This window comes from Phaseolus vulgaris, chromosome 1 (genome assembly GCF_000499845.2).
Source record: "Phaseolus vulgaris cultivar G19833 chromosome 1, P. vulgaris v2.0, whole genome shotgun sequence".
In the NCBI taxonomy this organism is placed as follows: Eukaryota; Viridiplantae; Streptophyta; class Magnoliopsida; order Fabales; family Fabaceae; genus Phaseolus; species Phaseolus vulgaris.
Window position 1 is genome coordinate 9,692,533 of NC_023759.2, and position 72,089 is coordinate 9,764,621.

The 72,089-nt window shown below is 31.4% G+C and overlaps 1 protein-coding gene and 2 long non-coding RNA genes across 4 annotated transcripts; all 3 read right to left on the reverse strand.

Moving 5' to 3' along the window:
- Positions 1-5,730: 5,730 nt before the first annotated feature.
- Positions 5,731-24,514, reverse strand: LOC137813526 (aldehyde dehydrogenase family 3 member H1-like). Of its 2 annotated transcripts, none has more exons than XM_068615845.1 (10): positions 24,073-24,514; positions 9,758-9,826; positions 9,580-9,676; positions 9,248-9,454; positions 7,502-7,617; positions 7,290-7,394; positions 7,037-7,209; positions 6,840-6,934; positions 6,502-6,647; positions 5,731-6,109 (listed from the first exon to the last, which is right to left on the reverse strand). In XM_068615845.1, the coding sequence occupies exons 1-10, from the start codon at positions 24,292-24,294 to the stop codon at positions 5,876-5,878; spliced, it is 1,464 nt and encodes a 487-aa protein (XP_068471946.1). In that variant the 5' UTR covers positions 24,295-24,514; the 3' UTR covers positions 5,731-5,875. The 2 variants fall into 2 exon arrangements, with proteins under 2 accessions (XP_068471946.1, XP_068471945.1); XM_068615844.1 differs by lacking the exon at positions 24,073-24,514 and adding an exon at positions 11,809-12,299.
- Positions 24,515-57,493: 32,979 nt separating this feature from the next.
- On the reverse strand, positions 57,494-58,818 carry LOC137815438 (uncharacterized). The gene is made up of 3 exons (XR_011081744.1): positions 58,698-58,818; positions 58,472-58,546; positions 57,494-57,650 (listed from the first exon to the last, which is right to left on the reverse strand). It is a non-coding gene; the product is annotated as an uncharacterized lncRNA (long non-coding RNA).
- Positions 58,819-63,752: 4,934 nt separating this feature from the next.
- On the reverse strand, positions 63,753-65,154 carry LOC137815439 (uncharacterized). Its single transcript, XR_011081745.1, has 3 exons — positions 65,034-65,154; positions 64,808-64,882; positions 63,753-63,985 (listed from the first exon to the last, which is right to left on the reverse strand). It is a non-coding gene; the product is annotated as an uncharacterized lncRNA (long non-coding RNA).
- Between the last annotated feature and the right edge of the window lie 6,935 nt (positions 65,155-72,089).

Sequence of the window (72,089 nt, forward strand, 5' to 3'; positions counted from 1 at the left end):
TTCCCTATCCCTGCTTGTCAATTATAAATTCATATTAAATTCTTCATCTACATATGAGAAATTGCATCTGCTTTAAACTCTTCTCAGTTTCTGCTTAAAATTCAAACAATGTTGTTGCTGCAGAAAAATAACCGATTGTTTTCTCGAAACAACCGATTGTTTTCTCGAAACAACCGATTGTTTTCTCGAAACAACCGATTGTTTTCTCGAAACAATCGATTGTTTCTTCTCTGACAGCACTGAATAAATGGATTTAATTTCTTTATGCATTCTATCTTTTGCATATTTGAATCTTAAAGAGTTTTCAAAGCAGTCATGAAAGCCTAATTTGGTTCTGAAGGAAGTTACTTCTTGTCATAAAGGAATATATTCCATATCTTGGAAATTCAAGTGCCTTTATGTCTAGTCAAAGTCACATGTGCTGACCATGTGTTTTTCTGCTTTGCGCTGACGTTTTTCTGTGCAAAAGTTGGACCAAATTTCTTCCTTGAAGATTGAAACCCACTTCAACCAAAGGATCAAAGATGGATTCTGTTTTGCTATAAAAACCCTTTGCAGTTGTTTTCCTTCACAAAAACAATCCATTAGACCATCTCTTGCTACATCTCATTCTCTCCTTTGTGTGTGTGCCTTTTTCCCATTCTGTTTTCATGGATTCCACTCCTCCTACATAAAAAATAATTAAAACCAGGGTTGTGAGATCAGGAGGACATCTTGAGGGTTGGTTTATAGGAGACAATGAATTGATTGAGAGATATCACTTTGAAACAAGTAGAAAAGTGATAAACAACCCAAAAGTTGTCTCTTTTGACTGGTTGAAGAGCCAAAAGCTGGATGATGTGTGGAGGCTTCTCAAAGAACAGATGTTAAAAAGGTTGTTGGAGATGAAAGGAAACATCTATCCGGATCTCATTCAGGTTTTCTACACCAACTTGAAATTTGAAGGTAACAATCTTGTTTCTCATGTCAAGGGTGTGGATATGGAGATCATTCATGAGGTGTGGGTTGTTGTGGCTGGTCTAAAGTATGTTGGGTTGAGAATCAACATAGGAAACATTGGTGTGGTGGAAAACTTCAACAAGATTCAATATTACAAAAGTTGTTTGAAGAATCCTCATGCTCAAGTAAGAACTTGTTCAGTTGGAGGGCTGAAATTAAATGAAAAGTTGTTGGCTCTCTTTGTCACTTGGATTCTAACACCAAGAGGAAGCAACCATTTTGTTCTAACTGAGGAAGATCTTGTCTACATCTACTGCATAATGAACAAAGTCAAGATTAATTGGATACGTATCATCAAGGAGCATATGCAAAATTCTATGAGGTTAAGTGATTATCATTACCCTTATGCTATCTTGATTTCTAAATTCTTGCATTATTTTGAAGTGAATCTTGATGGTGAAACATTTGAGTTGGTGAAGTCAACATTTGAAGTGAACAATGGATCACTAAGCAAGATGGGTTTTACCAAGATCAATGGAAAATGGGTGAGTAAGGATGGTGGACAAGGTGGTTCCTCAAGTGGCCTTCATGCTGAACATGGTGAAGAAGATCAAGAAGATGATGATATGGATTTTCCAGATATAGAACAGCCTGCTACTGATTTTGATGCTGGGACAAGTGTTGGACATCAAGGAGATGGGACTCCTTCAATGTCTTCCTTTGAGAGCTACATGGTGAATAGGCTAGATGGCTTTGCGAAAAATCAAAGGAATCTTCATGATCTTTGTGTTTCAAACTTTCAAAACTTTGATAATAAATTCCAAAGCATGGATACACGGTTTCAAACGCTTGATGAACAGATTGAAGCTGTTCAGAATCAAATTTTCGAACTGCAGTATGGAAAGGAAGACTAAAGAAAAACAACCGGTTGAACTATCAAAACAACTGATTGTTAAGCTTGACTGTCAAGGCTTTGTTGTTCTTTCTATCTTTGTATTGCTTTATTTTGAACTATTTTGTTTAATCTCTTCCTAAAGTCTATTTGTGAAGACAAATAGGGGGAGAATATGGTGTTTGTGTTGTTGTACAAACTGTTATAACTCTGCAATTTTAGACCCAAGGATGAACCTAGAAACATTGAGTTTTTACTTTGAAAAAATTGATTCACTGACTTGGGAGCTGAAATTGGAAAACATCAAGCAAAAATTATACAAACTTTTTGCCGAATATTCTAGCAAAGGTTTAAGAACATCATCAAATACTCTAAAGCGTAAACAAGGATAATCTGTTGATCAAGAGTGATCAAGTGCTTTAAAGAATCCAAATCCTATGTGTTTGATGTAAGGTTGGTGTTGCTGTTGTGTTTTGGGAGGGATCTGGGTCGAATAGAATGTGATTCACTCCTTTGTTGAATCTAAAACTGATGCGATTTAAAATCTTTTAGAAAACAGTGTTTTTCTAACTAAGTGAAAAACAACCTGTTGTTTTGTCGAATCAACCGGTTGTTTTACTCTTAGGAGATTTTGAAAATGTTGAAAATTGTTTTAGTTTGGTTGACTTAACTGCCAAACCAAACAATCGGTTGTTTCGTGGTTTCAACCGATTGTTTCTTTGAAAATCCTAACAGAATTCTGTTTTGGTGGTTGAATGTGCTTTAAATGATTTCCAACTTTATACGCTCCTTCATTAACTGCTTTGACCAATCTTTGGAAAATATAAATAGTTTGTTTATGTTTTCAAACAAGCAAGAGAAATAGATTTGATTTTTTCAGTAGTGAAAAAGTTGATTTCAAGATTTGAACATTCACATCAAGCTTTGGGTTTTGAAAGAGAGTGGAATAGGATTGCAATTGTATTGATTTCAGTTTGTTTTGTAAACAAGTGTGATCCCTTCTCAACCTACTGTATTCTGGTGTTGTGTTGCCAAGGAGTGTTGTGTACTCTTAAGGTGGTCAAGATCAATACTCTTGGTGTGTGTTTTGCCAAAGGGAGTGTGTTTCTTGAAGGGTTCAAGGTGGTGGTTTGTGTATTGTAATATGGTTTGATTACTTAGTGGATTACTCAATAGTTTTCTGGGGACTGGATGTAGCTCTTGGCTTAAGAGTGAACCAGTATAAACTGTTGGTGTATCTCTCTTTTACCCTAAACTCATTTAAATTCTATTTTAAGCTTTTCTGGTATAAACAACCGATTGTTTTTTTGTTGCTTTGCTGATTTAGTGCTTATATTCTTGGATAACCTGATTTCTGTTCTGGATTCACACAAAGAAATTTTTAAACATTGAAAAAGTTTTCAAAAACCTCTCTTAAGCAATTCAACCCCCCCCCCCCCCCCTCTCTTTTTTATGTAAGTTGCTTACTTAAAATTGCGCAAGCTTCAATTAGCTAATCAAAGTGGAAGAACACAAGTTGACACTTATTTGAATGAGCCAACTTTGGATTTTGATTTTCTAAGTATATGGATGTGTTAGAGTGGTGGAAAAATAATAGTCAACGTTTTTTGGATCTTGCTTTAATGGCTAGAGATTTGTTGAGTATTTCTATAACCATAGTTGCATCAGAATCTGCATTTAGCATTGGTTCTCGAATTCTTAACAAGTATAGGAATTTTCTTTTGCCTGAAAATGTGGAAACAATTATTTGTATTTCTAGTTGGAAGCATAGATTTTCTTAGTGTAATTTAATTATTTTAACCAATCATATTGTTATTGTATTACTTTTGGAAGCATGAATTTTCTTAGGGTAAATTCATTCTTTCATTGTCATTGTTCAAATGTATGCAGATGATGGAAAATATTATAATTATCAAAAAGTGAAAGATGAAAGTTCTTCTAAGGTTGCATATAATATTCTTGAAGTGGAAGAAAATGATATAATAGCAATTCATAACAAGTGTTTGATGTGGTAACTAGTTTTGATTGTTAATTGATGTCAGTTGCTTATTCAGTGTTGTTTATAAGTTCATCAAATCTCTTGTAACTATTAATGATGTGTACTATGAATGATTTTTGGCCAACTTGTCTAATCAATTTCAGAATTTGTGAGGTGTATTTGTTTGTCATACTTTCTTGTACACCACAGACTTGATTAATTCATAATTTCATATTGCATCAATTTTCATAGACTTGATTTATCTATATAATAGTCAATTTGTAGAAGTTATGCGAATCCACCCACAAGCCCGTGGACCAACCCGCATTCAAGACGGACCATGAAAATCAATCCGCATTATGTATGCGGGACGGGCCTATACAGGACGGGTGAGCCTGTTTTGCCACCATTAGTTAGAAATAGTTATAATTCAGAATAAATTATATAGTTTATAAGTGTTAGGAAATTATATGATATTAATATATCGGGGATAGATTTGTAGCATCAACTTTGTTAAGTTACCTACCATTGTTGATGAAAAAATATTAAATACACGATTAAGTTTAGGAATGGGTATAAACATACGGTTATGTGTCCTTCCTCCCTTTCTAACTTGATTTCACTCTCCCCAATCAACACAGACCAAGCAACCAAACATTAATGGAGGAACTGACCCCTATGAACTTTGTTCTTTGAAAAAGAAGATTTAAAGACGAATGAAAAAAATTCAATCATTAACACACTTAACAAAACGTTAAGTAAATCATTGGCAATTTAGTCTACAAGATGTGCACTGACATGGCTTCAACACCTTATCAACCAAGAGTCAAAGTAATAATGGGAATCTTCTAATTGGCATGTACTTTAAACTTTAAAAATGTTTAATCTTTTTTATACTTATATGATCAACTTGAGAACATCTCACTTCTAAAAATAAAAGGGACCCGTAATTATAATTTTACATTTTTTTTACATATGATATCTAAAATCACATTTTTTACAAAATTATTCAAAATGTAAAACTATATACAACTCGCGTCTATAATATATATACGTGTTTGTTTTAGAATTTCAAATTAATATTTACAAATTAATACTTTTTCACTCAACTTTTTCCCATACCTAATTGTTATGACGGTATGATCTACTCTTCCATCCTCTCTTCACGCAGATAAGGTGTAATTGCAACATTCTCTTGGTTACAGTTTATTAAAAGTTACCAAACCACAGGATACTCATTAAATAAAATGTGAAGCCTATGAAACTGTGATTTTCAATAAGAATTGCCTTCGAAAAGGCATTTTATATATCTTCAATTGAGAATAAAATGATCTTTTCATACCCACTTTTTTTAAATTACCCACTTCACAACCAAAAGTAATAATAAAATATTATATCTAGATTATAATAATAATATAAATAAAATTTTGAAATAAAATAATAATAGAAATAGTTTATAATAATAATATATCAAAGTTATCAAAATATCATAGTCCTGAATAGAATCATGTGCATCCAAGGTTTATTTGCATTTGGCACAATAAAAATGACAATTCAAGTAAGAGCAACTTAGATTTTTGGATTTGAAATCATATGACTAGTCTGTACGAAATTAAGGAAAGAAAATTATATTTTGAAATCAACTTCTCACTTTATATAACCAAGTTATGTACTGGAGCAACTTTGGCAGCTTATGAGAAAAATTCAGAGGATTGAATCTACAAAGTATCAAGCTACGCAAGTCGGTATCTTACTACACAATAAACCCTTTGCCCGATGTGGTTCTGAAAAAACGTTATAGAACTTGCTACCAAGTAAGATCAAGACAACTAATCTAAACCAAGATTTGTGCCATTATGATAGGAATATCAGTGTTTATTAGCGTGGAAGCTGATAGGAGATGATAACTTAAAACAAATAATTTGAAGAATAGCAATATATACATAAAATTTACTTTCATCCACACAAGTCATGGTTGATGAGTTGAGTGAACAGGAGTTAAAATACAAGACATAATGAAAGCAGTATTAATAGCATCGAGATTCCAATATACTTAAAATTAAAGCCTAGGACCAACCAAACAGGGCACGAATAATACCAAGTATGCCACCGCCAATAAGAGCTTTTAGCAATCTTTGCTTTGTAGTTGTGTATGGTGGGTACCTTACTGATGCATCACCAATAAAACTGCGATAGAGAACTGCCTTTTTGTGGCTAAATGCATCAAATGAGAATTTCCCGTGGTATGCCCCCACTCCACTCTCACCAACTCCTCCAAATGGCAAAGTATGAACCGCAAGCTGCATCCAGGTAAAAAACCCAAACGGAAAACAGAAACAAATATGAATAATGTTTTTAAACAATAAATAAAATGTGAGCATCTGTAAACGGAAAAACCACATTTAATACGAAGAGAATCATTTCAGGATCAACCAATCATGGGTCGGAAACAACACATTTTATTTAAAAGAAGCTCCTTAGTGTATATAATGGAATCTGAAAAAGTTTGAAGATATTATTTTGAAGTTATTTTCTTTAATCTTCTGCAGTAATACAATTTATCGCATGGCCTCTAGTCTTTATTTAGTCTTGAAAAAGATTTAAGTGATAACTTATATTGCTGTTCTGTTCTGCTTGCATATAAGAATAGGAGGTACTCAAGGGTAGAGTGTAAAAACAATAAAACAATTACATGTAAAGTGGTGTCATTAACAACCAAGCCGCCAGCTGAAATATTCATAACAAATAGCTCCTTGAGCTTCTTGTTATTTGTAAATATGTATGCAGCGAGAGGCTTTGGTCCTGAATTGATCACTTGAAAGCTTTCTTCCAGTTTGTCTACCTGTTTCAAGCAAAAGAAAATGGGCTTACCATAAAAGGTATCGATCATCCTTGAGCAATTTGAAAAACTGTGCATATTTGTTTTCATTAGACTACTCACTAGTGTAAAAGCAAGCAACCAAAGAAACTAACGAGAGTTTGAAGAAAATCTCATAGAACAATTAGTGTGGTGTAATGGTGTCTTAACACCTACCGTGAGGATGGGAAGCAAAGGACCAAATATCTCCTCACTCATAATCAAAGAATCCCGTGGGACATCCAATAGAACAGTGGGGCTAATCTTCCTGCAATTTTGAGAAAATAAGAAGCTAGAGTCAATATCAATTCGATTTCACAAAATCAAGACTTTATACGTAAGTACCCCGAAAAGCATATGCAGAACTTACAATTTGCTTTCATCCTTTTCGCCTCCATAAACAATCTTACCAGAAACCTTATCATCATCCAAGAGTTTTTTCAAGCGATTAAAGTGATTGGAGTTCACAATACGGGACAAATCTTTTGATTCCAATGGGTTCTTTCCATAAAATTTCTCCAATTCAGTCTTTAGCGCATCCACCTAGAAATAGGAGACAACGAACACTAAACAAACAGCAGAAAACTAAAAAATTCAAACTACAGTTAGGAAAAACTTATTACCAACTTGGCAGCATATTCTTTTGTTGTTATAACATAATCTGGAGAAATGCAAGCTTGTCCATTATTACAACCCCACTTTCCGGCAATTATTCGTCTTGTTGCTACCTTGACAATTCAAATTCAAATTCAAATTAATTTAGATAAAAAAAAAACGCAAAGAGATCAGAGTGATGACAACTAACTGATAAAAATAAAACATGACAAAAGTATACCTTTAAATTGATGTTTGAATCAACAACAACTGGAGATTTTCCTCCGAGCTCCAGCACAACTGGTGTTAGGTGTTTTGCAGCAGCAGCCATCACAATACGTGCAACTCGTCCATTACCTAAAACTCCAACAATTACACGTGAGACATTGTAATAAAACTTATAAACATTTAAGATAATTCAGCATCAGATCCTTATATTGATAATTTTACCGGTATGATCTCTTATTAATGGGGAATGTAACTTATCTAAAGTCGGTTATAGGACCCATTAATTTTATTAACAATAACAAGAAAGATTGAATAAAACTATCCAAAATCTTAGTCAATAATAAGGGATATCTACTAGTGATACTTGAAATCAGTTGATAAGATACAAACTTTAAAGATTAGATAATATTAGTTAAGATTCAGAGGGTAACAAACAACTAACTAGAACCTATAAAATACGTATCTCACTGTGAGCAAGGGTACTCAACTTAAATGCTCTGGTTTAAAGTCATTTAAACTTTGAACCAGAACAATAACAAACTAGATTTCTTGAATAAGACTGACACTAAGAGTCTGACAATATGTTACAGATCACAAACACAGTCAATGCATCTGAAAGTCTAAAACAAGTACAAGGGGACTTGGTCAAAACTCAACCATTGAAAGTAGAATAATGCTCAAGAGCCAAGAGAATCAAAAGTAATCTATTTCTTATCATCAATTATCCATGTATACTGTTTAGAGCACTGTCAAGTTCCATACTACCTATAAGCGATTATCTCACAGATTTCCAGTTGTGTATCAATTAGATACAGCTCTTCGATGTTTCTACTTAAATTTATCTTATCCATCACTGAGTCGCCTTCAGTATGTCGGTTAAAATATTCTCATCCTGTAGGATACATTACCTAAACTTGAGAAATGATGTGAATCATGCGATTCAACAAGGTATATGGCTATATTCTTCTAAACATATTGCTCAAAATTGTTATCTGAACTATCTCCATGACCAATAATAGTACCATCTAGATGTATTCCAAACTGTACAGCAATCGTTAAACCATAACAGCATTGTCAATCACTGTTTAGAATGAAGTATTTTCTTCTTTTAAAGAAGAATTTCAAGAACAGCTATATAAAAGTATATAGATTTATGAAGCCTAAAACATAATTTAATACTCCTATGCTAATTATTAAAAAATGAAATACTTCCGTTGTTGTCCACCAAAATAAATTAATATAAACTTTCATTGATATCACACCTGTTAAAGTAATTGAAACAAGCAATATTGGATATGTATGATATGATCGCTTACAATAGCATGCATCAAACTATTCATCGACTAACAATAAAAGAATCCACATTGATGTTTTTGTAGCATGCATGCGAATTTTTAGAAGCTTAATGAACAAATGTTATCCTCGAACTGATCTTTTGCAACCAAAACCAAAATAAAAAGATTATAATGTTCCGTTTTTCTTTTCTAAATGCACCAGTTACTACCATAAAGAAAAATGCTTGCAAATGGCTCATTCCAAAACATTTTCATTATAATAATAATAGAGTAAAATCTTTGTGGGTCCCACGTGGGACTCACATGGATTGCATCAAATAATAAAGACAGTTGAAAAAAGTTAGTTACGGAGAATTGCTAACAGCCCAATATGCCTCTAATGGAAACAATTGTCAATGAGAGCAGCAAAATCATTTCAGGATTCTAATAAACCGTCAAGAAAACAAAGAGTTGCAAACAAGAACCTGTATAGAAAATTTTGTCCCACTTTTGCTGTAGCAATGCGGAAGTTTCATCAACTGCTCCCTCAACAACTCTAATACATGACTTATCCATGTAGTCTCCCAGCAGTTTTGCCAACAGTGACGATGTGGCTGGAGCAATTTCCGATGGTTTTAAAACCACAGCATTACCAGCTGCTATAGCTCCAATGACTGGATCAAGTGACAACACTGGAAAGATAGATGGAAAATGTAATATTATCATCACTAGAGATTTTAAAGAACTTGGAGGAAAGAAAAAGGTTAGAAGTCAGCTCAAAAGCAAATGAAACAAGGTCAATAGAATATTAACATACGAAAAGGGTAGTTCCATGCCGAGATGACTAGCACAACCCCCAGTGGTTCAGATACTATTTCAGCTGAAGAAGGAAAACTTGCGAGTGAAGTTTTGACCTGCAATAAAGGGAAATTCATGTGATAAATAAAAAAGACTTGTGTCAAACAGTATCAGCAAAGAAATTCACATACATATACCTTTTCGGGAGTTATCCAATGTTTCAATTCTTTGAGCGCAACTTTACATGAGTTTTTCAACATAGCAATCTGCAATACAAACTACCCGCAGTTAGGAGAATTTGGAAAATATCATACTCAACACCATTATAAAAATATGGACACAACCTATTAAGCAGTAATCTGGAAACTAGGTTTTCATTCTACATTTTCAGATTCATGTCCTTATTTAAAGCTCCAAAATGTTCGGTTAGTAATAATTAGCAAGTATTATTTCTTAATCTGTAATAAAAATTCAGTATCCCTTGGATAAAATAGATTTAGTGTCTTTCCTATCTAAGGGGTATTAATAACAGGATATAGACAGGACCACTGGTTGCACATCATCAGAGATCTCCAATCCACGTACACAGGACCTATCAACCTAAAAACCTTATTCAAAATCAAGTGGAGAAAATTTGAGAAACAAGGTAGCAACGATTGAGCAGCCTAAGATATCAAAGTCCAAAACTTTAAAAATAGAAATAGCCAATTCAATATGCATACACGCAATGAAAATTATCATTGCAATTTCAAGATCTGCAATTAGAATTGCCTACCATACATTTGGCATTACTAAAAAAAATAACGATGTAATACGTCAAGACACCCTGGATCTTCTCCAAACGCAAAGATTTTCTTGTTTTGGTAACAAATTTGGGAGGCGAGGATGCAGTACTTTAAGATAAAGGCATGCCACAAGTCTCAGAGGAAAGCTTATATAAGTACTTCATTGGACTATTTAAGTACATTTCAATCCTACATGTTTACTCAACCTTAACTGGCACATGTTTTCCTGCTTAAACTAGCACACAAAGTGTGAATTGCATTGTACTTGAAAAGTAGTACCAAATGATGTGGGCATGTGCCATTAGTAACTTCATATCCAGAGGCATCTCGCAGCTAAACTGAAATCCTTTTGTCAACCGCATGAAAGAATAGAAGTGCTTCTGAACAAGTTATTGTGTTCATACATTCAACTTCTCTTACAATTTGCTTTCAATCATTTTTCTTCCTATCTCCCTTTTCATCTTCTATCACCCTTTTCATTTCCTAACACATTATTATCACATCATCAGTTTCTCTCTCTACTTTTTTTCCTTCATCTCTCTAATTATTTCCTCCACATACCCAAAAATAGTGTGCACGTAAACAGTTTTCAAACAACACACCACAAACACTCAATTTAATTAAAGAAAATCAAAAACCAGAATAGTGCAAGGACAAAGTGGCCTGCAACAACACATCCAGTGGCAGTAGTTTGGGTAAACACTTTGACTGCTTTACATTAAACGGTACTGGCAACATATTTAGTCATTTAACCAACTAAAAATTAAAAAGTTGTCATTAACCCTTGTGAACAAATATCTCCTCATTCAATCACATACCGCTATATTTATATAAGATGATTTTTTTCATCATAAAATTTTTTTAAAAAGACAGAAGAAAAAATGTTTTTTGATCAATTCACAGTTTCTAGTCGTCTGCCCGGTTTTAGTTGTCTAGATTCAGCCACAAGTACTGGCATAAACAGAATCAATGAATTAAAACAGTCAAAGCCACCTATAGTAGACTCAAAAACAAACTCCGAGGCCCACAAATTGACCATCCTAAAAGTAGAACGCAAAGAGTGCACCATTAATGCTCACACCAAACCCACCCAGTGTCAAACGGCAAAAGAAAGGCGAACCGCAATCCAGAGAGAAATCACCAACCAATAAATTCAACTATACCCCTTCCAACAAAATTAAAATAAATAAATAAATAGAAATATCCCCAAAAAAGCACAATGCAACACGTCAACACTGCACACAAAAAGCATTTCTCAGAAAACAAATCTGAGGCCGTGACACACGGCATCACTCAGTCACCATAATAAATGAACTGCACAAAATCTCTATAACAAAATCCACCTGCGAATAACAGTTTTCGAAACATTCCCCTTCCACTACCGAGGTCAAAGGACACGCACCACAAATATAGAGAAAGTAAAACGCAGAGAGTAACAGCGACAGTGGAATAAACGACAGCACCTCGTAAGCGACGGTTTCGAGCGGCGGCTTCGCGAGGTCCTTTTGGAGCGCGTCGACGATCTCCTGCTCGTGATCGGCGACGAGTTTCGCGAGCGCTTTGACCTGCGACACTCGCCACTCGTAACTGCTAGGTTTGCCCGAAGCGAAGGCTCCACGCAACTCCGTCACGAGCCGCGACGCCGCCGGCGCGTCGAATGCACTCGCCTCTGACTTCGTTTTGTCCGAGTCCTGAAACGACATTGCTGCTGTGCGTGCCGCGGACAAAACGACGCAAAGAAAAACAGAGAAGAAAAAACACGATTTGGTGCAGTGTTGTGTGAGGATATTCAATTTTATAGCTTACACAAAACACACACAGAACAGAAGCTGTGTTCAAAAGGATAATATCATAATAATTAATAAAATATCAATATATTGATAAAATGAAATTTTGAATTTTTTGTATTTATCTTAGTATTAATTAATGGATAAAAATGTGTTATATCTTTCCTAGAGTGAAAACATTTCTTTATTAATTGAATATGATATAATATGTTGTCAACTTATCATGGTTAACAGGATCCAATGGTATGCTTTCTTATTTTGTTGGTATGCCTTCTTATTGGTTCATGTAAATTAATGATAACACCATAGTTTATTAACATTTATTAATTTTAATTACATGATATGATTAGGTTTTAACATATTTTTATGACAATTAATTATAATTATAAATTATAATGGTGAAGTCTTGGTAATTATATACTTCTAAATTGAATTAAAATATAGATTTTAAGTAAACCATCCAATTAAATTTTGAAAACTGTTTTATATGTTTAAATAAACAACTTTATTTTACAACAATTTAAATAAAATAAAAAGCTTAGAGAGTAAGATTATTACTTCAACTATCACATTCTCAACATTTCATCTTTTAGATGTGATATCACACAATATTACTGGATAAAAATATTATCATTTTTTATCTTTACTTACATATTATATCTTCTTAACTATCCATTAACTTTAATCAATCTGTTTTTATTTATTTCTTTAAATATTGTTTTTAAAGTTTAAAATAACCTTATATCACATCATAAATTATTTATAAATTTATTAACTGCAAAATTTAATTATAATATATTTATATATGTAAAAATATTTATTTATTTATATTATAATTGTATTAAATGACTATTTATGTTATAATAAAAATCATAAAAATTGTTGATATTTTGAGTGGTTGGTATGTTAGGGGAGGAGAGTGTGCAACACGATGATGGGAGCGCGTAACGGACAAGCAAGTTGCTTGTCCATTTGGACAAAGAAATTGCTTCTTCAAATGTTCATTATACACGTTTTGTTTGGTTTCGGCCATTTGAGGAGATTCAAATTTACAAAGTTTGGTGCTCCTAACACTTGCTTTATCTTATCTTCTTCTTACCTTTTCTATTATTACTTTAGTTTAAGTTGGATTTTTTTTTATCATTTTCTATATTGTAATGGGAAGACTTCATTTTTTTACATTTTAATTGGTTCAATTTATATTTTTTCTAGATATAAAAAATGTGATTTTAATTTTTTTATCAGTTGAGTTTTTCAAATGTTACAGTTATATAATTTTAATCCTCTCATTAATTAAAAATTAATATAGAAAATACGCTATACTATTAACTAAAACTTAATCAATATTATAACTGTTTGAATTTTCTATTTATATAATACTTCTCTGTTATAATTTTCTATTTTAAGTATATTTTTAATAATATATAATATATTTAAAATATGATTTTAGGAATTAAAAAGTTCTCTAACACTTCTCTCTTAGCCATGCTTTATTTTTTTAAATTTGATCTCATATTATATTATATTTTTAAAATATAAGAAATTTTATATTTTAGAGATCACATTAATTAGAAATATGTCTAGTTTTTATTAAATAGGTGAAAGGAATAGTCAACTCACGAAAAGTATTATAAGAATAAGTTAGACTTCAATTCAATACCAGATTTTATTTAACAAAATTTTTTGTGCTTATCATATCAAACTCTATAAAATTAATGTTAAACTACCAACAAAAATACCTTAACTACAGATAAAATTAATTTACAGTATATAAATGGGGAGAATCCTCATCTTATTTTTAATAATAAGATTTTTTTAATATTAATTTCAATTTATGATTTTATCACTATTTAATATTTATTTTCATTTTAAAAAATTATTAATTATCATAAATGTATTATATAAACTTCATATTTTTTTATTTATTTAGAACACTCATCTATACTTACGTACCTGGCACCTCTAATTTATTAGTTATCATAAACATGTTGTATACTCTTTATATATATATTTATATATATATATATATATATATATAATAGAGAGACAGAAAATGTTGAGCTCCGAAAGTGAATAAGCAAGGTACCATGAGAAGCCATGTACATAAGTCATTCCTAACGTTTAATTATAAGAAGAAGAAGAAGAAGAAAATGTATTAACAACTATGTATATAACCTTTCTCTTTCTCTTCTTGGTAAACTACTTGTGTCTTTTTTAGATTTCAAAACCACAAATTTCACACCTATATTTGATGGGATCTTACATAATTTAATATTCATTTGTGATTATCACCTCACAATGTAATGATGTATATTTTAAACAATATTGGCATAAATTTTATAAACTATTATATCATCAATAAATTTAAATCAAAAGGTAAACTTCTTCAATCTAAATTTAAATTATATATTATTACGAATATTTATAATAATACTTCAAAATTAAATAATAATAATAATTAATCAAATGATTCATACTTAAATATATGTTTAAAAAATGTACATTATGTCAACTTTAGTCTATAACAATGGCATATCAAATTCTTAACTTGTAAAAGCAACTTTCAATCGAAGGATAAATTATGAAAAAAAATATTATTCAATTGATATTATTTTCTACTTTGAGCATACAACATTAAGATGACTGACATACTAATTAATGAGAGAATATACATATATAAAATAGACATAAATGTGGAAAAAAATATGCAAACTTTAAAAATTTGAGATAAAATTTTAAATTTTATAATTTTAAATAATTAAATTATCTTTATAATAGTGTAAACAAATTGTAGAAGAGAAAAGTAGTATTTCAGAAAATCACATACAAGATATATACACTAAATAATTAATTTTTATTTAAATTATGATATCTTATTCAAATAAGTTATAATTCCATATTAGTTTTTTATTTTTAAAATTAATATTTTTTGGAAACATTTTTTTCGTTTAGCATTTATGTAATATGGAATAATACCGTTCTTTTTTATTTTATTTAAAAAATAAATTAGTGAAAGATTTATTAACTTTATTTCAGTGTTTGTAATTATTTTAAGTATTTGGATAGTTCATTTTTATTTTTTTAACTTTAAAGTATAATTAAGAGTAAAATAGGAATATTGTGTACAATAAATAAGTTTTTTTTATATTGTTATAAATATGTTTTTTTTTTAATTTTAAAATATAATTAAGAGTAAAATAAGAATATAAAATCTCTATCATAAGATTGAAATTGACCAAATGTTTAGAGTATTAAAGAAGATATTTCATATCATAGTTTAGAGGTGTGAAATTCTATTATTCCTTTGAAACCATGAGAGATACATTTTTTGCTTGTTGAATATTGGACAACTTTCTAAGTGGTGTGGGCAATAATGTTGCATTCTTAGTATATATATTTGTAACACAAGTTCTTTGAGGGTGATTATAGAAAAAGGGAAAACTTGAAGGAAATGGTAGAAAAGCAAATGTTGAATGATTATCACCATTGACCATTTTTATTGTTATAACTCACTAATAAAATTAAATTATTGTATCTATTATTTCCATTTGTATAATGAGATACAAAACAATGATCTAATATTGATTATTTATCAATATATAAAAAAATGGGTGGATTATATGGAAAAATTATTGCTAAACTCAATTGTTGATGAGGAAAGGATTGATAATAGAGTATATATATGGTAAATGGATAACCCAAACATATTCAAATATCTTTGAAATTTTAAGACATTATGAGCTGACAAAAATTATGAAAAATAATGTGAAAGAATAAGAAAAAAAGTTTAAAACATAAATTAGTTTGTGACTGTTTAGTTGTCTTAGTGGTTGTGAGAGGAGCTGATAAAGGTAGCTATGTTGTGTAACAATTATTTAAAATTGTATTTCTTTGTCTTATAATTTTTTTGGATATTTAAATTTTTCTAAAATATTTTATCAAGAAGTTTACCAAAAACATTGCCACCACATAGTTGTTCTCAAGCTTTTGGTTTCCCCACATAAACATCTTCCAAAATTCACCAAACCGCCACAAACTCCTCCAATTGGTTCTCTAAAATGACCAAGAATGATGGCTAAGAACTTATACCTACACATGTACTAGCTCTCACACAACACCTAATAATCTCACACAATACCTAATAATTTATCCAATAATCTCTCTTAGAAACTGTCTCAGACTCATCAAAATCCATCCAAGAAACTTATAAGTCAAGTCACCTTCTAGATCCACCGGATGATATCTCAATGATACGTTATTACCAGAAAATCACTAAATAGAAATTAATTTAAAAATTAAAATAAATAGTTACTATTTTACTAAATTAAAGACAATTTTATAAACTGAACAAATTATTGGTTTCTAAAGTAATTTTAATTATTAATAAAAATTTATAAAATAGTTTTTAAATTGGTATTTAACCATGAGCTACCAAGGTTTTAGCTACTTACTACTTTATATTCTAAATTAGTCTCTATTAGTCTTTTAGAGAATAATTTGAAATCTAAAATATTAGTAGTTAAAACCTAAGTAGCTAATGGTTAGATACCACTTTAGAAATCATTTTATAATTTTTTATTAATAATAGAAACCACTTTAGATACGAATAATTTTTAGTTTCTAAATTAGTATCTAATTTAATCAATATAGTGATTAATTATTTTTGTCTTTAAATTTGGTTTCTATTTAATGATTTTCTTATAGTGTGTATAGTGTTTGAGTTCTTTCATGTGTCTATTCTACATGATTTCAGTCATTTGTTGTTGGGAATTTCTACTAGAGTTGTTTGTTGACGTGTTTCTTGGAAGATGGTGTGTTTTAAACCAATTCTCTTTTACTAATACCTTTTTCTACTCTCTTTTTTTGCAACTTTGTTCTTATTTTTTATTTTGTTCTTCATGGATGCCACAAGCTTATCTCCTTTTTCTACCGGAAATGGCTTCTTCTACACCTTATTAAGTTAATATATTCATCCACCTTTTCAAAAGCACATCAACAAATTAATTTATTATAAGCGCCTAGAAACAAATAACTTAATTCATATAAAATAGACGCCTAATGAAAAAACTCAAGCACGTGACACATCATTGAAATGTCATATTGTCTACTATCTACAAGTTGACTCAAACAACTCTATGAATAATATGACACAAAATACCAATCATCAATGTGTGAAAACTCTATTTGGTATTGAAAGTAATACAAAGTCATCACGTAAATAAAGAGTGTGATCTAACCACTTCATCATACACCCAGGCAGAGGTTGTTAGTAGAAATTCACGAAACTTTAAAAAAAAACTTTCACCTGATAAAGAACTCCCATGCAAAGAATAAAGAAGATCCAAAGAGATGCAACAAGTGATCCACATGTGCATGTAAAAAGTGTTAAAAAGCCTCAAGTGTTATAATTGTAGTTCGTCTTTTAGATGACACAAAAATAGAGAGTAATCTTAATGGTAAACTCTTCACTATTATGGATTAGTAATCCCTAAAGCAAGGAGCGTTTATTTTCATATCCACACTTGTGAGTGTGAACCTTATAGTCAAACAAAAATTATTTGTTGTATAGCTTGGAGAGACTTTGTGCACTTATCTTGGAGAAAGTTTATGTACTAAGATAGTTTGGGAATGTTTTATGTACTCATTGTAAAAAAAAGTAACAATAATAATACATGTAATTTTTTTTATATAGAAGAACCCTTTTTCATTGAAATTGGAGAATTAGATGTAGCTTAAGTTGGGGTAAAATCTAAATGTTGAACCTTTTATTACGCGTGCAAATCTTGTTGGTTGTCCCTTTAAAAAGGGTTTGTGAACTTATTTATAAAACCATCAGACGAGCCCTTACTATCGTCTATAGGCTACTTGTGAAAAGGCTTTTTAAAATTATTTTATTAGCTTTATTCAAACTCATTCCCTTTGTAGAGAAAACATGTTATTTCAAACATAAACATGAAGATAAAATAAGTCATGAATTTAAAATTACAAACTTGTAGTTGGATATTAATCATTGTAGTGGGTACCCTTTTGGAGGTTCAAAGTCCTCTAAGTCAAGAAAAAAGCTCTTCATGAGTAACCTCACGTAAAAGTATTGTATGTGCAAAACAATTCAATCTTCTTCCAATTTGCAATTTAGGGGAAGGTTCCCTTATTTTTTTTGCACTAATAATTTTCTCATAATAATTCTAATTTATCACACAATAACCAAAATCCATTAATGTGTAGGCTCCCTCGACAATGTTATGCACATGTTGAACCTTAAGAAACAAGCATTCAACCCACAAACAAAAACTATGTGGTCAACGCTCCACCTATGAAGAACAATTTTCAAAACATTCCTCTTCCACTACCGAGGTCATACGACATACACCATAAATACAGAGAAAGCATAACACAAAGAGTAATAATGAGAGTGGAATAAAAGTCAACACCTTGTAAATGATGGTTCAAGTGGCAACTTCGTGATGTCGTTTTATGGCTTGTGATCGAAAACAAGTTTCGTGAGCATTTTGTTATATATCCTAAAGAGAAATTGTGTACTTATCCTGGAGAGACATTGTGTAGTTAGATAATTTGGGAAGACTTTATATACTCGTTGTAAGACAAAAGTAACATCAACATCATGACCTAGTTTTATTTTGGACACAACCACTTTTGGCTAAGCATGAATATTCCCCACATTTCACTAACAAAGGTTGTTATCTAAATGATCACATGTTTCGCTCATAAAGAGAGAGTTAACATCTTAAGATGAATACATGTTTAAGAAAACTCTTCTAGATAGTTATGAACATAAACAATGTTCTTTCTTACAAACTGAAGCTAAGGATTACTTAAAAACGCATGAGCATTAAGAGCTTTTTCATAAGTGTTGTTTTCAACATTTCTTCTTTACAAAGATCTTCTACATATATAATTGAGAAAAAAGAGTCATTGCAAATCCTTTTAGAGTTGTTGTAGGTTATGTACCCTTAATCTTCTATATCTTGTGTCTGACCACATTCAACCATGTAAATGCATTAAATGCTCTCCATGTAGCATTAAATACATGTGACTTATTTAAACAACTCCTCTGATACACAACATGACTTATCAAGCCATGGATGAGTAACTTTTTTTCGTTTTCACATAAAACATAGAAGTTGAAATAGTTTATTGACTTCACAACCATTTTTCCTTTTCAGAAAAGTTGTTTGCATGAATCAACTTTAAACATATTCTTCAAGAGATCTTTATGTGGTTACTTCATTGTGAGATCCTCTTGAAAGAAACAAAGAGACAAACATTCCATACACACATAAAATAAGCATGTATAAGTCTTCGACATTAATATGAATGCCCACACTACATGTAAGCTTTGTTTGTCCAAGCAAAAATTTATTAGACGAAGTGAGAACCCTTGTGTCTACCCAAGAAAAAAAGCTTATCGAACAAAGTATACTTATAATTTGTCTAAGCAAAAGCTCATCAAACAAAGCATATAAGTTAAACTACTTGTGTTTGTTTGCATATAAGCTTGTGTTTGTTCGGTTAGACGAAACTATAAGCTTGCATTTGTTTGTCCAAATGGGCATTTGCGTCTAACAAGACTTATACTCACAAAGTTATGCTTCACACTTTGTTGTTAAGCACATAATCAAAACCAAATTAAAAAGTATGTTAAAATTTGATCTAACCATTTTTTTCCCAAAAATATGTTAAGTTGACTTTGATGGAGTGACATGAATCTTTCATTTTTGTTATTCATTGAATGATTACATTTATGATTTCAAATTTTGACAAGTATTGAGGTGTGATGAATGGAGTGATGGTTATAGTATTAAGTTAAAATCTAGGTTACAAAGTTAACTTATTGGATTTTTTCTCTCTTCCTAAATGGAGAGAAATGAATTGTAAAATTGAAAGGGTGAACATTATTCGTAGAAACTTGGTAAGAAAGTATGTGATGTAACCATGAAAGGAACATCACCATCTAAACTAGCCCAACTTTACAAGAAGAAGACCAAGAGCAAAAAAGATTATTCAAGACTAGGTGAAGCATAGGACACAAGGCCCCCATCCTTCAAAAGATCATCAAGAGCAGAACACTAGAGCATGGGTCAGGATACCAACTATTCTTTCTTTTAATCTTTTTAAGAGGAGGTGTTAAAAAACATAAAAATTGAGTTTGTTCATGGCCCATAGAAATCCTAACATCTAGAAGGTTTCCCATGTTCAACCCCTAGTCACACTTCCCACATTAAGCACATGCTTAAATGTGAGCAACATGACCCCTTTTAGATCCACAATTAGTGGCACATGTTTAGGAGTTAAACTAGCTAATTTTGAATTTCAAATTTCCCTCCATGCCTTAATCACATGGCACCTATCACTATAAATAGGTGGCCACCCCCTCTTGTATGACAACACATTTTTAGTAAAAAAACTCTACTCGAGTGAATTTTCGCGTATCTAGTTTTCTCTAAGTCTTATCTTGGCAAAGACGTTTCAAGTGGCGACTCCCTTTATCACTTATCTTGGACTCCTCCTCCTGCAAGTGACGTGACTCCTCCATCTCTCCACCTCCATGGAAGTCTTCAACCATCTAAGTTCTTCTTTCTTAATCTCTAAATTCCTCTCTTTCATTTTCACAAACTCCTATTCTAGTATCTTTTAATTTATTAATTTTCCACTTGCATTGTCATTCCTTGTGTGAGTCTTTTTCCCTTTGCTATTTGAAGAGAACATTCACACTTACTTAACCACTTGGTTAAGTTTATGTCCAGTGGTAATCCTCACTAAGTCATCACCTTACCTTGCTAATCAAAATTCTAGTCCAAGTGAAATCTATAAAAATATGTGTAATTCTTAAATCAACTCATATCAATATGAAATGAACATGAAGGATAAGAAGTTAGATTCTTTAACAAAAAAATTAAATCTAAACGTATATGAGAGTGTTGTTGGAAGAAAAGATTCTTGGAACATCAAGTTGCAAAGAAAAATGAGCCATCAAATTATAAGTATGAACCTTATTATTATATGGAGGAGCAATGTAGCTTGATTTATAAGAATATTTCGACATTTTGTTTGGTTAAAGACTAATGGGTTAAAAACCTGAACTTGGAGATCATTACAACATATTTTTTTTTAAATTTTTATCTCATTAGTTGCCTCCAAGTCTTCATTAATTAGTATAGATTTCTTATTTCACATCATAATAGATTATATCCAAATACTTTGAAAACCTTTATGTATGTCCAAAATTGAATATGGGCTAACTCATCAAATTAAATATTCGTAGTAGTATAAATTAATTCTTACAATTCATAAATTAATTTTTATTTTAGACCCTTCAAAATTGAAAATACAAGATGAAGCTTAATATAATATTAAAAGAACTAATGAATGATGATGTTAATAACTTACTCCATTGATCATAAGTTTTATTTATATATTATTTATTTAAAAAAATCAATTGGTCAAAATGAATCTATTAATAAGAAAAATATAAATGTTAGAGTGTGATTTGATTAAATTGTACATTTTTTAGACTTGTCCATTAAAATCTTTTTAGAGATATTACTTTCATTTAGACTTATATTTTAAGTACTATTTATTTGTATTTATATTTTATAATGTAATTTATTTAGATTTATATTTTTAGAGTATCATTTACTTAAATTTATACTTTTTAGAGAGTGTGTTTTTTTAGATAATTTTATTTTAAAAAGAATAAAATATGTGTTTATTTTAAAAATATCCATAAGAATCAACAGATACTAGCAGGTGTAAAAAAACCAGTAAATATTTTACAAACAGGTACATAAAAGGTAACAAATAATGAGTACATATTATCTATGTTCAGGGCGATTTGTTATCATCCCTAATTTCACATAATCTTATTTTAATTTAAATAAAAACAAAGATATAAAAAAAAACATATAACTCACTTGTTACTATTAAGGGATATATAAACCCTAAATCTAACTCATAACCATATATGTTCATAATGTGAACTACTCACCACTATAATGAATTATAGTTTTAATGACTGTGTTATTTATATAATCAATGAAGTTAAAGTATAAATTATTTATTTTTTATTTTCTATATTATGTTATAATATTATTTATTTAATATTTAAAACTTTAATTACAATAAAGTTATTAAAAACTTAATGAATTAAATAATTATTAAATTTCATATTCTTCATTAAATTTAATAATTTAATAAGTATAATTTAATTATTAATATTAATGAATTAATTAGTAAAACTAATATTACTTATTAGTTAAATAATTATGATTTAATAGTTTGATTTTACAACTTAGACTTATTGACTTTTTTATTATTCTAATTTTAATAAAACCAAACAATATAATTTATTTTTAAAAAAATCGAAAAAAAAAGAAAAAGGACAGTGAATTGGAAATTGGATCCGGATTCACACAGCAATAGTAATTTTAGTCATTTAGGAAAATATATGGAGCTATTATATTGGTAAATTTCTTTGTTTTTCCTGTTATTTTAGAAAAATATTTAATTTCCAGACACTTAAGTAGTAGTAAATTTCTTGTTATTAGTTGAATTTCCACTAATAAATATTTGTTATCTTTTAAACAATATTAATTGTGTTTCCTAAAATATTTAATATTAGATGTGTTTCCCAAAAAAATAATATTAGATGCGTTGGTAAAAATATAATATTTGTTTTTTTATTATATTAAAATTAGCATCGTCAGAAATAAAGAAAATTAGAGTTCTCTACCAGTTTTAATAAAATATATTTATTGTAGTCAATCAGTTTGATATTTTTAATTCATTAATTTATATAAATTTGTTTTTATTTCAGTGTCATCTTCCTTCCTACCTATATGCCACAGGCTGTAGATATTATAAATTAGAGAAAGGTTATAATATTATTCCCGTAATGTTTATTTCTTTTCATCACATCACCTATCTTATTTTACAGATATCACTATTTTATTTTAATTTTTTAAGTAAAAATTTATTCATATTTTCTATATTTAATAAATATGATTATTTTAAACATAATGTTATCAAATATTTAATATAAAAAAATTATTTTTTTCAATTAAAATATCAAATAACAATTTCATTAGTATTAACTAATTATAGAAAAAAAGTAAAAATAAGAAATATATAATCTAGAATATCAACTAAAAGAAGTTAAGATAATTTTTTGGATTACCTAATACATTAAAGTGTTTTACTAATTTAAAATGGATAGAAAAACAAAAATAAAAGTGAGTATTTAAGGCCAGAGACTCAACCTATACATACTATCCTATATGGTTCAGGGACTTCTTTTAAATAATATGTCCGTGTGGGATACACTCGAAAGACATTCATAGGAAATGTATTGGATAAGTATCCAATTCAAAAAGTATTTATTGGATTTCTAACAATTTTAACACGATACTAACACAATTAAAAAAAGGAAAAACACATTAATTTTCTAAAAACTCAAACTTATTGTATGAATTTTTAGTAGGATTATAAAAATAAGGAACAAATCTTTTTGAATTAGTCATGAAAAATATCTTTATGCTCAAACAAAAAAAACTGAAACACATACTTGTGCACATAAATATTTATTGTCAATTTATATAGTTCATAATTATATAATATATAGATCCGTGTTTCCGTCTTCTACATTTTAGAGATTATACATATCTGTGTATCCCGTATCCGTGTCATGTATCTGTATTATTATCTCTATATCTAATTTAAAAAATTAAATATTATTTATATTTATCATATTCTTACCAATTAATACAGAAATTTCCTATTAAAATTGAGAGGAGTTCTAACATTTGTGATCCCCAGGGAACCTACCAAATTATTATTTCTTTGGATTGCAAGAAGAAGAAAGTAGAAACCGAAAACGTAAAGGCACATAAAATTCTAAAAGCAATAAAATTAATTATAGTTTACCTCTTGAACAAAGGCTTCAGTTTCAGACTTGGATAGATCTGAGTGAAGAGCTTGAACAATCTGTTTCTCATGTTCTTCACTCAACTTGATGAGTGCCTTCAACTGGGAACTTCTCCATTCCAAGCCACGTGTCTTGCCACAGTCAAACGTTGCTCTCAGTTCCTCAACCATCGCCAAAGCTTCTTCTGAACCAAACACTTTGCTCTCGGTGTTCCTCGCCATCTTCTACGATGAATTTTGAGCATACACAAATGTTTTCTAGGTTTCACAAATCACAAACATAGATGTAATGCCAATGCTTTTTACTGCCTTATATTCATCTACTTTGTCATTATCAGTGTCTTATTCTTATAACTGTAGTGTTGTCATTATTCACTTTATATATAAAATAGTGTGGTCCGACGGAGGGAGCTATGGCTGTCTTTTGTCTTCTTTACTTCACATTTTCTTAGTAAATCAATTTCATTATAATTTAAATTGATTTTTTTTTCAAATTTAAAATCGTATTTTTAATATAAAAATATTGAGATGAATTTATTTTATGTAGAATTGGTTTAATTTTAAATTTCATCAATCCATCAGAAAATAGTTATAGTTAGAAAATAGTTATAATGAACATCAGTTTATTTCCATCATTTAAAAAAAAACTTAATCATTTTACAATGATTTATTTCAATCATTCATACAAGTATTTGAATGGTTGAAATTTTAAACCAAAGATAAAAACCAATTTTGGATTATAGAATAGAAATTAAAAACATATTCAACTTTAAAAATATATTTACTATACAACTTGTTAATAGTAATAAAGAAATTCATGTAATTGAAAAATAAGATTTTGTGTAATAAAAAATTAATAAGCAGATTCATTATTTGGTTCTGGGTTTTGTGGTATAGTGTAAAGTGAATCATTTAACATGCAAACCAACATATGTGTAGGATAAGACACACATTTATTAGTTAAGATATTTAAAAGTCAGGTTGTACGACCTAGAGTTTGTAGGTTACCGAGCAAACTCAGTTGATTTTTTCAAATATGAATTATTGTTCTTGGTTAGGTTATTGGTCTTTGTAGGCTAATGAGTTACATATAGACGGTAACACCTCAACCAACTATAAACTAATAATAATAGAAATTCTACTATTCAAAATAATATTCATCATAATGTTTACATAATTAATTTTAAAAAATCTATTATTCACTTATTTGCATTGATATACAACTTAAAAAAAAATCCTTCCAAAATTAAATCCTATAACATTATTTGCACATGTACCAATTATAATTAGAGTAAAAAGTGATACAATAAATATAGGAATGGTATGCTATCAAGAATACGATCATACTTTTCAATTATAATTCAATTATATCATAAATGTAATAGACTATATCTAATCAATTTAAAAACACTTTAGATCAATCAATGAATGAATCTAAGCTAAAATGGATATAAGATAACAAAAATATCAAACAAATGCCTTATGGAAGACTACATTAAGTACTTTCACTATAAATTAACATCAGACTCATTATAATTTTTTTTTTATCTATGCGCGTATCTCAACTTCATAATTCAGGTTAAGTTAATTGCATAAACAATCATACATCCACAATGTGTTCTAGTGGTGCGAAAAGTTGGAAAACTGATTTTAAAGCCAAGTTTGGATTCTACAAGTGGATATTGGTGCCTTTTGGCCTTACTAATCCACCAAGGACATTCATGGGACTTACAAATCATGTTCTTAGGGATTGCATAAGAAAATTTATAGTTGTTTATTTTAATTATATTTTAGTGTATAGCAAGAGTCTTAATGAACACTTAGATATTGGAGACATGTTTTGTTAGTCCTTAGGAATAATCATTTCTTTGCTTATGCTGATAAGTGTTCCTTTTGTGTAGTTAGTGTTATTTTTTAGAGTTTGTAGTTAGTAAAAATGGATTTCATATGAACCTTAATAAAATGTAAGTCACACAAGAGTGGCTAACTCCATAAAATGTGAGAGAATTTATGAGCTTCCATGGTTTGACAAGCTTTTATAAAAGATTTGTTCCTCATTTCTCTAGTTTATCTTCACCAGTCAATGAGTCAGTAAAGAAGGATATCAAATTTTATTGGAAAGAAAATCATGAACAAGCTTTCCAAAAGATTAAGGCTCAACTTACCAATGCACTAACTTTAGCCTTTACTTGGCTTTTCTAAAACCTTTGAGTTAGAATGTGATGATAGTTAGTATAAGTGCAATTTTGTTTTAAGGAAGGCATCCAATTGCTTACTTTAGTAAAAAAAAACTTCATGGTGCCTCCTTCAACTATCCCACTTATGACAAAAAGCTATATCGTTTAGTGCAGTCCCTTCAAACATGGAAACCCTATTTAGTGTCTAAGGAGTTTGTCATTCACATTGACCATGGGTCACTTAAATATTTGAAAGGCCTATGATTAAATACAAGAAGGAAAAAACAAACACTAGAGTTGGTGCCTTGTCTAGAAGGCATGTTCTACTAGCCAACTTGGAGTCCAAATTCTTGGATTTGATCACACAAATATGTTAATAACTATGATTTCCTCCTCCACCTTTGTGGATTGACAACAAAGACACAAGGAGGGTTCTATGCGTATGAGGGATACTTGTTTAAAGAAGAAAGAATTTTCATTTCTCAAAGGTTCACATAGGAAGTGATCTTAGTGACTCACCACCCTTTCTTGGGAGTGAACTCAAAGAAATTTTGACTCTTTAACCTTGAGAGAAACTTTGAACTTTGAAAATCTATTTGTGAAATTTTTTATCACTCATTGTTGAATCAAACTCTAGTGAAAACCTTTTTCATTTTATATTCAAAATGAGTGATCATATCCATGCATCAAATGTACAAGGAAGTAATAAGGAACCAGAGGAGTCATATGGTTGTAGAGAGGAGACAAGGATTACAAGAAAATATATGGAAAAACAAAAGGAAAATATTGATAAAAAATTTGGTGATATAAAGGATTTGATTAACCAACTTTTCATAAATCAAAATAAGGGCAAGAGACATAGAAAAGAGGAGTCTAATCATAGAAGAAAAAATAGTCATGACTCCAAGTCCCAAAGTGAACGGGTGTAAAATAATCATCATAATGAAGACTATTATCAACCACCCCCAAGAGACCATTATAGACCCAAACATGACTCTTTCCCTAGAGAACCAAAGATAGATATCCCCCCTTTCTATGGTTGAGAAAATATAGAAGAATATTTAGATTGAGAGATAAATGTAGAACAAATCTTTGAAAACCACCAAGTGAATGAATTTAGAAGATTTTCCATGGCTACCATAAGTTTTCAAGAATATGTCATGTCTTGGTGGACACAAAGGTAAACTAATGTTAGAATTGGCAGAAAATCAGAAGTATTGAATTGGAATTAATTGAAGGCGTGTATGAGAAGAAAATTTGTTCTTCCTTGTGAAAAGGAAAAATAGAAGAGAAAAAGAGTTTAAAGAAAAATTGCAAGCTCTTGTCAGAAAGAAAGAAAAAAAGAAAAAGAGAGAATAGAAAAGGAAATAACATTAAAGTCTTTGTCTAAAGTTGAACTAGATATTGATAACATTATATATCTTTTATAGAAAACTATTATGGTGATGTGCTTGATGAAAAATCTATGTCTGGAGCTGAACTAGATAGAGATACAAACTTTTCCTCAACAGAAAAGTCAAATCAATGTTTGTTTGAAAAAGAAAAAGAAAAAGAGGAATCTAAAAAGGACGAGGAGTATCTTATAAAACACCTTACAAGCCTAGTTGAAAAAGCATCCTTAAAGGGGAATTGAAATACTTTGAACTCTCATTTTTCTTTAAATCATGATACTTACTCTTCTTCCCAAAAATTACAAAAGCAACCCGATGAAAACTCATTCAGCCTCGAAACATTTGGCAAAGAAGATTGGAAGCAAAAAAAAGGAGCTTAAAACACTCTCATCTCAAAGAGAACAAATTGTTGTCTGCTTTTCCATTTTTCTCTAGTTTTATAAACATTGTATAAAGTAGTATAAGCTTTATTTTGGGCTTGTACTTGGGCCATTTTCTAGGGCCATGTTTTGGGCCAATTTTCATGGGTCATGTATTGAACCAATTAGAGTGGTGTAAATAAAAAAAATAAAGATAGTTAGAGTTACAAATGAACCTTCTTGGACCTAATGCAACTTTAGACCATCTAGGGAAAAATTACAAAAGCAACCTGCTGAAAACCCATTTAGCCTCGAAACATTTGGCTAAGAAGATTGGAAGAAAAAAAAGGAGCTCAAAACACTTTCATCTCAGAGAGAACTAATTGTTGTCTGCTATTCCATTTTTTTACTAGTTTTTATAAACATTGTATAAATTAGTATAGGCTTTATTTTGGGCTTGTACTTGGGCCATTTTCTAGGGCCATGCTTTGGGCTAATTTTTATGGGTCATGTATTGAGCCAATTAGAGTAGGGTATAAATAGAAAAATAAAGATAGTTAGAGTTACAAATAAATTACTATAGTACAAATAAAAATCATGTAGTGGCAAGGAAGACATGAAGGTCCACATGTCATCCCCTCAATGGAGAGGATTCCCACCAATGCCAAAAGGCCATTTGTATTAATGGGAATGAAAAGGATTGTCTTCAATTAGAGGATGACACTTGTCAACCTCTAATTTGAGAGGATTTGCTCCAATTAGATCATTGTCCTTCTATGAGTGGAGTTAAAGCTTGCACTTTGAATGCCCATAGCACTATAAATAAAAGTTGATGGAAGAGGCCCAAGCACAAGCCCACATGCAAGCCCACCAAAGGGTAGATTTAGGCCAACCATAGAGTTATGGCCAAGAGAATCCAAGAAGACGTTCTTTTACATGTTCAAATGCCATAAACTCTAGTGTAGAGTAGACTTTAATTTCTTGTCAAAATTAGCATAGGAACTTTATTTGTAATTTTCTTAGAATTAATTTTGGCACCTAAAACACCAACCTAGGTAAACTTAGAGTTTCTAAAAAAACCTCTAAATTTACCAAGGCCGGTCTAGAAAGCCCATGGAGGGGGTGAGCATAAAAACTAGACACACCCCTCCCCATGTGCTCATTTGTGCACCCATGTGCCATGTGCACCCATGTGCTTCACATTTACATTTCATTTGGCTAGCATTAGGGTTGCATTATGGTCCTCCTTAGCCTATAAAAGGAGGAGCCTACACCTTGTATTTTCAAGTTTATTGTGAGTAAAGTTATGCTGCCATTTTGTGCCAAGCTTTGCTTCTCCCTAGAACTCTAGGCTCTAAACTTCACATCTTTCACCTTTCCTTGGGCTGGCCGAACCTCCCAATATTCATACACATCATGCACCTTCAAGATCAACACCACTCTTAGGAGGATCTTGCACACACACATCCATAGCTTCCGCACCATATCTTACATGATTCAAGAAGACCTTCATGAAATTTGCCATCAAAAGTGCTAGCCCCCTTGTAAATTAGCTTAGAATTGTTGTCCAAATTTGTTCACATCTTTTCTTCTTTGCTCACTCTTTTCTAGCACTAGTTTTGTGTCTAGATTAGAACTTCTTAGGATTTGGTCTCACCTCTCTTAAGCTTCATTATCATTCTCCATATACCAATACTTCATGGTTTCTTTTCACTCCTTTTAAGCAACCAAACCCCTCCAAATTCTGCACCCCAAAAATATAAAACAAAAGACACAAAGCCATGCAAGTTAGGATTGCAGCAATTGGTATTAGAGCCTTGATTGTCTTCAAGAATTAAGTTGTTCTAGCTTATGTTTTTTCTTTTTTTTTCGTCTTGTTTGCTCATTATTTTTTATGTCTTGAATATGTTTTTCTTTTATTTCCACTGTTTAATTGTTGTTTTTTTTTGTTTAATCGGAAGAAAAGTAGGACTGCTATTTGTGTTTGCTTGTGTTCTTTTTTTAAAAAAATAGTCTTCTTTCAATTTTTTCAGCACATTCAGTTTATTATGTTTTATTTTCAGTTTTTAATCCATTGCATGTTTTCATAAGTCATGTTATTTCCGTTTATGTCATAAGATTCAAGTAGTATTTTGATTTTTGTTTCTTGTTTTGCAATGAATATCCATTTGATTTGAGTCATTTTATGCTCTTTTTTTTAGCTTTTCTTGTTTTCTTTGAGACTCGTATCTTGTTATTAGATCATTAACAAGTTCATTAGAGTTAAGTTTCTATTATGTCTTGAACTTTCAAAGTTATTTTTTATTTACATTCCCTAGGTTTCTTCTATCCAAATTTTGTGAAATTTTGTCTCAGTTTTGAGAACCGTTTGGGTTTGTTTTTCGGTAAAAAATCTGAAAAATTCACAGAAATAGATTGTTATGTTGTTTGTGTCTAGTTAAAAAGGAATGTCCAAAAAATAATAGAAAAAAGTTATAAACAGTAAAAGCAATGACGTTTTCTGGTCAGAAAAACAAGTTTTAGTATGGTGTTGTTCTCGGTATAAAATTTATTGCACCTTATTCCTTGGGTTAAACCTAAAATGTTTACTAGACCTTATTTGATGTGTTTTGGAGTTGGGATAAAAATTTGAGCCTCTAATTCGTTATATATTTTCGCCAGTAAATACTTGAATCATCTTTGCCATTGTTGAAAAAAAAAATAGTTTCAAATTTTAATATTGGTGCTGCTATGTTTGATTTATTTCTCTTAAAATACACATTTTTTTTACCTAAAATTTGTTTCGTTTGATCATATATTGTGTAGAGATTCACACATAAAAATTTCATACATAAACTGTTTCTAGATGAATATTTTCAAAAATTTTGTAAGTTTCCGTGTCTGAATATTCTAGAATTTTCATTTTGAAATCTATTCTAGTGTTATTCTTAGGTTTCCATTTTGTGAGCTCAATGTTTTCCCAACTTTATATTTCTTGTGTTGTGTTTTTAAAATTACTCTTTGAAGTTGTCAAATTATTTCCAATTGAGTTTAGTTATTTTTAATTGGGTTTTTCTTGATTTTTTACTTGTTAGCCTCCTAAGGTGAATTTCATCTTGAATAGAATTTTTGTTTTGGAGTTGTGAAGCTAATTTTTTCTTTGGTGGTTCATTGCTAAGACCATGTTTATTTGGAGAGGTAAACAATTGAGTTTCAAGAATCAAGAACATACAGTGAAGGAAGAATTTAACAAATGAAGAAAAAAAAAAGATATTTGTAATTTTGGCATTGTATCACAAATTCTAATTCATTTTGTGTCTTTAATTTTCTTGTTTTCTTTATGTTTTGGTAAATGATTCTTCACTATATCACTCCATTGTTAGATCCCTTCAATATATACTCATAACACATCCATAGTTATTTTATAATATCAATAAAGTACTACTCTTCTCTCCTTTTCACTTCGTCACGTGACTTCATTCAATAGAAAGAACTTACTCTCACTCACATACCAAACACTCTACAAATTGCTGATATCCTTACTAAATCTCTATTCGGTTCATCCATTGTTTAGGGATAAACTAATGGTTATTCCAAATCCAACCATTAATTTAAGGGAGATGTTACCTAACCCATATAAATAGCTTTCACACATATAAACTATGTATCTCATTCTTTTTGTATCGGCTATCCATTGGTGCAAAAAGGTTAAAAGATGGCAGCTATTTTCACTTTAAAACTACAGCTTTCTAGCCGCATTTGATGTACACATGGTCTTATGTCCAACAGAGAAGAAGGCGACTATTTAGTCACATTCTTAAATGTGATTTATAAGCGCGACTATGTAAATAGCCGCATTCTTATATACTTCAAAATGATTTATAAAAGGTATGTGTAATGCATTTATAAATGCGACTATTTACCATAGTTGCACTGCATATAAGAATGCGGTTATGGTAAATAGTCACCGTTGTATATTGGTATTTTTTTTAGTACATTCTGTTTATGCTAATTCCCATCTAAGTTGACCTGTTCAATTATAACCCAGTCAGACAAATACATAAATTAAGATAATTAATTTATATATATTGATATGTATTACAAACATTCGTAATATATCTTTACTTATATTTCTATCTATCTATCTAATTCCTACACTATTCATTAGTTATCATAGAGTTATAAAAATTTAGGAAATATGTGGACCAAGAATGTCTCATATATGCTATGGCTTCTGCTCTCGCCGACTGACTTCGGTCGGTCTCTAAGTTAAGCTTCGTTTTGATTGGTCTTCACTTGGTGCTCCGAAACGCTGCTCCAATGGGACAAAAAGGGCTCTACTTGTTGATCACACTCCGATGATCAAGTCAATGAGAGCATTCAAACTATAAACTTGCTTCAGTCTCTAATACTCAGAAACAACATACCTTTACTAGGGGTCTTAAGTCCCTTTTATAGTTATTCCTCTAACAGCTTTCACTCACAAGAATATAAAATCATAAAATAATAATAAAAAATCACTTGCTCACGTGCACCTTTCATGTTTGAGTGCAAACAACAGGAAAGTATTCTATCCACATGCACCTTTACTCACGGCGCTAACAGAAAAGAATCTCATGCACCTTTATTCTCGGGTGCTCTCTACTTATTTAACAACTTCATATATTCAACTAACAACTTTATGCATATATTTATTTAACTAACAACACTGTGCATATTCATATATATTCTATTCTAACAACTTAATATATATCGACATATATATTTAACTAACAGTTTTATATTAATATATGACCAAACTTGTTATTTTCTTCATTTTAATTATTCTCCACCGGGCTTACCAACGAAACTGGGCCGAGCCTATGACACGCCCTTTGGGCCCAAAACCGAGCTGATCATACCCAAATATCTGGACCAAGGTCCCGAGCACACAAACACTCATGTCCAGTACAACTTCCGAAGACATTGGTCACTCTTCTATGAAGTTCTGCATTTCAAAATAAGATTAAGATAAATTAATGTTAAGGTACATATATGTTAAAGAATTATAAAAACATTTACCATCATGTTACCTGCTCCCAATCATTTTTAAGGCCTAGTCTTACAATGATAGTCATCCATTGCACAATGTAATAGTCACACTCATAGCTTCCTGGTTGTCTATTACATTATAATTCAGTAAAAAGTAAAAGTTAATATTGATAAACAATGAAAAGAGAAAGATAAAAATTACAAACTTTTATTGTCATCCACTTCAGACTTTGAAAATTTGACTTTGATCGACCTTTTAGGATGTTATATCCACGCCATGAACTGATTAATACAAAAAAAACGTGTTAGTAGATGCTTAATTAGTAACATACGGAGTTAAGTTTATAGTGTACTTACTTATCAATGGTATTCTTCAGATGTGTGGATGACTTCTTATGGGGGGAACAGAACCACACAACAGTCTTATCAACCGTTGATAAGACAAGTAACCGCCAATGACCCCTATATCATACATGAAAAGAGTTAGTAAATATTTAAAACATGAAATAGTAATAATTGAGGACTTATAATTAAACTTACTCGTTAATATAAGGGCATAAATAAATTTATTTTCTCTCTCTTTCAAGGGTGTTAGTGATGTATGATTGGGTTTCACTTTTCACGAATCATGTCCTCCAATCGATCATCATCTACTTCATCATGTACTGCATCATCCATGGTGGACCTCACATATTCTTCAGTTACGGAAACACATAGTAAATTTAATAATTCACCATGTCATGTCCATGTTGTATAAGATCATAGAAACCCATCACATAGAAGGTGCTCCCTGATTTTCTTAACATCCAGCATCCTTCAATTCAAACAGTTGACGCACGGGCACCTAATCTTTGCTCTGTTATGACCACTATTATTTGTGTTACGTTGCGCAAATTGTATAATTTTTTCTACTCCTCTTTTGTACTCATCACTTATGCGAACAAAATTAATCCAATTTCGATCCATTATATTCTGTAATAGTCATTCAGGTGTTTACTAATGAGTGTTCTATCTCACATTTGTCAAGGGTCGAACACCCCCGGACTCAATACCAGCACATATCAATTGTCGAGGGTCGAACTCCCTCGAACTCAATACCAACACGATAATTCTATTCTAACCTAACAACTAACATATTTAAATTAATAATAAATAAAAATTATAATAAATACTAAATATACAAATTAAAAATTATTAAATTAATTATAAATATTAAATAATATAAATCTATCTACCATCTAATAATTTAATAATTCTATTCTAACCTAAAAACAAAAATAATATAAATTTTAAAAATAGAAATTATAATAAATAAAAAATAAACAAATTAATAACATTAAAAAAATTTAAAATTTAAAACACCACCAACCTTATGCGTGAAGGCAACCGTGGTGGTGAAGAGCGGCGCAACAACAGCGACGACAACAATGTCGAAGAAATTAGGGCACAGTAAACATCCAAACAACAGCGAGGCAATGAAACAGTGAGCTTTGAGCAATGGCATAAAAGAAACACATAAGAGAAACGAAAAAAATACAAGAACCAATGGTGAAGAAGAAGTAGAGAGGTCAAAACGAACTTAACAATGCCACGAAGAAGACAAATGCAAGCTCAAGGAAGAGGAAAGGAAGCACCAAAACAAAAGAGCTTAAGAGAACGAAAGTGTCAGAGAAGAAAAAGTATGAAAGCGTAAGTGATGCGCTTTAGTGTTAGGGTAAAATATGTTTTAAGAATGCGGGCTATTAGGTAACGTCACATCCCTAAACAAAACGCTTTGTTTCAAGAATGTGACTTTACTTAATAATCGTTCTTTTAAATGAAGTTAATTTAAAAAATATCACTATATTTTGAATAATAGTGTCGTTGTTTTGAATAATAGAAACTTTTCTTTTTGTTTCTTCTTCTTCTTTTCGTTTGTGTTTCGTCTCTCTCTTTCGTCTCTCTCTTTCTAACCTCACAAGAAGATCTTTGTGAAAATATTATAAAACCCTAAACCATAGTCATTAGACCATTTACTAGTTCAAATGTTTTCTAACAACAGAATGTTTAATAACTATTTAATCCCCCTTCCAAGAATTAACCTGTCATTTCACAAGTGACATTTTGAGTGAATTAATTGGTAAAGATAAGATATGTTTTTGCAAAGACATCAACTTCCTTCTCTCAAGTTTCAAAACTCCTATCTCAATCTGTCCACCTCTTACACTCACTAATCATGAAATTGTTCTCATTAAAAATCAGAATGCATAATGAGTTGGATTATCTCGTGGAAATCAGATTCAATAATGATACTATCGGTTCAATGAAACATAACTCAATCACAATTTACCTAATCAAATCCATTTGGTGGAAGATCCCAACACCTTAAATGAGCATCACCCATTAAAGTTTGAATATGACCAACAAGATAGGAGGAAGATACGTCTTCTTGCACGAAACAGCTAGATATCAATAAGATTCATTTAGCTTGTGGGTCAAATGTCATTAGGTTGGATAAACTTGTTTTATAAAATAATTATTATATTTTTAAGAATATAAAGTGATATTACTTTATATATATTTATATATATATATATATATATATATATATATATTATCATTTATACACTACCTATTAAATATAAACCAATTTTAGAGATAAAGAATAATTAATTATTATATTAATTAAATTATATATTATTTTAGAAAAAAAAAATTATTAGTACTAAAGTAGATTTTGTTATTAATAAATAATTTTTAAATTGATATCTAAGTAGTTACTAAGGTTTTAGCTACCAACTATTTTAGATTCTAAAATTGATAACTAATTAGATGTTAATTAGAAACTAGTTTATAAATTTTATTAATAATAGAAATTATTTTAAATATTTAATTTTTTTTAGTTTTTAAAATAATATTTAATTTAGTGAATATAGTAACTAATTATTTTTTTATATAAAATTTGTTTCTTTTAATGATTTTCTTATAGTGATATATCAAATTATTTTATTTAAATTAAAATTAATTTTATTAATATGACTTAAATTTTATAATTATATTTTTAAAATTTTGTGTATTTTTTTTTAATTTTTAAGCGGATTAAAATGACTTATTGATCTAACGTAGGATTGGACTAAATTAAAAAATGTAGTTTACGTATAAAACAAGTTCCAACAGTCCAATACAATTTTTTTAAGTGGCGTGGTAGAGAAGACTATACCAAATTGGTATGTTTAACATTTCTAGGAATTACAATAGTTTTTTAGTTCAGTTGAATTAGAATGAAAGTTGGGTAATAAAGAGTAAACATAAACAAATGTAAGTTTTAAATATTTAAGTACTTTTTATTTATGGTAAGGTGAGTTTTTTTAATCTTTTTGAAATATTTTAATTATTTATTCCATCATAAGTTATATAAATAACTTAATTTAATTTAATTAATTGAATTAAAATATCTAAATTTTTCTTCATTTTTATTTTATTAAATTGTTATTAATAATAATATAATTATTCAAAAAATAAATTAAATAACATTTAATATTAATTTATATCGAAATAATCATTTTAAATTATTACATCATTCAATATTAATTTATATTATATTTTTTAATTTAATAAAAAAATTCATTTAAATTTTCTAATAATAATTTATAATATTAATAAGTGTAAACTTTTTCAAAATCCATATATTTATTAACAATAATTTATTTTAATTAATATTAAATAATTTATTTTGATAGTTTATATAATATTTATAAAATAAATAATTTAAAAAAAATTCATTCTTATTTTTATTTTCTTAAACAAAAGGAAAAAATTAGTTCCGAATTTAATTTTCGAATAATTGAATGCTAATAAATTTTTAGTGCACGGAGGGCTACGAAGGTCACAATTTTTGTGTTTGACAATGCAAAGGGTATTTTTGGAGAAATAAAATTTAGGAATTACTTTTTATGATTTTGAATATACACATAATTAACATCTGAAATTTTAAAATTGTTTTTTATTCCGGAAATAAAATTTTGGAACTAAAAAAACTTTATCTTGAAAAAGAAATACATTTTTTGTATTTAAATTTAAAAAAAATTCAAAATACAAAAAAAAATACATTTAAAAAAAGTTATTTAGAAAAAAAAATTGAAAACATACTGAAAAAAATTCCAGAATTCGAAAAAGTGTTTCAGTATTTGGAATACCAACTTAAGAATACATTTTCATCGTCACCTTTTACTCTATTTAAAAGTTATAAAAGATATTTTTGATTATTTCGCATAAGTGATAAGGTGAAGTTAAAATTTGTTGCATAAAAAGAATTGCCAAAAAATTGTAATATGCTATCTTTTCTATGCAGAAATAAAAGGTATAGTAAGTTATGTGTTATAAAGAGTGGTAATGTGAACAAATTCATTCCATTTTGATTGCTCTACTTTTAGTTTGTTAAATTCTAACATTAGTTAGTGATATAAAATTTATAGATACATTCTAACATTATAACATTTATATAAATTTTGGTTTAGTTATTATATTTTTTATTTTTATTTTTTTTTAATAATACTTTTTTTATATGATGATAAATGATTGATATGTCAGTCTAACTCAAATGTCAAATAGCTTAACATAAAAAAAATATTATTAACTCTATAATTACATGTTTAGAGGTAAGTTGGTAGTATAAAATTGTGTGAATTTTTTTTATGGGTGACGTTTTGGTAAAAGAATTGGAAATATGGAGAATGAACTTGCAATTTTTCTAAAGGTGTAATGTAATGTCATGTCATTGGTGTTTAATAAGACATTAACTACACTTTCAAAGAATCTAGCATGTTCACACTTTAACATATGTCTATTTTTGTGATTGAATAGGAATACATAACTACATAATATTTTAATGGTATCATTATACCTTATTTTTTAATGAATATTATTCTTTAAAAAACCTTATTTGATTCTTTGAAATTACACGAGTCAACTGTAAGTGTATTTTCTTTATATCAAATTAATTTCTCAAATTTTGAAATGGACACTACATCAACTACTTTTAAAAAAGTTGTTAATAAATTAGAGTGTCAAAATTTCAACTTGCCATTAAATTAATTTCTTAAATACTTATTAGTAGTTTCGTACATTTGATTTAGAAATTTCGTGATAAAATTTGTATAGTTGATGGAGAAATTTATTAGTAAATAATACTTATATAAGTTAAAATTAATTCATACATGGGTTAATTTATAGAAATTTAATCAAAATTAAATATTTTAACTCATATAGAAGTTATATAAAAAAAATTACTTTTTTTATTTTCTTCTTTAAAAGTATCATAGCAAGAAATGTGTTAAAGTATACGGTTAATATTTTTTTAATACAATAATGCATGTAATTTTACAACTTCAAATGAAAGATTTATTTATGTATTATACTCGTACATCTTGACCATTTATTTCAAAATTATTGTAATTTTCTCTGTCTTATATTTTTTGATGAGTTTTTATAGAACCTTGATGTCTTGGGTGATGCCGCCAAAAAGCAATAAAAGGTTATATCATACTAGATTCTTTCCCCATGTCCACAATTGCAATTTTTTCTTTTAAATATATATATATATATATATATATATATATATATGAAGTTGACTTCACCAAAATATAAAATGTAGTTTAAACATAAAGTGTGAAGTTATTTTAAATATTAATAACTTCATTTCATTTTTACATTTCAACAACTACTCATTCACAAATTCTAAATATAGCTTATGATCAGCTCAAGTAATTATAGAAAATGATAATCCTAGTACTATTTTACAATTATATTGTTTTCTGATGAGCAATATATTTTCTATATATATATATATGCTCAAATTTAACAAGAAACAAATAAGAGTAATAATAAATTTATTCTTATAATAGGCTAATTCTTTCACTACAAAAAAATTATTAAATAACAACTAAATTTAGAGAAAAAAAATAATTATTTACTATATCAACTAAATTAGATACTATTTTAAAGACTAAAAAATATTGGTATTTAAAAGGTTTCTATTATTAATAAAAAGTTATAAAATGATTTCTAGAATTTAAAGACAAAAAAAATAATTATTTACTATATTAACTAAATTAGATATTATTTTAAAGATTAAAAAATATTGGTATTTAAAATGTTTCTATTATTAATAAAAAGTTATAAAATGATTTCTAGATTTATATCTAAATTAGCTATCAAGGTTTTAGATATTAATATATTAGATTCTAAATTAGTTTCTAAAATATTAATAAAGACTAATGTAGAGTATAAGGTAGTGAGTAGTTAAAACCTTGATAACTAATGGTTGGATAAAGAAATTATTTTATAAATTTTTATTAATAACAAAAACTATTTTAAATGCCAATAATTTTTCAGTTTATAAAATGGTCTGAATCTAAAATTAGTTTTTATTTAATAACTTTTTTTTGTAGTATTTTTATATGAATATATGTGATGTAATATTTATAAAATAAATGGGAGGACTATTAGTGTAATGCTTTTTTGAAACAAGGAAGTTGATTATTGTAAGGTTAGAAAAATAAGAAGTGTCTAATAGAAATTTGATGTAATCTAAAAAATTATCAATGTAATTTATTGTATTACAAATGGAGAGAATAAATCACATAAGTCATGTTACTTTTTTTTAAGTTACTTTTTTTAAAAATAGTGATGTGACTTAAAACATTAACCATTTTTATGAATAATTGTGCATATAGGTTAGATTTTGTGGAAGTATATAAGGCAAGCAAACATTAACTAAGAATATAATAATTATCAAGAACTAATTATAACTTAAGAAACAAATTTATAGGAAAAACACAACATAAAACGTAAATAAAGCAATAAAGTAAATTTAAAATAAATAATTATAAACATATAATTTAAGAGACTATAAAAGAAGAATAGCTATAATTAATAAAAAAAAGTAGAGATAAGAGAAAAAAAAAATTAAGTGTCTAGTCGAACAAATGAAAGATAAAAAGATATAATCATGCTAATTTGTTAGTCACATATATAAATATCATTCAAATTGGGAGAGAAGAGAAGTTGGAGAGAGATGGAGAAAATAAGAAAAGAAGAATTGAGAGAGAGAAAAAGAGGGGGAGGGGCGATTGTATTTTCTTTTTTATGATTATTACACTCTCCAAGTCTTGCATGCAAGTTGAAAAAGTTCTATGGCAACTTTTGTGAGTTTGAGTTTGCACTAATGTGTTTATTTGCTAGGTTTGAATTTATAGAAGTAATATACATGATCTTTTAGCATCATTCACTCATATTTCTCACCAAAGCTTAATTAGCTTGAAGAACAAGATAACTTGAAGCAAGAAACACAAGTTTTTGCATTATCCAATCACAATCACATATATCATGACACTTCATTTCTTCCAAATATACTAAACAACCAAGTGTTTGTGAATTTCTCATGTTTCACATAACTCATGTTAGAAATCCAATAACATAATTCAATATCCCTTATGCTAGAAATCCACAGACATTCAAACACACATACACTTGATTCTACTTCCGAAAGACCTGTGTATGAATTTAGCACTCAAAGACTTGAATTTGTCATATTACCATCTCCTCATCACAATATAGTCTCCCCTTCAGGAAATTCATCCTCATATCCATATGATGTGCTTTGATTAGTTATTTCAAACCTCAAACTTAGTCATATGAACCTCCTTCGACTCTTACTACCTGATACTCTCCATTTATGTGAATTCACGATATTTGTAGAGTCAGGATCGTCCATTTCACAAATCACTCACAAATCAATATACCCTCCTAACAATCTCAACACAATATTTCCTTTACTAAAAATATTATGTCTTGATTACACATGATTCCCCTTTCATCTCATTCATCAACATATCATTCTATCATACTGGAATTTATACGTTTAACGCAATTAAAAAATATCATCAATAGTCACAAAACATTAAATTTTAGAAAGAATGTGAGAAAATTGGTTTAAACACTTAAGTTGCATAATTTTAATCAAATATAGATCTTTAAAGGTTGTAATTATTTATAATTCACAAATTGATAAATTTTCAAAAGATTAATTAATTGAATTTTATAACTTATAAAAGAGAAATAAAATGTAATTAAGCAAAGATATCAAATGTTGTCAAAATGGCTTGAGCCCAGGAAAATTAGTTGAGAGAATTTAAATTTTGTTGAGCAAATTTGAGATAAAAAAATTCAAAAAATGGAAATCTCAAATTCACTGAGCATATAGGATTTCGCCGAGTAGATTTAGGACAAAAAAAACATCCAAAACTGCATCTCAAATCCGTTGAGCGAATGGAAAAATGCTAAGAAGATTTAGGGTAGGGAGCACCCCAAAATTGCCACTCCAATCCGTTGAGCGAATGGAGATTCGCTGAAAGAACTTGGAGTTTTAAATCTCCCCTAACTCTACATGTAAAATATGCTTTAAGCAAGGAAAAAGCATTCAACAAATTTGGGACTAAACGGATTTGAAACCGAGAGTCGGTATACCTCATTTTAAAACCCAATTTGTCAAGTAAAAACCAAGATTAAACTTCATAATTCTTACCATAATCAATTTAAATCATCAACCACTTATCTAATTATTTACATTTATTAAAGAAGAGAATACTAACTTCCCTTACTTGGAAAACTTGTCTCCAAGAGATTTTTTAGACCAAGACTATTGAGACTCCGTTTGAAAATTTGATCGGGCAGATATGATCCTTGTTGTATTAGTTCTAGTCCAATTAGTAGACTCCCACCATCTTAGAACCAACACAAAGGGGTTTTGTACTTTTTCCCATACAATGCCTCAAAATGAGTAATTCTTATGCTTGCTTGGTAGCTACTATTGTAGGTGAAGTCTACCAAAGGTAAAATTCCATACCAACTACCCAAATGATCTACATACAAGTCACGAGAAAATCCTTTAAGGATTGGATCATTCTCTTAAATTTTCTATCAGTTTGAGAATGGTATGTTGAACTGAGTCTAAAATTAGTCTCCAAAGCTTCCTGAAGTGTTTGTCAGAATCTAGAGGTGGATTTGAGATCTCTATCTGAAGCTATGCTAAAAGACACACCGTGCATCTAAGTATTTGGCCATATCTTGATCTAAAAGCAGTTTTTTGAAAATCTTCAACTTTTTTGCTAAAATTTGATGATAACCTGAGTGCAAGTCTATTTTAGAAAAAAAAATTGCCCCGTGCAATTGATCCATCAAATTATCAATTCTTGGAAGAGGATATTTTATTCACTGGAGCTCCCCATGGAGAAATACTAGGTCAAAATAATTTTTTTCTCCAATAAGTCTTCCAATTGTTTCTTCAAATCATCTAACTCAGTTAGTGTCATTCGATATGGAGCAATTGACACATGATATGCTCCAAGAATCAAGTTTATTTCAAATTCTATCTCTCTTTTAGGATGAAGTCCTGAAATCTCATCAGGAAAGACCTTCATAAATACCTGAATTACAAACATATCCTTTGTTTTATCATTGTTTACAAAACAAGGAAAATGCATGAAACATTCAGCACCTCCTTGTACCTATTTTTCAAGATGTTGAGCTAAGATAACTTGCTTTTCTTATGATTTAGGAAAAATCAATTTCTTTTGGCCACAGTCTATAAGGATATGGTTAGTAGATAACCAATGCATTCCTAAGATACCTCCAAATATTTTAGAGGTATACAAATCATATTGATATTGCACCTCCATTCATCTATAATCATTAGACACTCAACACATATAGAAATGTTATTATAACACCTTATGTTGGTATAGATACCACCAATTCAATATCTAACTCACGTATTGATAGCTTTAGTTTCTTTGCACAATCAAGAGAGATAAAAAAATGGGTTTCCCCAAAATCAAATAATACAGATAAACATGTTCCAAAGATTAAACAATTACCTCTAATAAGGCTTATCAGATTGTGAAGCCGTAACTCCACTAACGACAAAAACTCTCCTTGAAAACCTAAAGCAATTCCACAAATCCTTCACCTCTTCACTAATTCATTCAGTGAAACTTTCTCCTCACATATTCCATTGTAAATACATACATCATACTCACGGTTTTGGTTGGGTTTCATGCAAGATTCAACTTGCATCATAGCAAACAAGATTTGCGGCTCGCACACTCCATTCTAGCTAAGGTTACTTCGGTTAAAAAAAAATTAATCATTTTTGTGTTGTTTCTTTCATTCTTTGTCATTTCCACTGTTTTGTTTTCCAATTTTAACCATTTAAACATCAATTCTACCAATTAAAATCAACTTGTAGTGTTTGTTGTTGTTGTTCTTGCTTATTCAAAGTTTTTCCTCCAATTTCACCATTTAATCTTGAGTTTCCTCGGATGTTTGTGTTTTTCCACCGTTTAATTTTCAATATAAAAAGATTAATCAGTTTGTTTAATGTTTTAATCACTCCAAACATTGTCAAACATTTCCATAAGCAATTTGCTGCATAAATTTTTAGTGTCCATCCTTGTTCTTGTGTTTTTAATGAGGGTACTCACTGTTTGCACTATAATTATGTGTTGTTTAGTTAATTCTTATGTTTTAATCGGCCAAAGTGTGCAATTAGGACTTAATTTCAGTTTATAATCCTTGCATGTTGTTTTTCACATTATGTTTTTTTCCCTTAAGTGTTAAATGAATCAAGTTTTTAGCTTAGTTCATTAGGTGTTTGATCATATGCTTCTTAGAATGCACATTAGGTGTTTGTGAAATTGCCTGTAGCGGTATAAGCCTTTGAACCTTTTAATTTTAAGATCTTTGAGTTCTTGCTTTGTTATTTATTCATTAGTAAACATCTAATACATAATATCCTTGGTGTCTTGTTGTCATATTCTCAATTTCTTTGGATTCTTAGGGTTTCTCTCAATTCCAGATTTGTATGTTTTCTGAACTAAATTTTTAATTTTATCCTGAATTCATTTCACATATAAAATTCATGAATTTTTTTTGTATAAGAGCTTTGATAGATTTCTAATATCCAATTAACAATGCACGTCCAAATAAAAAATACAAAAAGGAATTAATTTCTAAAAGCCTAAACGTTCAATGTTGACAAAAGAGTGATTTAGTATGTTGTATAACTCTTGGTTTATCATTTACTGAACCTCACTCTCTTATCTTTTGATGCTGAAATTTTGTCTAAACCTTACCTATTGTGTTACCTCATTGTGGTTAAAATTTGCGACTAAACTTAATTCTAGAAAAATTTCCACAAATTCTTGAACCAACATTGCTAGAATGCAAGTCTAGCATGGACGATGTTGTAAACATTACTTTTGGTTTTGAATTTATTGTTCCTTATTTCGTGATCCATTTGTTTAAAAATAATTTATAAAGACGACTTATTGTGTATTTTCCTCGTGGTTAAAAATTGAGACACAAATTCGCTATACACAATTTGCAATAATATTTTACACGTAACATTGCCAATGTTGAAATTGAATTTCACAAATCAGTGATTCAACCTGCGCTTTTCCATGAAGTCTATGATTTATTTCTTGTTGTATACACATTCGTTTTTACCCAAATTTGTTGTGTTTGATCACAAATTGAGTTGGTGCATGATAATTGTTAGATTTCAGTAATATTTCATATTAAAATACAAACACTTATGGATATTAATTGATAAAATAACTATAAAGTAATCCCTAATTTATGACTTTAAAACTTTTTACATATTTTGTGATTTTAATTTGAATAAGAACGATTTATTCCCAAATTTGTGTTAATTTTAGGATTCATGGGAAGAATGGAGATGAAAGGGAAAAAAGAGAATATACAAAGATAAAAAGGGAAAGTTGGAATACACCCAACACTTACCCAAGCTCGCCCAAATTCGTCCAAGCCAGAAGCTCCTAGAGGATCTCACCCAAGCGAGCTTAATCTCGCCCAGGCAAGATCACTCCAGTGACGTTGGGCCTTTTTCGTGCAACTCACCCAGGCAAACCTATTAACGCCCAGGTGAGAAGTCACTTAGCCCAAGCCCAACTAGGTTAAATATGAGACTCGAGGCACAATTGAGTGGATTGGAATCCAATTGGGAGAATAGAAGGTGTTAGAAACCCTAAAGGAGGTAGTCGTTATGGAGAAACATCCTGGATCATCTTTTCTTGCTCTCCCTGCTTGTAACAACCAACATATAAGGCTAATTCTACCTTTTGGGATTGGGAGTAATTTGTTCAAACGCTTATGTATTGAGGTGATATTTAAAAATAATATTTTTTTCTTGATTGATGATTGGTATTATCATTTTTTTTTGTAATGTTCTTTTACCATGATTTCGAAATTTAGATTTGACTAAAAAATACTTCTAAGTTTCTCACCCAAATGATAATGTTTAACATATTTGAATGCTATGAATAGATTTTAAATGTTAATTGCTATCAACGTCTAATCTTAATGATAAGAAGTTTTTATAAATATGCGAGGAATCAATATTTATGAGACTTCTTAATAAATTTATATGTGAGGAATCAATATAAATGATTTTTATACGGGCATCAACATCAATCAAAGGATAAAAATTGTCATGCTAATCAAAATACAAAAGAGTAAGAAAGATGAACCTCAATCCCTATTTACAAACAAACTCTTTGACTTGTTTTCTTATTGATCATTGCACTCTTAACAAACCCCAACAAATTTTATTATTATTTTTTTCTATTTAGTGAATCTTTTACTTAATTATTCAACTGTTCCTTGTGGGTTCGATATCCATAGTTAGAGAAAAATTATTACTTCTGACAACACGGTTCACTTGTCGTAGAAAAGTCACCAATACTATGATTAGGGAATTAATGCAACAACTCCATAGACTCACCCAGAAGGACTTATTTGTAGAACAATATAGGAAAAAAAATGGAGTTGTTAATGTTAAGGGCAGGAATTCGCAAAGAACTATAGCTCATTTTCAAAGTGTTCTTAATTTGGATATAAGGAGAATGACCTATCTGTAGAAAAATATAGGAAAAACAATGTAGTTGTTAATGTTAAGGGCATGAACTTGTGAAGAATTATAACTCGTTTTCAAAAGTGGTCTTAATTTTGATATAAGGGATAAATTTGAACATTGCCTTATAATGACTTTAATGATCTTGTTCAACTTTATGTTAGAGTAGAAGAACAAACAAAAACAAAATCATCTTTTAGAAAAACCCTACTCTAGCACTTCATATATCTCAAAAAAGTATAAAAAGATAATTATTTTTCCAAAGAAAAAGAAAGACCACAAGATAGCGTTAGACCCTAGGAGATTGGGAAAACTTTAAAATATCTAAGTCTCTTAGAGAAACTTATATTGCTCTTTTTTTAAGGAAGGATCCTTGAAGAAGAATTAGGAGAAAATTAACTAATGCATGAACTTAAGAACAAGGATAGAGCATTCAGTAAATTAATTCTCATTCATTAAATGGTGAGTAATACTTGGATCAAGGGGTTTTATTTATAGATGTCTAGTTCTTTTGCACTTAATAACACAAAAGATGTGGGACTAATAAGACTTTTTAGGACATCATATACAAGGGATAAATGGTTCTAGATTTAGCCTAAAAATGGCTTATTCCACATTATAACTTCATTCTTTAAGTTTCTTCTTCCATGCCTTCTCCATCTTTGGTTAAATTTATATGGTGTTTTTGGCTTTTCAAGCCTAAATCAAGGCCGAATGGAAGACTACTCATGTCTATAAAATCCTACAAAATACAAAGAAGAATGTACAACTACACAATTTTTACAAGACTATAAAGAAAAGAGTAAATCCTAGCGCTTTACTCTTTAAACTAGTAGAATTTTTTCATTGAAACTTCATCTTCTTTTATTCAGTTTTGTGGTTGGATGATTTTCATCACCACCTAAGGCCCAAGGAATGAAGATATTCTTCTTCTTCTTCCTTCTTTCCTTTCTCCTTCATGACTTCTCTTCAAGTTCTACTGATTAGTTTCTCCTTAGGTGAGTGGTTCTCCTATTTCCATCAATTTTCTCCTTTTATGGTATGAGATGTGACATAGGAGAAATATAGGGTTATGAGCTATGAAACTCCAACCCCCAAAATCATTTATAACGAGATATATCATCTTTTGAACCTTTCCTATGATATGAGATGTAACATAGGAGAAATATAGGGTTATGAGCTATGAAACTCCAACCCTCAAAATCATTTATAACAAGATATATCATCTTTTGAACCCTTCCTATGAGATATTTCTAGAATCGCTATTTTTATTACATATAGTTCTCAGATAGAGAAATAAAGTATTATATCTTATGAAATGTTTTATGAGAATTGTTGAAAGTTATTGTTACCTTGAAACATAGCTCCTTGTGTGATAAAGTTTTAAGAATTGTCCATATTTCATAAGTTGTTTGAAAAAAATATTGTGAAGTACGTTTGTAAAATAATATATCACTTAGAGTATTAGATTTTCGTCTCTGAATAACCTTGAGAGCATATGAGAATCCCCTTAGTTCCAATTCCTTAAAGAAAGTATAAATATCAATAATTCATGACACATAATAGAACGATCATTATCAAAATATTTCAACTCAATATTATCTCAATAAAATTAAAAAAAATTAAAAATGATTTTTAAAAACAAGCACACCTTCATATAATGTATCTTTAGTTTAATTTTATATTGTTGGTTCAAAAACATTAATGTGTGGAAAAAGTATTATACTATATAGATATTCATTTATTATTTATATATATGTCATTATTTACGTTATGACAAAATCCTTTTGGTGTTACATACCTAACTTGTAACAATATTATCATTGATCCAATGACTTTTTTTTGCACATGGTATGATTGGAATCCAAGTCTTTCCATTATATAGATTGTCTCCACGAGAATAAAGAGAAAAATTTACATAAAATAAAATCGTATTTTTTTTAAAGGTTTAATATTTATAATTTTAACAAATATATTATTTTTAAATAAAATAAGAGATTACGTGCCACCTTATTACAACTTGTGAGTCAAGCCAAGTTTCTGGTTTCTAATAATTATTTTATCTGCCAATGAAAAAAAAAATCTTGTATCTGAACCTGAGATTGCCCTAACTAAGTGCAACGTAGAGAGTAGTAGCACTTTACTGAGATTTAAAAATATTTGATTTTTATATATTTATTCTATAAGATTGGATTTAGGAATTGTATTTCGAATTAGTTCTAACATTTTCAAATACATTAAGAGAGAAATGGTCGGTTAAGAAGAGTGAATTTAAAATAGTAATTGCATAATTTTAGTTATATAATAAGCTTAAATATTGATTTGTTATCTAATAAGTAGATAATGAAATTTATTGGATTTGGTAGCCAAACCCTTCACCCGTCCCAGATTATTGACGTAGGCTGCTATTTTTATCCCTTCACTTTTCCTACTTTACCACATTAAGTTTTTCTTTTAAATCTACATTAAAATTAATTTATTAAAAAATTAAATTTTAAAGGTCAGAATGTTTATGTCATATTGTTTGAAGGAGTATATTATAAAATTATTATAATTTAAATTATAAATAATTGAAAATTAATTTTTAATTAAGATTTAATCAATATTTAAATCATTAAGTTTGTTATATATATATATATATACACTAAAAAAATCATGAAATAGAAACCAATTTTTCGAAAAAAATAATAATTAGTTGTTATAGGGACTAAATTAGAGACTATTTTAGAGACTTAACAAAATTTGATTTCTAAATTATTTTCTATTATTGGTAAATAGTTTCTCAATTGGTATTTAATTAGTTAACAAGGTTTTAACTACCAATTATTTAGATTCTAAATTTTGTAGCAAAAACTTTGGTTGCTAGACCATTTAACAATAATATAAACTAATTTAGAAACAAAAGAATTTTAGTTTCTAAAATAGTCTCTAATTTAGTCACTGTAACAACTAATTATTTTTTGTTTATAAAAATTGGTTTATATTATTTCATGATTTTCTTGTAGTGATATATATATATATATATATATATATATTTTGAAAATAATAGAAAAGAACACTCAGTTAAATATTCTTCATTTGCCTATTTTTATTGATGCTATATATTGATATCGTATACATTAAAAAAATATTCACTTTACATCTTAATAAATTAATATTTTAAGTATATTTAATTTATTTTTAATTTACAATATTATTATATTATGATAAGGAGAGTTAATAAATTAATATTTTAATTATATTTAATTTATTTTTAATTTAAAATATTATTATATCATTATAAAGATTTCTAATTGGATTTTATTATTGGTAGTGTCACAAACTTTACGTTTTTTTACGGGTTAAAAACGGTTTAGTCATTTTTATCATTTATTAATGAGTTGTCTAATTTTTCTTTTGTGCCTAATAGAAAATATTTAACCTCTTTCTTTTCTAATAATATTTTTTTCTTCCTACAATCTAAAGCATTTTTTTTTGCTGTTTAAAATATCATCTAAAATGTCTTTATAATAAAAAAATAACTATAAAGAAAAAGTTTAAAAATATCGATAAGGACCAAAACCAAATTATATAATTTATTATTATAAAAAATTCTTAAATGTCATAATTAAATATTCAATTTTTAATTCAAACATTTCATAATAACTAAAGAAAAAAATAGTTTGGAAAGGGGTCAATGAATATCAAGTTGAAGAATAGACGGAATCTTCGCTTGTGATCTAAGTATATATAAATAGTGTTTTTGTCTAACAATAATGCAATTTTTTTTAATTCTTTCCCTTTAGACACTAAGAAAATATTAATAACCCAAAATAGAATGTATAATTATATCAAAATTTCCCTCTATTGATAATAATATAATTAAAGTCGTTGTTATGGATAAGGAATATATAACTTAATTAGAACTTTAAGAAGAATCTATCTTTTAAATTAATAAGCATATCAACATTGATTATCTATATTAAAATGATCATATATTCTCTCTCCTCTTACTCTCCCTAGATATATACTTCCTATATACATTTTTTTTTTCATTAAAAATAAACTTTCAATTAGAGCGCAATAATTGTGAATATAAATACATTTTAAAGTTATGTAAACTAATATTTTAATATGTACTCAAACTAAAATGAAAAATAATATATCAAATGTTTCTAACTAATAAAAATTATTTATACTAATATTGAATACTGGTAACTCATATTTTTTTTATACTTGCATAATTTATTTAAGGCTTATATACAATAGTTAGATAAATATTTTCCTTTCCTTTTTATTTTGATAAAAGCATGTCCCATAACGTTTTTATTTATTTATTTATTTGTTGTAAGACAACTATGCTAAAGACACACTGATAAACTCTTTAGGTTCACAAAGTATACTTATAAAGAGTAAAATTGGTAGAAATACAGACGTGTATTTATATTTTTTATTTTTATTATAAATTTATATGTATCTGTATTTTTTAAATATTATTATAAATTTATATGATAATATTTTATAAATTTATGTATAATTTATATTTTAAATATATTATTACAAATTTATATTAAAATATTCCAATTCATTATAAACTTATATGTATTCATATTTTTTAAATATTATTATATGGTTTTTAAGTATGAACATTTGATATCCTTTTCACTTTCTAAGGGATATACTCAATATTATGATGGAAAGAAGGAGGGGTCGTGAAGGAGGGGCTGCGGAGAGGACATGGAGGGGTCGTGAAGGAGGAAGTCGAAGCAAATGGCATGGAGACCATGGTGCGTCTCAGGACTTCACTACTTTCTTCTTCTCCAACTTTCCCAATGAGTAGAGAGAAGTGGAGATGTTTAAGGTGTTTCAAAGATGGGCCAGGGTGAAAGAGGTTTTCGTGTCTCGCAGGCTAAACAAATGGGGGAGGAGGTTCGGGTTCGTGCGTTTCTTTGATGTGAGAAATGTGAAGTGGTTGGAGAGCGAGTTAGACCAACTTTATGTTGGCAACAGGAAGTTATATGTCAATGTGCCAAAATATCGCAGGCAGCAGATGGAAGCAGAAAGGTTTGAGAGAAAGGAGCCGAGGAAACATGAAGCGGGGTGCTCAAAGGATGTAGGGGTGGAAGGAAAAAATAACTATGGGGCACAACAGAAGAGGAACGGAAAGGAGGTTTGGGTGGAGAAGAAAGGAAACAAGACCTTTGCTGAAGTTGTAAAAGGATCACAGGAAGGGAGATGGAGGGGTGTAACTGTCAAAACAATACAAAAGTCTCTCTCTTGGATGGAAAGAAGTATCATTGGCCAGTTTAAATAAAACTTAAACATTGAATAGTTGGGGGAGGAGTTTGTGAAAGGGGGTTTGAACATGGTACGAGTGAGATATCTTAGGGATAATTTTGCGTTGTTGACCCCGATAGAAGGGGAGGACATGAATGCAATCATCTTGTGCCATAAACAATGGTTTGATAGTTCTTTTTACAACCTTAAACCGTGGACGCCAGAATTTGTAGTAAATCACAGATATGTATGGGTGAGGTGTTATGGACTGCCTCTATCTCTTTGGAACAAGGACTGCTTTACAAAGGTGTTGGGAGAGGAGGCATCGGTGGTGTATATTGATCAAGATACTTTAGCATGGGAAAACATTGAGTTTGCTAAATTGCAAATACACATTCCACAAAGACGAAGTTGTAGGTGGACGAAAAACATGAAGATTAATGATGTTATGTATAGCATTGCTATGGAGGAGGAAATGCTAACATATGGGGGAGGCAAATGCAAGTGTTATAGCTGGGACTCATCGGATAGTATATCTTCATCCGAAACTTATGTTGATGAAACATCATTCTCTGCTAAGAGCTGCGAGGAGGTGAACCGGCAAGGGGAAGGGGAGGCCCTCTGGCCAAATGGGGAGGAGGCCGGTGGCCAGACAAAGGACAGGGGCAAACTGGGGATAAGCACGTCCAAAGTGGTGTTTGAGGAAACAAGTACAAAAAGCAGAGACGAAAAAGGGGATAGTTGTTTTTCTTACACGAAAGAAGAATGTAGGAATCAGAAGCCTAGGGGAGGCATTGACTTAGGTGTCTTATCTGCATCTGCATGCGCCCCTGTCTACACTAGTAGACTTGATGAGATGGCCAAAGTAGTTGTTGATGTGGAGTCCGATATTATTATGAAGGGTAATCAAATCGGGTCGGGTCATGAGGGTCTTATGGAGGCCCAATGTGGGCTGGGCTGGGATCCTTTTCTCGCCAAGTTTCAAGAGGATGGGCCAAGGCCCACGATGGAATCTGGTGAGAGGAAGGAACGATCCGATTCGCAAGAGAGTGAGATGGCAGGGGACCAAACAGAAGGGAAGGAGTACAACAATGGAGGAAGCGAAGAGGAATGGGAAGGTAAATCGTCAACGGAAAAGAATGAGGCGCCGAAGAAGGAGGAGAACAACGGAGGTGAGGATTTAGCCGAGCACCAAAGCTACAACGAGAGTGGTGAAGATGCAGGGGGAATCAACATAGAAGATCCTTGTGTGCGCATCTCAAGCTTGCCTAAATCCCCATGTCGCCAGAGGAAGGAGAAGGGAATCGTTGATCTTGGGGATATATTCACACTCCAAAGGTGGCGATACTCCTGCAACACCGAGAAGGTACGCGCTCTTCCTCCTCAATCTCGGATGGGGATATTTATAGTTGCAATCAGCGGTTAGGTGTTACAGGCATAGGGGCCGAACCACTGGAATTGTGGGAAATTGGGAAGGAAGCAGGGCTAAGATGCCATAAGGAAGAAGGGGAAGTGGTTAAAGAGTACATATGTATGGAGGACAGAGATGTGGAGATTGTAAAAGGGGAGCAGGAGGGGGATAAGGATGGTCCCTTATGTTAATTATAAATTTGAACATAAGAGGGTTGGGGGGAGGCACAAAAGCTAAGTATCTGAGACATATCATAGCTAGAGAGGAAACGGTGTTTGTGTGTATTCAAGAAACCAAAGCATTACAGTTCTCGGATGCTAGATGCTACTCACTTTGGGGAGACAACAAAGTTGGATGGCTGCACTTTGAAGGTGATAATGGGGGTGAAAGTCTTTTATCTATGTGGCACAAAGACGCTTTCTTATATGAAAGCCATGAGATGGGGAAGGGATTTATAGTCGTTTATGGGAAGCACATCAAAACGAATCGGAGGTGTGTGGTGGCTAACATATATGCCGCATGCTCCTTGAGGAAGAAGAAGGTCTTATAGGGGGAACTGACGCACATTAAATCGGTATCCCAAGAGAAGATATGGTGTTTGTGCGGTGATTTCGATTCTATAAGAAGGGTAACTGAAAGGCAAGGTGCAAGGGCAAGGGATACTCAATCAAGTGAGATTAGAGACTTCAATGGGTTCATCGAAGCTAACCTTTTGTTTGAATTACCTTTTGTTGGAACGGAATACACTTGGTTTAACTCCAATGGTTCGGCCAAGAGTAGGCTTGATAGAGCTATGGTAACTGAAGACTGGATGGAGGTTTGGCCCATGTGCAAACAGTATGTGCAACGTAGGGAAGTCTCTGATCATTGTGCATTGATTATAAAGTCTGTGGAGAAGGATTGGGGCCCTAAACCGTTCAGAACCATTGATGCTTGGCTGTCAGAGAAAGGCTTTTTGGAAATGGTGAAGGTAAGATGGTTGTCGTACCCAGGACAGGGGTGTAGCTTTATGAAGGTCAAAGACAAATTGAAATGCTTGAAGGGCGATCTAAAAGAATGGAACAGGGACGTTTTTGGTAATATTGAGACTACAAAAAAGAGGATTCTACAGGAAATAGAGATCTTGGATAATCAATATTGCAACAAAGGCCTAGTGGTAACCGAAAGGATAAAAAAGGCTGAATTGGTTAGCTGTCTGAAGGAAACGGATAAAAAGCTTGAATCCTTATTCCGTCAAAAAGCCAGAATAAGCTGGCTTAAAAACGGGGACTCGTGTACAAAGTTTTTTCACTCAACTTTGAGATGGAGACGTAGGAGGAACGAAGTTAAAGGTGTGGAGGTGGGAGGCATATGGAGTGAGGAACCAAGCACAGTACGCTATGAAGCAAAAAAGATGTTTGACAATAGGTTTAATGCAAGGAAGGACTTAGGGGTAAGACTCGATGCAGTTGAGTTTAAGTCCTTATCTGAGTCAGATAACTTGGGTTTGCTAGAAGGATTTACCGAGAAGAAAATAAGGGATGCAGTGTGGCAGTGTGAAGGTTCAAAAAGCCCAGGACCTGATGGATTCAACTTCACTTTCATTAAGAAGAGTTGGGAGTTTGTGAAGGAAGAGGTTATGGCAGTGATGAAGCAGTTTCACGAAACAGGGTATATTCCGAAGGGATGCAATGCGTCTTTCATTGCACTTGTACCTAAAGTAAAAAATCCTGTCAATCTTGAGCAATACAGACCCATCTCTCTTGTGGGAGCCATCTACAAGATTATATCCAAAGTGCTAGCCGAAAGGATCAAGAAAGTACTCCCCTTGGTCATAGATGAGTGTCAGTCGGCTTTCTTGAAAAACAGAGGGATTTTAGACAGTGTGTTGATGGCTAATGAAGTGATTGAGGATATTAGAAGGGGTGGAAGGAGTGGACTGTGCCTAAAAGTGGATTTTGAAAAAGCTTATGACTCGGTTAGATGGGAGTTCCTTTATGATATGCTACAGAAGATGGGGTTTCATAGTAAGTGGATTAGTTGGATCAGAGGCTGTTTGGAAAGTGCGTCTATATCAGTACTAGTCAATGGGAGTCCGACAGAAGAATTCAAACCAAAAAGAGGGCTAAGACAAGGTGATCCGCTTGCTCCTTTTCTTTTCTTGGTTGTAGCCGAAGGCTTGGCTGGTTTAGTTAGGCAAGCTATGAAGGCTAACATCCTTTCTGGGCTTAAGATTGGTAGAAAAAAGGTGGAGATTAGTATCTTACAATTCGCTGATGACACTTTGTTTCTCTGTGAGGGGACTCATTCAACAATGTAGTAACTTTGAAGGCTATACTCAGGGGGTTTGAGTTAGCCGCAGGCTTAAAGATTAACTTCCACAAGTCTAAGCTTGCTGGAATTAATGTGCATAGAAATAATCTCCTGTGTTATACAAAGACTTTGAATTGTGCTCAGATGGTAGTACCGTTTAAGTATTTGGGGCTAGAGGTGGGAGGCAACCCAAGGAGGAAGAAATTTTGGGAACCGGTAATTAAAAAGATGGAAGGTAGGCTTAGTACATGGAGAAGGAGGTACCTCTCTTTGGCAGGGCGTATCTGTGTAATTAAATCGGTCCTTACAGCAGTCCCTCTATACTACTTATCCTTATTCAGAGCACCGAAATCGGTCTGCAAGAATATTATCAGCATCCAAAGAAGGTTTTTATGGGGATGGGGGAAAGAGAAGAAACCGATCTCTTGGGTGAGTTGGAAAGTCGTATGTAAATCAAAAGAGGAGGGAGGGCTAGGTCTTACAGACATTCGTGAGTTCAATTATGCTATACTGGCAAAGTGGAGGTGGCGGTGGCTATCGGAGGAGGAAGGGAGATGGAAGGATATCCTAGATTCAAAATATGGAGAAGGAAGACAAGTCACACAATCAACTCTAAAATTGCAATCATGGTGGTGGAGGGATATTGATAAAGTGTGTAAGGAGGGAGGAGGAGAAGGGTGGTTCCAAACAGAAATTGGGTGGAGATTAGGTTGTGGTGATAAAGCAAAATTCTGGGAGGACGTATGGATTGGGAACACTAATCTCAAAAATGTCTTCCCTAAACTGTTCTCAATTTCTAGGAATCAGGGACAAAAGGTTGCAGAGGTAGGCACGTGGGAAGGGTCTGACTGGAAGTGGAATCTAAGGTGGAGGCGTGCCAGGTTTGAGTGGAAAACGGTGATGGAAAGGGAACTTGTAGTGCATATCTCCAGGATTACTATGAAAAAGGAAGAGCAAGACACTAGGGTGTGGGGGAATACCGAACAGGGGTGCTTTTCTGTGAAATCAGCCTATGCGACTTTAGCCAAGAGAGGTAAGGGTCATCCTGTTGAAGTCTTTCAGTTGCTGTGGAAGGCTAAGGCCTTTCCCAATGTCTTGACTACCGCATGGAGGGCCTTGCTGGATAGACTACCAACTAGAGAATGCTTGACTAGGAGAGGAGTGATGCTGGACTCTAACCTTTGTGTGTTTTGCCAAATCAAGGTTGAATCTTGTCAACACCTCTTTATGGAGTGTGATGTGGTTGTGCGGGTGTGGGAGTTATGTTATAGGTGGATTGGCATATTATCTGCTCAACATAATGAGTTGAACAACCATTTTGAAAGCTTCTGTCTGGTTCAGCTTAGCAAAAAGCAAAATATGGTTTGGAAAGGAATTTGGGCAGCCCTTGTACGATGCATTTGGGAACATAGGAATGCGGTTGTCTTCAAGCAAAGTGTAGTAGATGCAGAAGAGGTATTACAACAAGCACAGCTCAAGTCGTGGCTTTGGATGAAGAATAAAGCTCACCGGTTTAACTACTCCTTCACAGATTGGATCTTAAATCCAATGCTTTGTATCAAGAGTTATAATAATAGGGACCCCAAGGTAAGGGGCGCGTGAACAATATGATGGCTGCTTGGCCCTGTGTTGGGAGGTTTGTATCTGGTTTCTTGCTAAAAAAGGGTGGTCATTATCACTGTTGTTCTGGTATACAAATTCTTGATACAGGTGTGGAATTACAGAATGACAAAGCTGCGCTGGCTCGGGTTTTTGTAGTCACTGTAGTGATTTTACTTTTGTAGCTTGGCAGCACATAAGGAATGAAGGAATAAAAACTCCATGTTGTTGCAAAGGTAGGGTACTGATAAGGCTGCAAGTGTTAAAATGGGATTCTAGCTCAGTTAGACTAGATGGTTAATGGGTTTTGGAGGATGCCACCTAACTGAAGTCACGAACATGGCAGCGTGGTGAGTTGCTGGAGTGTTAAGGGAGAGTTGATGCATATCATCAACCCTGCTGTAGCAACACTAAACCATGCAGGGGCGGTTGTTGGACAGTACCAGAACATAATCTGGGTTCGCTGCTGCTGATAGGTAGCTTATTAGTTTGCTTGCTCTCTATGGATGGGGTTTTGTGCTGGTCGGTGTAGGGTGAGTAAACACATGTTGCATACATGGGCCCTACCAAACTTAGTGGATACGAGGTAGGAGCATGGGTATATGAAAGGTGCATAAGGTGTGATGCAATTTTGGGCTGGGCAAGGGTAGAAGGACGACGCAACAATGGGTTCTGAAGGAAAACAGAGGAAGAAAAAGAATTGATAAACTGATAATAGCAAGCTGGTTGTTTGCATTGGTGCTGGAGTTTTGATGGTTGGGCTCCAATTGACTGGTTCGAATTTAAAGCAGCAACTGATGAATAGCAGAAGCAAGGAACTGCTGGTTTTTTGTCGTCAGGTGCGAAACATTGGAAGTGGCTGTGAAGATATCACCAAATGCCTACAATCTAGCGTAGAGGAAGATACTATGAGGGAGTGTTGGAGGTTGTAACACCCCATAATTTACATATAACTATTACAATAAAAGTTCTACCAGTTTCTATACAAACTTGGAGTTTTTCAAAACATTCCTAATACATGATTAGGATTTATAGAAATACAAATATTTACATATCCACAGCTCAAAATAAAACTCTGTAACCTCTAAGGCTCTCCTGCACCTGTATGGTCATCTGCTCATGTACATAGTACAGTCATCGCAGTTCAAACACAGCAAGAAAAGCAAGGGTAAGCTACTGAAAATAGAATTTTATAATATACACACTTAAATCCAAAGAGAAAACCAAGTTACATGATCAATTTCTCAAATTACACAATCTTCTTCAATTCCCAACATTAAAACAATCACATAGATCTCACATGGATCTACACATCCAGAATATTCAACAAACAACGTCTTCCGGAAGACCCGTATTAAGTAAGTCCTACCAGAGACTAACACCTGATCCAAAGATTACCAGCGAATCCACAGAAAGGATCAGGGTAAGTTCAATACAACCCAAGTCGTGCATCTCATATGTCACGGTGTGCATGAACTCCCCCATCAGCTTCTCACCACCTGATATCTTAGTCTATGTGACTTAGATCATCAGTGAAGCTCGGAGATCTCTGTTACCACATAGGCATCAATACTTAATACACAACAAACATCAGTCCATACATTATCCCGACATCAATACTTAATACACAACAAACATCAGTCCATACATTATCCCAAATGTATGAATTCAATTTCATACCATTTCGTCATACAATATTATTTCAAAAGTTATCCACAATATTCAAAAGTTTATTTGACATAAAAAAAATACACTTTAATACTAAATCATCAAAACCCAATATTTCCACAAATTTAAATAATATATAAACAAACACACAATATATAAACAAATAACACCCCTGTAAGAGAAATTCAATATTGGGACCACGTCCCTTCCGCATTCAGATCTTCTATCCTAGGGTGCTATTAAAAATTAAATTTAGCTTCCCTTACCTCAATTGCTTGCTTTCCAAGCAACTTTTAGAATTTTATTCCCCACCGTTTGGATAAGCTTCAAGGTTTACGGGCCTAATGCAAATTATCCAAACAAAACAAAGTTTCAGTATATAATAGAATAAGTTGAGAGGATTAAACTTCTCAACTGACCCCACCAAGATTGATGACTAAATCCTAAGGAAAAACAGAGAACAAAGGATATTTAGAGTAAAAATGAACTTACTCTGTTTGAAAATCTGATCGGGTAGAAATGTTCCTTAACTCCTCTGCTACAGCGTGGTATGATCAGATTCTAAAATAGATGAAGATTGGGAGAGAAATTAAGGGAGAGGGAGAGAAGAGAATTGGAGAGAGAGAGAGAGAAAGAAGAAAAGATGGTACTGTGGTGTGAAGAAGAATGTGGCACGTTGTTTCTGTTTCTTTAAAAAAAAGTGTCGTTACATTATCTCCAACTACAAAAATTTTCGTCCTCGAAAATGAACTTACCAAGAAAGAGATTAGGGTATGATGCTCGTATCACTTCTTCAATTTCCCAAGTGGAATCTCCAGAGGTGAGATCCCACAATACTTCCACCATGGGAATACTTCTTCCACGAAGTTGTTTCACTTGTGAATCTAAAATTCTGATTGGCTTCACTTCAAACGATAAATTTTCTTTCACCTGGATGGAATCAGACTCTAGAATGTGGCTAGGATCAGGCACATACTTTCTTAGTTGGGATACATGGAAAATATTGTGAATGTTAGCTAAAGGAGGAGGCAAAGCAATTTCGTAAGCCACAAGGCCTATTCTCCTGAGAATTTGATAAGGTCCTATGAACTTAGGAGTCAATTTCTTGGATTTGAGTGCTCTTCCTACACCAGTGAACGGTGTAACTCTCAAAAAGACATGCTCACCCGCAGAGAATTCTAAAGGTCTTCTTCTTTGATCTGCATAAGATTTTTGCCTGCTGAGAGATGTTTTCAATCTTTCCTGAATCATTTTGACTTTCTCATTGGTTTGTTGTATTAATTCTGGTCCAATTAACACACTCTCACCATCCTGAAACCAGCACAGAGGTGTCCTACACTTTCTTCCGTACAATGCCTCGAAAGGAGCCATTCCTATGCTAGCTTGGTAACTGTTATTGTAAGTGAACTCTACCAATGGTAGAATTTCATCCCAACTGCCCAAATGATCTAACACACAAGTCCTAAGTAAATCCTCTAAGGACTGGATAGTTCTCTCTGATTGTCCATCAGTCTGAGGATGATATGCTGAACTAAGTCTGAGTTTAGTTCCCAAAGCTTCTTGAAGTGTTTGCCAGAATCTGGAGGTGAATCTAGGATCTCTATCTGAAACTATGTTGGAGGGTACACCATGCAATCTGACTATTTCATCTATGTAAATTTGGGCCAACTTTCGCATAGAGATTCTCAAGTCTATAGGTAGGAAGTGTGCCGTCTTTGTCAACCTGTCCACTATGACCCAAACAGAGTCATGCTTCCTCAAAGTATGTGGTAAGTGGGTAACAAAATCCATTGAGATACTATCCCACTTCCACACTGGAATGTCTAACTGAGTTAACATGCCTCCAGGTCGTTGATGTTCAATCTTTGATTTCTGACAAGTCAAGCAAGCAGCTACAAACTTGGCCACATCATTCTTCATGCCATGCCACCAATAAGACTTCTTGAGATCTTGATACATCTTGGTCATCCCTGGGTGTAAACTGAGTTTGCTTTTATGACCTTCAGATAAAACTGTTTGCTTTAGTTCATTATCCTCTGGTATACATATTCTATTTTTGAATCTCAAAATACCATCCACTCCTAAAGAGAAGTCTTTAGCTTTTTCAATATTTAATAAGCCCATGAAGTTCTTCAATTTTGAATCTTCCAACTGCTTCTCCTTCACCTTCTCCAAAAATTCATTAGTTATAACAAGTGTATTACAACTAATGCAATTTGAAGACATGGAAACCTTCAAATTCATACTCCTGAAATCTTCAATCAATGCTAACTCTCTAATCATAAGCGAAGACATTTGTATCTTTTTACGACTCAACGCATCTGCAACAACATTTGCCTTCCCAGGATGGTATATTAGCTGGAAATCATACTCTTTTAAAAATTCAATCCATCTCCTCTGCCTCATATTTAACTCCTTCTGATCAAACAAATACTTCAAGCTTTTATGATCACTGAACACATTAAAACTAACTCCGTAAAGAAAATGTCTCCATATTTTTAAAGCAAAGACAACTGCTGCCAATTCTAGATCATGAGTTGGATAATTTCTTTCATGCACCTTTAACTGACGAGAAGCGTAGGCAACAACTTTCTTATTCTGCATTAGAACACAACCCAATCCCTGATAGGAAGCATCACAGAAAACTTCAAAAGACTGATTGGTATCAGGGATTGTCAATATAGGAGCATTAGTCAACCTTCTTTTCAACTCTTCAAAGCTTTTCTCACATTGTTCAGTCCATGCAAAAGGATGATCCTTTCTAGTCAATTGGGTCAAAGGAGCCACTATTTTAGAAAAACCTTTTATAAATCTCCTGTAATATCCTGCTAACCCGACAAAGCTTCTAATTTCAGTAACTGTTTTAGGACGTTCCCACTGAAGTACAACCTCCACTTTAGAAGGATCTACTGATATTCCCTGTGCAGAGATGACATGTCCTAAAAATTGTATTTCTGACATCCAGAAGTCACATTTTGAAAGTTTAGCATATAACTGTTTTTCTCTCAAAATGTTCAGGATGGTTCTAAGATGTTCTGCATGTTCTTCCCTTGTACGAGAATAGATCAAGATGTCATCGATGAACACTACCACAAACTTATCAAGAAAAGGTCTGAATATCCGATTCATATAATCCATGAAAATAGCTGGAGCATTAGTCACCCCAAATGGCATAACCAGAAATTCATAGTGACCATACCTTGATCTAAAAGCAGTCTTCTGAACATCTCCTGCTTTCACTGGAATTTGGTGATAACCTGAGCGCAAATCTATCTTAGAAAAGACAACTGCCCCATGCAACTGATCCATCAAGTCATCAATTCTAGGAAGAGGATATTTATTCTTTATTGTTAACTTGTTTAATTGTCTGTAATCTATGCATAGACGTGACGAACCATCTTTCTTCTTCACTAATAGCACTGGAGCTCCCCATGGAGAAACACTAGGTCGAATGAATTGCTTCTCCAATAAGTCTTCTAGTTGTTTCTTCAATTCAGCTAACTCCGCTGGTGCCATCCGATATGGAGAAATTAACACAGGGCCTGCTCCGGGAATCAAGTCTATTGCAAACTCTATCTCTCTTTTAGGTGGAAGTCCAGGAATCTCATCAGGAAATACATCCATAAACTCCTGAACTACAAACATATCTTTTTGTACTTTATCAGTAACTATAGAACAAGCCAAGAGCATAAAACATTCTGCACCTTCTCGTATCTCTCTCTCAAACTGATGAGCTGAGATAACCTGCATTCCTTCTAATTTAGGGAAAATTAACTTCTTCCGACCACAATCTATAAGGATATGATAAGCAGACAACCAATCCATTCCCAAGATAACCTCCAAATCTTTTAGAGGTATACAAATCATGTTGATCTTGTATCTCTGCCCATCTATAATTACTGGACACTCAGCACACATGGAAGAAGTTACTATAATACCTTCTGTTGGTGTAGATACCACCAACTCAAATTCTAATTCTCGGACTGGCAACTTAAGTTTCTTAGCACAATCAAAAGATATAAAAGAATGGGTTGCCCCAGAATCAAACAATACAGATAATTGTGTTCCAAGGATAGAACAAATACCTCTAACAAGGCTATCAGACTGTGAAGCTTCAACTCCACTAATAGCAAAAACTCTGCCAGCAGCTTTGGGTTTTTTATTACTATTTTGTTGTACTTGCTGCACTCCGCCAGAATTTGGAGCTCCCAATTGGACACGACAGTCTTTTGTTGCATGACCATACCTGTGACATCTATCACATGTCACATTTGACACTGGATGAGGGCAAAATCTAACAACATGTGGCCCACCGCATCGAAAACATTTGAAACTAGGTGGTGATTGAGAACTGAGTCTTCCACAGCTATAAGATTGAGGTCTGAAATAAGGTTTCTTTCTATCTTCATATTTAGGCATGCTTTTAGAAGGTCCTCCCACTTGAGGCTTAGCAAGTCTGCTACTATTTTTCAAACTCTCCACTACTTTTGCTTTCTCCACTAGAGCAGGGAAATCTCTAATGGACATAGGAATCACCACTTCTTTAAGTTCTTGCTTCAACCCAAATTCAAATTTTCTACATCTCCAAGCTTCAGTCATGGTCTGGGTGTAGAATCTAGCTAGGTGTTTGAACCTAGTAGCATATTCAGTGACTGAAAGATTTCCTTGTTCCAGCTGCATGAATTCAATTTCTTTTGCATACCTGACACTATCAGGAAAATACTCCTCCAGGAATCTTACTTTGAAGTTCTCCCAAGTGGCATCTTCTCCTTTGTCTTCCATCATTTGTTTCATGCCTATCCACCAGAATTTAGCTTCTTCAGTTAGTACATAAATGGCATAGGATAACTTTCTCTTTTCCGGGCATTGAGTAGCTTCAAAGATTCTTTCTATGTCTCTCACCCACTGGTCTGCTCCATCTGGATTTACCTTGCCATTAAATTTGGGTGGATTGTGTCTCAGAAAATCCTCCAGACTAAAGGTATGGGGTTGTTGATGAAGCTGAGATGCTTCTGCTGCTAATCTAGCTGTTTCTAATTGATGAAGGGCGGCCTGATGCTGTTGTGCCATAGTAGCACTCTGTTGTTGCAAGGCTGTTGCCATCATCTCTATTGCCCGAGCTAAGTTGGGTATATCTACTGGTGGAGGAGGAGTAGGTGGTCTACGTGCCATCTACTAAGCACATAAAGAATTGGATTAGAAATTACTAAACATTTTCAACTACATCTTTAAGACAAATTAACTTCAAAGAAATAATCATACGAAACAAGTAAAAACCAATCAAAACTTATCCCTAAAATGTACTCTAGCTACTTAGAATTAAGATAGAAAATAATCTTGATCTAGTCATGAGTGTGCACCCTCACCACTCTATCAAGATTCTTTTCATTCTTAATACTTTCATCTTTATTCATAACAATTAACTTGACTCGAACACAACAAGATTTCAAGAAAAAACTTTGTCAAACATCTTATTAGAAACTTTTAACTAAGTCTTGAGGCTAGATGTAACCAAAAATCTACACGCAGGAGAAACAGAATAAACCCACTACCCTCAGGTTATCCTAAGGATGAACCGCTCTGATACCATTAAATGTAACACCCCATAATTTACATATAACTATTACAATAAAAGTTCTACCAGTTTCTATACAAACTTGGAGTTTTTCAAAACATTCCTAATACATGATTAGGATTTATAGAAATACAAATATTTACATATCCACAGCTCAAAATAAAACTATGTAACCTCTAAGGCTCTCCTGCACCTGTATGGTCATCTGCTCATGTACATAGTACAGTCATCGCAGTTCAAACACAGCAAGAAAAGCAAGGGTAAGCTACTGAAAATAGAATTTTATAATATACACACTTAAATCCAAAGAGAAAACCAAGTTACATGATCAATTTCTCAAATTACACAATCTTCTTCAATTCCCAACATTAAAACAATCACATAGATCTCACATGGATCTACACATCCAGAATATTCAACAAACAACGTCTTCCGGAAGACCCGTATTAAGTAAGTCCTACCAGAGACTAACACCTGATCCAAAGATTACCAGCGAATCCAACAGAAAGGATCAGGGTAAGTTCAATACAACCCAAGTCGTGCATCTCATATGTCACGGTGTGCATGAACTCCCCCATCAGCTTCTCACCACCTGATATCTTAGTCTATGTGACTTAGATCATCAGTGAAGCTCGGAGATCTCTGTTACCACATAGGCATCAATACTTAATACACAACAAACATCAGTCCATACATTATCCCGACATCAATACTTAATACACAACAAACATCAGTCCATACATTATCCCAAATGTATGAATTCAATTTCATACCATTTCGTCATACAATATTATTTCAAAAGTTATCCACAATATTCAAAAGTTTATTTGACATAAAAAAAGTACACTTTAATACTAAATCATCAAAACCCAATATTTCCACAAATTTAAATAATATATAAACAAACACACAATATATAAACAAATAACACCCCTGTAAGAGAAATTCAATATTGGGACCACGTCCCTTCCGCATTCAGATCTTCTATCCTAGGGTGCTATTAAAAATTAAATTTAGCTTCCCTTACCTCAATTGCTTGCTTTCCAAGCAACTTTTAGAATTTTATTCCCCACCGTTTGGATAAGCTTCAAGGTTTACGGGCCTAATGCAAATTATCCAAACAGAACAAAGTTTCAGTATATAATAGAATAAGTTGAGAGGATTAAACTTCTCAACTGACCCCACCAAGATTGATGACTAAATCCTAAGGAAAAACAGAGAACAAAGGATATTTAGAGTAAAAGTGAACTTACTCTGTTTGAAAATCTGATCGGGTAGAAATGTTCCTTAACTCCTCTGCTACAGCGTGGTATGATCAGATTCTAAAATAGATGAAGATTGGGAGAGAAATTAAGGGAGAGGGAGAGAAGAGAATTGGAGAGAGAGAGAGAAAGAAGAAAAGATGGTACTATGGTGTGAAGAAGAATGTGGCACGTTGTTTCTGTTTCTTTAAAAAAAAGTGTCGTTACAGAGGTCTTTCACACTATTGGGTGTTTTTCTTTTTTGTTGTTCGATAGAGCCAAGCACTAGTGTAAGACTTCTAATTTTTCTGTAATTATCAGCATTGCATTTTTTTCCCTTTGTGGGATGGAATTACTGTGCGATCTGATAAGTGTAAAAGGGTTGGGATACCCCTTTTGTATCCCTTTAATTTATATTCATTCTTTGCTGATAAAAAAAAAGTATGAGAACTTGATACTTATACACATAAGCTTATTGGTTCATAAAAAGAATTATAGATGACAATGAGAAATTTCTGTTGTGTGGATATATATACTTATAGAAATTTTGAAATAATTTGGTTATGTAAACTTCTTAGATGTTATAAACTTGTGTTTTAAGTTTGGGTAGAGTTAAAGATATACTAAAAAAACGTAAAAACACATAGTAATAATTTAAAAAAATCTTATGTAAGATACTTCACAAAACATATTATGATTAAGAAAAAGTAGAGCATAAATAAATTAAAAGGAAATTAATATTATTGTATCAATTAATAAGGATATATATATATATATATATAAATAAATAAATGAGATTCTTCATTATAACCGTTTTTTGGTGTACAAATTTTTTTTTCCGATTCTATCCTTATTTAATATCTTATTTTATTAATGCAATAGAGTATTTTGTCATTTCATATGAATTACTTAAAAAATAAAATTATTTTTAAATTAATATTAATGTACATTTTTTTATATGATTCCCCTCACTTTTTTCTTAATTCCTTATTTTAATACAACAACAGGAAGAAAGAGAAAACATACTCTTACCCATTTCCACATCAAATCTCACATATCAAATAAAATAACTTCCATTTTCAATCATTCTCTACACTCAATTTTTTTTTTCAATTTTAACTCGTCTAAAATTATTTTTATATGTATATTAAATTTCAATTATGGACTCTATATCATATTTAGCATATTTCTCTATACGAAGTGAATTGATTTAACTTAATGAAAAGATGATGAAGTTGTTAATATATGTGATTGATTTAATTCAATTGATAGATGTTGGTAGTTTTTTTTTTTTTTGTAAAGTTAAAATTCTCCTTGATATATATTTTAAAATATAAATTAGGTAACAAAAATGTAAATATATATATATATATATATAGTTTCTAATGGTAAGATTGTTAATTTATCTATATAATAGAAATTACAAATATGAAGTAGTTATAGAAAAATATACTATTTTTTATTTTAGTATTTTAAAAAAAGTTTATGGTTATAAAAATAAAAGATCTAATCTAAATTGAATTGGAAAATATTATTTACTTTGACTAAATGTTATGTTTAATTAAAATAAAACTAAATTTAATAGTTAATAGTTTTACATTTTAAATAAAATTAAAGTATTTTTAATAAATTATGTTGGTTAACTTAAATAAACCTTCATTTAAATTCACAATTATTATAAATAAAGGTTGAGTGGGTCCTGAAAATATTTTTTTTTAAATAATATGTTTATCTTTTTTAGGTAAGAAAACATAGATATATATAAAGTAATTTACAATTTCGAAACATTTTGTAGAGAACAAATATACATATTTACATTTTTATTACCATGTTTTCAAAATTATAGATATAATACAATTAAATATAAAAACAATTTTTAATAAATATATATGTTTTAGTCGTTAACTAACTCTAAATGTATAATATTATAGTTTAATGTAATAAATACAAAAAAAAATCAATATAAAATTTGAACTAAAGTAATTAATTAAGAAATTAATAAAATATAAAATTCATCAAAAATTTAATTTTAATTGATTTATGAGTATTTAAAATGATTTTAAAATTTAAAAAAAAAAAATGATTTTAAAATATTTCTCTTTTTGAATTGATTCAATTTTGAATATTTTACTCTCTTTTTTCAATCATAATTAAATATTCACGGTTGACTGACAAGTTCTGATACTATCTATCTTTGGAATTTGTTCTTCCCTTTGTGTTGGAACGCAACTCCGTTGAGACAGAGGGGGCCCTACCTGTTGATTGCACTTCAATGATCAAGACGGTACATGACTTATAAGAAACGAGGAGTAACAAGTTTCAGTCTTAGAAACAGCGTACCTTAACCTGGGATCTCAAGTCCCTTTTATAGTTTACCTCTTGTAACAACTTTCTATCACGAAAATATAATCTCAACTAAAAGCATATTCAACAGGAAAATATTATGCTAAAGGGCACACTCTCAGGGTGCTACATCAGATCGGAATCTTTCCTCTAGGGAGTGCATAAAATAATAACAGAATAACCACCAGGTACCAACTCATGTACCAGCATTAGGGATCCAATCTATTTAAGTAGCCACCCTCAGCGTAGCGCTACGGTCCTCTTCTGAATACATGCAACCTAACCTTTAGTGCCCTAGCACACATGGACTTAGGTTTAAAAGAAAATATTTACTTAAGCTAGACTCCCTGCGCATTAAGCACACCCCTAGGTCCAAAACTACCCCTCGCTAGCCACCTAGGTTTTATGCACAAAGGGACTAATACGAAAAAGGGACTAATACATACATCTGGGGCCCAATCACATGGCTCGCCAATTTGGCCCAAGAACCGAGTTGACCTGTCTATGGCAGGTGCCGAGGTCCAATCACTGAGCGTTGAGCTTTGAGCGCTCTGGTCCAGTACATTCACCTTAAAACCTATAGTTTTTAAATGAGAGATTTAATTCAACTTTTCTTAGGAAATTGGGGTTTTAGAAAAATCACATAGAAGAAGGGGAAACAATTTGGGTATTTGTGGATTCCATCGCTCTCCACTAACACGAAAAGCCTCACTTTTGAATTCGTTCAACGGTGTTGGAGATACCCACATTGTTCTTCTCCAAGGACAAAGGGTCAAGTTTGAGCCTTTCGAGGAATTTTCCTGAGATGTCATCCACGCGTGCGATGGCGCCACCGATCAAAACGACCGTGTGGTGGTCGCAACGGTGGAACCAGGACAACACGATGATGTCGAGGAGGTTGTCAGCTAGAAAGACTCCGCGGTGAGGTCGAAGTCACAATAGACCTTGACCGGTAAGGAGCACGTAATTCAAAATGTTGGTGATGGACTTGACCAAACTGTGTTCTTCGAGAATTTCAATGACGTTGCTAAACATCCCAAAAATAATTCCCATTATTATAATACAATTTTTATAGATTTTTATTCAAGCTTAGAGTTTTCTAGAACATTCATAATGCATGATTAGTACTTATAGAAATATAAATATTTACAATTCATAACTCAAAACAAACTTTAAAGCCTTCCAGGCTCTCTTGCACCTGTATTATCATCTGCTTGTGTACATATCGTGTACATAGTACAGTCATCGCAGTTCAAACACAACAAGAAAAGCAAGGGTAAGCTAGTAAAAATAAAATTTTATAATATATACAATTAAATTAAAAGAGAAAACCAAATTACATGGATCAATTTCTCAATTATTCAATCTTCTTCAAATTCCAACATAAAAATCACATAGATCTCAATGGATTTACACATCCATGATATTCAACAAACAGAATAACAACTGACGCCTTCCGGAAGACCCATATTAAGTAAGTCCTACCAGAGACTAACACATGATCCAAAGATTACCAGCAAATCCAACAGAAAGGATTAGGGTAAGTTCAATACAACCCAAGTCGTGCATCTCATATGTCACGGTGTGCATGAACTCCTCTATCAGCTTCTCACCACCTAATATCTTAGTTTATGTGACTTAGATCATCAGTGAAGCTCGAAGATCTTTGTTACCACATAAGCATCAATACTTAATACACAAACCAATATTAGTCCATACATTATCCAAAATGTATGAATTCAATTCCATACCATTTTCATCATTCAAAATGTGGTTCACAACATTCAAAAGTCTATTTAACATAAAAAAAACAACACTTAAATACTAAACCATCAAAATCTAATATTTTTGCGAGTTTAAATAATATATAAACAAATAACATAATATATAACCTCACATCATCCCTACAAGAGAAATTGAATATTGGGACCACGTCTCCTCCACATTCAGATCTTCTAGCTTAGGGTGCTATTAAAAATTAATGTTAGTTTCCCTTATCTTAATTTCTTGTTTTCCAGGCAACCTCTAGAATTTTAGTCTCTAAGTGTGGATAAGCTTCAAAATACAAGGGTCTAATACAAGTTATCCAAATATAACAAAAATTTAGTATATAATAGAATAAGTTGAGAGGATTCCTTTTCTCAATTGACCCCACTAAGATTGATGACTAAATCATAGAGGAAAACAGAGAATAAGGGATCTCTATAGTAAAAATGAACTTACTCTGTTTGAAAATCTGATCGGATAGAAATTTAGTTTGAATCTTCAACTACAACATGGTGTGATCAGATTTTGGAACAAATGAGCTATGGGAGAGAAATTGAAGAGAGAAGGAAGAGGGAGAGAGAAAAAGGGAAAAAAAGGTGTGGGGGCAGGGACGCTTTTTTCTTTTACGACTGTTACAATGAAAATGAGTGATCTTTCTAAAGCAGAAATGGAGGCCATTAGAGGTGTCATTGTGTTACTCTTGTTTATCTTTGAAATTGAGTGGATGATAAATGATAAAAACTGTTTATTGACAAGAATAATGACGAAATGACAAATGATTATTGTAATTTTAAAATTTATTAAAAAATAAAATAATAAAAAGACATATAATAACATGAGAAAAATTTATAAGAAAGAATCCTATAGGTATAGATGAATCAATATAACATATCTTTTAACTTTTGTTAAGAAATATTTTAAAAATAAATAAATAAAGTGTTTTTCATAATTCAAAAAAAATATATTGTAACTTGATTTAAGCCATAAAAAAGTTTTAAATTTTAGTTTAATTTTATTTTTTCTACAACTACTTCTTTAAAACATTATCCAAACGTAGGCAAGATTGCATTTACTTTGCTAATTAGCATCCCACCAATGTATATACATTAATGAGAAGAGAATCCAACTTTCTCTAAATTCTTAAATGTCAACGTCTATCATATAATGAAATGCTTGATGAAATAAGATATATATGTTGAGTCAACTACTTCAATAAACATAAGCAATTAATCAAATAAATTTAAGTTAATGATGTGGAAATATCATGTTGGAAATTTCAAGAAACAGCATCTATCAATTTTTAAAATGCCTCAAGTTGTCATAATTTTCCTCAGTGACCCTGCCACATTTCCTCTTTCCTCATTTTTCCAGAAAAATAATTTCATTATTCATCATAAGATCAGTGCTGATTGATGGTGAATCTGTAGACTTTGACTTCATAACTGAAAACTTGAAATGTTCAACCCTATCCACATGTGAGCAACAGGCTCAACCCAAATGCTGAAATAATTAATTAGGAACGCATTTATTTATTTATTTATTTTTATTTATTTATTTATTTTTATTTTTTTTTTAACTGTATCAAAGTTTAAAATAATACAAATAATTTTATTATTATTTATGTTCTTATTTGTACCGGTATGGGCGAGGTCGAGGTCCACCTGACCGAGACCAGGGGAACTTGGCCGAGAGGCCGAGACCTTGGAAGGCTTGGCCGAGACGACAGAGGGGTCGAGACCTTAGAAGACTTGGCCGAGAAGCCGAGACCTTGGAAGGCTTGGCCGAGACGACCGAGAGGCCGAGACCTTAGAAGACTTGGTCGAGACGACCGAGAGGCCGAGACCTTAGAAGACTTGGCCGAGATGACCGAGACCACTGGAATATGGCCGATGGCCGACCCATGCCATGATGATTTGCTCGACGGCCGACCCCTATTACAGTTAACGTTCAAACCAAGATTAGTGAAGTTAATCTATCATTAAGAATTAGGTAATGCAAACCTAAGAGGTGTCCACCTCGATAAATGGGCCCAACAAGGTAGGCCCACTAGAATAATATAAATAGTACGCATCCCAAGGAGTAAGGTACGTCATTTATTACTGTTCACCTACCTGAGAGCTGACCACCCGCTTTACTGACTTGAGCGTCGGAGTGCCTTCGCAGGTACCCCCACCATCCCGTGTTCACCCGACGACCGAGTCCCGAGTACCGAAGGATAAGCAGGAAGACGAGAAGAATCCCAGTTCATCACCCAGTCACCTGCCCGACCGAAGAAAGGAGAAGAAGACTTCAATAGTTATCTAGGTCCCATCTCCCTAGCAGGAACATTATCCTTCGCCAAATCTTTAATTAGTTTATATATACTGTGATATAAAATAAAAATGATAAAGTAGAAAATATAAATATTTTATTCTAGAAAAAAAATTATATTGATTTTTTTAAAAAGAAGCTTAATAGGGTTCCCCTATGTTCGGTTGCAAGAAAGAAAAATGAAAGATACTGTAAAAAAGTAGAGTAAAAAATATCTATTCATTTGAGGAAAAAATGACATGAAAATAAAGGAAGTATTGTCATTTAAAAATAATAAATGGATAAATTAAAGCTAAAGAATTGATTTACAAAATTACACATTTTTTTATGCGGCTGAGGGGTAGTTTTGGAATCAGATTTGTTTATTCTTTTCATTATTTATTTTTATATTTAATTGAAAAATTAAATATTTGTGACCGAGTGACATCTTTTTTTGTCATGTTCCTTATTTAACAAAGACAAATGATTTCTTTCAACTTGTTTTCTTATGTTAATTATTTTTTACTCAGCACTCCTTTTTTTTTATTCTGATCTAAATGATAATTTTTTAAAATATATTTAAAAAAGTAATAGATGGAATAATTGTTAATCTAGAACCTTCTGCATATAATGGTAGATTTGTCGTTGGGTTGCTCAACAAGTTGTTAT

Coding starts and splice junctions, on each gene's coding strand:
- LOC137813526 (XM_068615844.1), bottom strand. CDS start 12,048: ATGTCGTTTCAGGACTCGGACAAAACGAAGTCAGAGGCGAGTGCATTC. Junction 9,677..9,757: donor ATTGGATAACTCCCGAAAAG/GTATATGTATGT, acceptor CCTTTATTGCAG/GTCAAAACTTCACTCGCAAG. Junction 7,395..7,501: donor ATTCAAACATCAATTTAAAG/GTATACTTTTGT, acceptor TGAATTGTCAAG/GTAGCAACAAGACGAATAAT.